At 45.8% G+C, this 69,921-nt stretch overlaps 3 protein-coding genes and 1 long non-coding RNA gene across 10 annotated transcripts in view; 2 read left to right on the top strand and 2 right to left on the bottom strand.

Moving 5' to 3' along the window:
• Positions 1-4,035, top strand: part of FLVCR1 (FLVCR heme transporter 1) — a 15,027-nt gene extending 10,992 nt beyond the window's left edge. Inside the window, exons 10-11 of one of the 2 annotated variants that reach the window (XR_008824966.1) lie at positions 1-2,906; positions 3,025-4,035. The exon at positions 1-2,906 is cut by the window's left edge and continues 120 nt beyond it. The gene's annotated coding sequence lies outside the window, so the exon portion shown is untranslated. The other variant, XM_056357549.1, reaches the window with a different exon arrangement.
• A 9,552-nt stretch (positions 4,036-13,587) lies between these two features.
• VASH2 (vasohibin 2) lies at positions 13,588-50,273 on the top strand. Its single transcript, XM_056356972.1, has 7 exons — positions 13,588-14,176; positions 19,279-19,367; positions 21,749-21,805; positions 30,620-30,694; positions 40,131-40,512; positions 42,357-42,472; positions 47,780-50,273. Exons 1-7 carry the CDS (start codon positions 13,880-13,882, stop codon positions 47,847-47,849), a joined length of 1,086 nt encoding a protein of 361 aa, XP_056212947.1. The 5' UTR covers positions 13,588-13,879; the 3' UTR covers positions 47,850-50,273.
• Positions 43,417-47,782, bottom strand: LOC130157430 (uncharacterized). Its single transcript, XR_008824873.1, has 2 exons — positions 45,719-47,782; positions 43,417-43,805 (listed from the first exon to the last, which is right to left on the bottom strand). It is a non-coding gene; the product is annotated as an uncharacterized LOC130157430 (long non-coding RNA).
• A 125-nt stretch (positions 50,274-50,398) lies between the features above and the next one.
• ANGEL2 (angel homolog 2) lies at positions 50,399-69,390 on the bottom strand. 6 transcript variants are annotated; one of them, XM_056356965.1, is made up of 9 exons: positions 69,245-69,390; positions 66,509-66,939; positions 64,116-64,369; positions 61,572-61,641; positions 59,438-59,859; positions 58,281-58,407; positions 57,575-57,635; positions 55,730-55,893; positions 50,399-52,187 (listed from the first exon to the last, which is right to left on the bottom strand). In XM_056356965.1, the coding sequence occupies exons 2-9, from the start codon at positions 66,930-66,932 to the stop codon at positions 52,033-52,035; spliced, it is 1,677 nt and encodes a 558-aa protein (XP_056212940.1). In that variant the 5' UTR covers positions 66,933-66,939; positions 69,245-69,390; the 3' UTR covers positions 50,399-52,032. The 6 variants fall into 6 exon arrangements, with proteins under 6 accessions (XP_056212940.1, XP_056212941.1, XP_056212942.1 ...); XM_056356966.1 differs by lacking the exon at positions 69,245-69,390 and adding an exon at positions 69,109-69,241; XM_056356967.1 differs by lacking the exon at positions 69,245-69,390 and adding an exon at positions 68,441-68,560.
• Positions 69,391-69,921: the final 531 nt, after the last annotated feature.

The raw sequence follows: 69,921 nt of genomic DNA, 5'->3' as shown, positions 1-69,921 counted from the left end.
ATTAGCGTAATCACTGGATTTGTGTGTATGAGTAGTAAAATGTGTTTGGTGATATTTGTGATAGTTGTGCAGTGGACACTGTGAAGATGCTCAGTTCCTTTTGTCCAAGATGCAAACAATTCACCTTTGTATGGAGTATTTATTTTACCAGTTTTTGAGTTTTGCAGTTTCATTAGTAAAGAACTGTGTGAATATTCTCCACGCTAGGGAGACGTGTACATTCAGGATGCGTACTTCAAAAAATCTGGAATCCTGAAGTACAGTTATCATGATCAGAAGTATCTAATCTTCTTTTCTTGTTCAGTCTTTGCTAGTGCATTTGAAAAGTCAGAGTAGGTAGCTGTACAGCTGGAGGATGTGCACAAGTTCCTTTTTTTTTTTTTATTTTTTTTTAAATGTATCTGTATTTTTAATATAAGCCATTGGTTCCTTCTGGGAAACTGCCTATAGCACAATACTGAAAACAAGAGATGACTGCAAATGTGTGTGGTTCATACTGGCATCTGAAATTTCTCTTGCCTTGAAACTTCTTGATAGATATCAGAGGGCAGATAAGAGAGAACACTGTCTTACAGATTCATTATAACATTTCTGGGGAGATTTAAAGACTTTTCCACTAGATAAACTGAAGAAAAAATTTTCTTATTAAATATAGTAAAAAGGAGAGGAAAGGCCTTTGATATCTCTCCTGTGAAGTATTTATAGGCAATGGAACACTACCGCACAGGTTGCCTCCACAGAATATTTTGAGTGCTTTCTCAGTTAAAGTGAGAGGAGTATGTGTTTACAAAGAGCTGGTGCCTTTACTTTGTAAAGATCCTTGCCTCATCTTGGGTTTAATCAGTGCTGCTGAAGAAATTCCATTTTGTGTGTTAAACCTCTGAATATTTGTTCTATCCTTTTTTGCATTTATTTGTCTGCTTTGTGAGTTGTATCATTTGTCCTGTGAAATTTTTGTGCTCATATAACTTAATGTCTTTTGCAGTTTGTTAAAAGCTGTAAGGATGACTGAAAGGAAAATAGTGACGTTTCACTTTGATGAAATATTTGCTGTTTATATTGTCCTTCTTAGCTACAAAAGGAGCAGACTTCATTAACACTCACTTGGTGTTACTACATTTATATGAATTTGGGATGTGGATTTCTCACTGCAGTGCTTCTGAAAATACTCTCCTTTACCCTGTGCTCTATCTACATCTACAGAACCGATGGCACTACAGTAATACTGAGGCCCTACTATTAATGAAAGTGTCAGACCTGAGTTAGTGGACTTTTTGCAAACATTTCAGTTTTTGCAGTCTTTAAGCTCAGCCTGCAGGTTCAGTACCATCAGTGATGCCGTCTCTTTGAGTTCCCACAGATGTAGTGCCATCCAGAAGGTGGAACCCTACTCGAAGTTTTCCATGGATTGTTACAGTTGGGCGTGGGGAACTTTTTAACTCCAAAATAATTTTCAATATGAAAAGTATCATTAAATAGTTTTCTTTCTCTTGTTTCACTGTAGATTTAGAGAATCCTTTTCTATGAAAAAGAACCTTGTAAAGTTAGCTTTCTAAACTTAGCCTCTAAACTTGATGATCTTGATTTAACATTTTGTATGATAAATGCATCAGACATGGGAAGGCTGAATGGCAATATGCCTGTCAGGATAAGCTAAGCATGCTTGGAACACTCACCTTTCCAAAAAGGATCTATGTCTCTTTGTCAGGTCCAGTGCTACAGAGAAAATGGGCAGATCTTGCTGCTCCTGGAGAGGCCAGGTCGGTGGGAAGAGTCCCCTGGTGAGGTAGCTGAATATAGGAAAAGTAACTCATACATATTCAAACAGCAGGCAAGAGTATAGGAGTGGAAGTAGAGATGCTTTCATTATGTCAGTTCTTTACATTTAATGACTTGCTTTGATATAAGCTGCCCCATGATGGGATGTATACGTTTTCAGCCTGAGTGAGCAAAGTGAAAGTTTGTGCCTTTTGGTATCTGTGGGTGGGTTTTCCCTTTGGAAAAATGGTAATAATGTGTGCCAAAATATATACGTTCTTCAGCAAGATACAGATTCAGTAAATATTTGTGTTCATGGCCAGTGGTTGCTTTAGACTTACACTGTTGCAATATCTTAACGAGATAATATTTTTGCAGTTTTGGAGAAGTGTTTTCAAATGTCCAGTAGAAGGTCTTTGGCAGTATTCAGAATGCTTTCCAAGACGTCCAGTACACACTATTCAAGGTCAAAGATTGAACTTTTTTCTTCTAATTCCTTTCTTCACTACTCGTTTCCAGTCTCTTTAGTTATGTTCAGCCAATTATTGAAAAAATACTCTAGCCCTTCTGGCTCCTTGTGTTTGTTATCTTCTGCCAAATTACTTGGCTACCCTCTGAAAAGGTCCAAACAAGATTTTGGCATGCTGCAAAACCTGCTGGGTCCCTTGAAAGAAAATATTCCGAATAATGAAGGCTTAATTGCATCCTGGATTTGATACTCCCCCTCTAAAAGGAGCTTGAAAGTTGGAAACCTGTGAGCTATTTCTAAGTATTTAAATAAAAGGCCGAGCAGCAAACTAAAGAGCAAATAAAGAACAAACCAGTATTTTATGCAATAATCTTACCTGTCTGTCAAGACACTGAGGTTCTAGCTCATGGCAGAAATAGATTTGGGGTAGTTGGGGCATTGATTTTTCTGCTTTTAATTTTTGTTTTTTAAACAAACAACATCCACCCAATCAAACGTCCATCTGGAATTGGAAATAGGGTTTCTGTCGTGTCAGCTCTACATCTCAACTATGAGAGGATGGAGTAGGAAAGTGAGAAGAGGCATCTCAAGTCCCATGCATCAGCTTTTGCTTTTCAATATGCTTTTCCTTGAAGAGCTTCAAGAGAACTGTAGAGGATGCAAGAGAACTCATGTCATGGTGAGCAAGGGGGCTGCCCCCAGGTTCCCAGGGGCCCACCAGCATGTGTAATTGCTAACTTACAGCTACAAGATTCAAAGATGAGCCTTTAAAATAACTCTTCATTTGTTTCTTCCAGACCATTTTAAACTTTTGCTAACTTCAGTGGGAGAGACCCAGAGAACATTGACCCATTTTCATTTAGGATTCCTAACATGGCCTTAAAATCCTCGTTTCTTTTGGCTGGGTGTGAAAATACCAGACCTGTCAGGCATAGTCTGGAACTGCTGCCATCAGGAGCTTTCTTCTTCAGCTTGGTAGATAAGTCCTTCAGAGCATTTATTTTGTAGATGAGTGCTTGTCTTTAATAACATCTCTTTCTATTGCTGAATGCCTATGTTTTACAAGGAAGAATGAGCAAGGGAAGGAGTGGAAAGAATACCTAGGATTCATTTCACGTTAATAGAGCTCTCCTAACTTCATCCTCTTGGACATCTTTTTTGTTCAAGACAGTCTGTTGTTTCAGAGACAATCACTGGAGTGTGTAATTAGAGATGCCAGCCCATGTTGCCTAATGAAAAAATGCTTTTTGAGAAATATTTGGACTATCTTGTGTGTCTACAACCAAGTGAAGTTGGGTTAAGCTGTAAGAATTTATTGCTTTTGTTTTCTATTTTGTGAACTCATGAGTTTTCCTGCGTGAATGGGAACTTGACCTTTTGGGTTGCTGTCTTTCAATACGTGTATGTATCACCTTAAGTGTTATAGGCTACTAATGATGCACAGATGGCAAGCTAAGTTATTGTATTGCAGGTGATTTCCCCCTCCACCATTCAGTCTGAAGTCTGTGAGGAGAGGGGATGTTAACGCATGAACTAGAATGAATTCAGCAAAAAATATTCCTAAGAAATGTATTTCCATGTCAAGACCCATGTTATTTACTGCTCATGTCTTGGTTCTTCTCATGAAGAGAGCAAATATTTTTTCTGTAATATTTTGGTTTTGTTAGTGTCCCATTCTTTTTTTCAAGAGACAATTAAAATTCCTTATGAATATTCTCGGATTGCAATATTGTATGTATGTGTATATGTGGGTGGCATTATTCCTTACCATTATGTGTTACTAATAAAGTGTATAACGTGTAACTTGATTGGAGATAAGATTACCATTTTTGACAGCTGCTGATACAACTGATGGTCTAAAAATGATTCATTTTTTTCCTTAGAAGCTGCCATTTAATGTAGGAAAAATCTATAAGTGAATGATACACTGTGTCATTAATAAACATGTATTCATGCTTATATGCAGAGTGCATGTACGCAGGGTATATAAATGTATTGTACACAGGAGTATTGGCTTACAGAGAAATTTTCTCAGGGCATCTAATTAAATTATTAGCATCATTAGTTGAGTTGCACTGCTCTAGCACAGTGATTTCTCCTCCTTTGCTTTGGAAAAGATCTTTGAGGAAAAGAAAGTGCTGTTAACTTCTAAAGCAGAGCAATCCAAAGGCAGCTCCTTAAGGGTAGTGCAAATATTATTTTAATGAAGCACCCAGCTGTGGATTATCTGGGGACAGAGGGTAGGATAACTTCTTAGAGAGGATGGAATGAGACATTACATTCAGTTATGGCCCAACTTTTATTTCTAAAACCAGAGTGGTCTTCAGTGGGAGCACAGAAGGACCCTTGTGAACACTGCAAGAGTTCGGTCACTCACCCTCAGGCGTTAAGCCCAGCACATCAGCTGGGAGCTGGGTAAGTTGGAGGAACCTGCTTCAAAGAAAGCAGAATCGCTGTAAGAAAATGCTCTGGGTTTTGGTGGTGTTTTTCAATCTCCCTTCTCCACAAAACTGGGATTATCTCTAAGGTATTTTTCTGTAAGAGATTCTTCACAGAAAGAGGTTGCAGGTGCTGCCGAGCACAGGACACGCAAGCCTTTTGTCATAAAACAACACTAACATCCAGTTCAACACTGGGTTGCACTTTCAGACGGGCTCTTTATTTTACAACCGGGACTACAGGGCGGTATTCCTCTTGCAGTATTTCTATGAAAGCTGCAGGTTATATCCCCGTTCACCTCTGTAATTTAAACATTCCCGCATCTAGGAAGGAACAATCACAGCAAATTACTATTGCCTTAAAGTTTGTGGGGCTTTGGTTGTTTGTTTGATTTTTTTTTTTTTTTTTTTTTTTTTTGGAAGCTGCTCAGGCTTTCTTGAAAGAAAACATTAGAAACCTCATCAGGTAAGTGGGAGATGTTACACCATCCTAACTATGATTAGTCAGATAATTGATTCTATAGTTGGGAGGAGGTCCTATGTATCCAAAGTTAATGGGTGTTACCGCTGCCAGAAAGTGATTCGGTTTGTGCATGGACAAATAGGCAGGTGCCTAACAGTTCAGCTGCTTCCTAGGCTGGGAAAGGTTTTTGGAAGCTTGTTGGATTTCCTTCTGGCTGTGCTTCACAATGAGCTAGCCTTATCTGACTGTGTTCTAAATCAATATTTACATCTTGAATTAAACAATATCTTTCAGAAGACAAAACAATAACATCCTGAACTTTGTAGAAAGGACTTCATCAGCTATGTTGCGGTAAAAACGAGGCTGAGTACTGGCAATGGTTAGGTGTAGTTACTGATTTGTAATTGGCTAATACCTCCTTAATATCAGTAGTGGTCAAAATTCAGCTTCCAGGGTGCTATTTTCCAGTGTTTTCTCAGTAAAGTGCTTCTGCTTGTAACAATGCTTAGGCCATTAAAAAAAATAAATAATATCTAAAGGGCATTGTCAGCATCATGGCCTTGTGTTACAAGTTCTAGAAACAGACACAAGACCCTGCAAAAGCTATAAACTGCATGCAGATGGAAGACTATCATGAAAACAATTATTTTTAAGAAATTGTGGTTAAAGAATGCTGCCTGTGAGCCCAGAAGTGCTGCTGTTGTGGCTGCAGGTCAGAGTTACCAGCTTTGGAGATGAGGCAGTGAATGTGCATCCCAGTGAGCTGATTCTGGGAAATGGGAAGGTATGATTAGAAGCCAGCTTTTTCCTTGCCTAGATGACTTTGGTGTATAATGTCTGTTTTATCACTGTAATAGCAATTTCTTACTGTTTCGTCTCTTTATATTTTACCTGTATTTGTCTGTGGATGTGGGATGAGACTTGGTCAGTTAAGTAAAATATTTGCATTATTGGACATAGCAGCTAGAAAGAAATGCTTTGCCTGAGTCTTCTTACTCAGAAGTAAGAAGTTCTTAACCTACTGAAGAGAATGGGATCTCTGGATGATAGTTTAGTTCTCTATCTAGGTGTTCCTTAATGGAGAAATTGCTGTTACCCTAGAAAAGTATTTCAAAAGTTTCTTTCTTCAACTGACTTGTAGGAGAAAAATTGAACTTTAGTTTGATGACCACACATCTGCTTGGCTTTCAAAAATTAGGTAGGGAACTACTAAACCCCAAGGTCTTGGTGAGCAGGCGTGACATAGGGACATCAGGGGCTAACGTTGGTTCTTATAGCACTGTGAAAATTGCTGGGAAAAATCCCAGGGAAGTATTCAAGGCTTCAGAAGTTTTCCTAGCCTGCACTAGGCTGAACCAGAAACTTGCCAATCTCTTTTTTCAGAACGGCACAGTGCTAAGCTTTCTCAGATGCTGATCACTAGTTTGGGTATGGTAGAAGAGGGACTGCAGATGAGTGCAACGTCAGTTATTCTCTAAGAAGTCAAATTGTCCAACCTGCTGCCAAGGGAAAAAGAAATGAAGCTAAGCTATAACTGCAGTTTCTAAGCCTTCGCATACTGTTTTTTCTGTTAATTCCTGGAAGGTAACTTGAATTCTTCAGAATCACTAATCAGCTAATTCTGAACAACCCTACAGGTGTTAGGCAAAACCTCCATCCTGTGCTGAGTGGAGAGGCATTGTCCCACTAGGGAGAGGATGACTCACCCTTGGATCATTGACTGGCTCCAGGGGACTTGCATTTGTGTTATTGTCTGCTCCCAGAGAACAACTTAAATTCATTTAGGGGCCTAATGCTAAAAGCCCGGAATTCACTTAGCAGCTAATACCTAGAAATGCCATGATTTGTCATCTTGTCAGTGCTCCACAGAAGCTTCAGGAGGGTAGAGGAGCCCTCACAAGCTTGACAAAGTTACCCAAACCAGGCTGATACCAGAATACCAGAGGCGATACGGAGGCCCATCAGCTTTTGGGGAGCAGAGCGCCCCGTGCTCGGTGTGATTTCCCTCCAGCCTACTCCATCTGCTCAGGCTTGAGCTGCAAGAATCAAAGGAGCGTTATGGAGCCTCCTTGAAATCTGCAGCTTGCATGGTCGTGCTTAGGATGTTCCTGGCTTTGATTTTAATGTTGGAAAATTCTCTGTAGGCTTCTTGAGTTTGCCAGTTACCTCTGAAAAAGAATAGCATTCATGTCATGGCAAATAATGAAGATGACTGAAAAAAATTGTTTTGCTCCAGATGACTATAATTCCTTTATGAGCTTTAAGTTTTTAAAATGACCATGGTATTTGAACTTTAGTGTCGCCTTCAGACACTTCTGCAGTGTTCTGACTACTGTTCAATCATTCTCAAGAGAGGGGGAATCTTAATCTGCAGGGCACTGCCTTCCAGGTGTGCTTGAAGTGGTGCTTCAGATCAAAACCTAATGAATTCATCAGTGTTCTGATGATATCTGGCAGTACCATCACATTGAGAACAGTATCACACATTTTTCTCTTTGCAGGTTTCACATGGCACCTAAAATCAAGGGTTTGTGGTTTCTGGGCTTGTGACACATTCTATTGTTAATAACTTTTTAGTCTGCTTTCAGGTACTGCCAGGAAAGACAATGCATTTGAGGAACTTTAGTACATAAGGACAACATTCGTTCAAAGTGTTTCCTAACGTAGAGGGCACAGGGTATCCCATAACAGAATTCTGTTGCTTTCTGAGCAGCACCAACAACTGTGCTTCTAATCTTCAGCAGGCAGAGGTTTTGCTGCAGTACTCTCCTCTCCGTGCAGGCAAGGATGACTCATGCTCACTTGGCAGCGGAGGTAAATCCTGGTGCCACCACTGGCAGCTCCCCTGTGACAAGGGCTGCAGGTGCTGGCGATTGCTGAAAAGAGATCTCGTTTCTAGTAGCAGATATTTTTTTTTTTAGCCACTGCCTTTCTTTACTCTCTGTGCTTTTGTTATGCAGTTCCCCTGAGAAAAAAGTGATTGCGCGGAGTAGTTTACCCCCTGACTACAGGTTAAAGAAGAAGTAACTAGTCCAGAAAAGATGGATTGCTGGGATTTATGGAAAGTTATGTTAATGTTTCCTTGTTTTTGTAAGCACAGTGCTGTGGAGACCAAATTGTGATATGCTGGCAGGTAAGACCCTCACAGCAGACTGTAGTGACGTAATTATTTTCCCAAGCTACAGCAATATTTGGGACTGAACCTTTGGAACAAGAAGGGAAGAGTAAGGCAGGCTAACAGGGATGCTGATGTTGTACCACTTGGAAACAACAGTATCATGTGTATCTGATGCTACCAGTTGTACATAGGAGTGAAGCAACTGTAAGAAGTTTGGAAGAGGAAAGGCTATTTATTTTGCTGTCAGCAAAGCTCAGGCCAAGTAGGACATGCTGACCTGCAGTGGGGGTGGAAAGACAAAGCTTGCAAACTAGTTTTAGGGGAGGCCTGATTTATAGGCTTTTCATGCCACTTTGATTATTTATTTTTTTTAAAATGCTGGAAATCTTGCTTGTTGGATTAGGCTATGAGTTGGAGCCCAGTTAAACAAACCCGTCTAAGATAAACACAGTAATGATTTGCTGCAGTAGGATTACTGCAGGAGGTCCTGGACTTGCTCAGGCAGAAATCAAAAGATATTGCTAGTGTTCTTCATTGCTAAACTCAAAGCAGCTGACGGCTGTTTTTCCTGCTAGACTATTGCAAAACAATTTGTGTGTTAAGAGTTTCCAGAAAGGGCTACTTTGGGGAAAGCTTCAAGGATGCACACCCTCAAGCATCCCTTTTTATAGCTTGCTGGGATTTTTTTTGTCTGCTTTACATATTTATTTTCCCAGTGATCACATTGATGAATACATAAAGTTGTTCTTTGTGGTTACGCAAATTGCTCCTGCAAACTTGCATCAACAGCCATGCCCATATTACCATGGTTACATCCTTATCACAATTTAACCTTGCATTTAATTGCTAAACAAATTCCATTCCAGTATGACTTCCAGTTTAGGAAAAAGCCCCAAACAAACAAGTTTTATTTTACTTTTCAAGGATCAGATGAGGTCACTATGGTCTTTTCAGGAAACCAGCTATGTTTGCATAGCAATAATGCAATTCACTTTCAGCAGGCAAACTTTTTCCACCTGTGTTTTCCTACTTCCCTTCTGCAAAAGCTGAAGCACCTTTGTAGAATTAACCATTTTGGACAGCTGCTGCTTTTCTGGCTGTACAGTGGTTCCTAAATTCAGAAAAGGCCATCACGATCGCTTGGTTTTAGTAGAACAGGCTGCCCAAGCTGGGAACACTTACAAGGTACCCAGGCTTCAGGCTTTTGCATGGACCACTGCCAGCTGGAGGTACTGGATATATTTCCTGCTCCACCAGCAACCAGCCTGCCTTTCATACGCTCAGTGCTGGTACAGGGACACCCTGACTGAGTGTGGAGTGCTTAGCATCCGCTTTTGCTGATCTGCATAAGAGCACATGTCTAGATCTGTTGTGTTGCCACTGGTTTACATCTGATGGAAGGAAAGGTGAAAAGATAAAACTGCCAAGCTTTTGCTCAGGTGGTGTAAGACCATTCCCTGGCTATTGCTTCCCAGCCCTCCTTGGATGTCAGCAGATTTGAGTGCCCCTTCTTGCAGAAAAGCAAACCTCAGCTGTTCTAGGGAGAATAGGACAATGTGAGCAGCATCTCCTGCCCCTGCTAGGTGGGCTGCTGGGCCAGCTCCCCACTGCCTGTCTGCAGAGGCACCAAAGCAAATGCAGCAAGAGCAGCTCTGAGGCACGGTGGTGGCACCAAGAAGGGCACTGGTGTGGGCTGGGACCAGGTGAATCACCATATGGCCTGGCCTAGAGGGGCTGGAGGGCCAGGCTGCAGCAATCTGCCAACTGGCTCATCTTTTACTGTAGCACTGCCGCCGGTCTTGCTCCACCTCTGGGTTTGGTGCGTCATTTGTGTGCCCTGGCAGCATAGAGTGGCATCCCTGTTCATGATGGGATGTATTTTAACACGGGGCTGCTGATAGCTGAGTTGGAGCAAGGCCTTACTAAGACCTTACAAAAGGCTGGAGCTGCGCTGTTAGAGAACCTGCAAAGGAGAAAACCACTGAATTTTGAAGCACTGAAGTGGGAGCATGGGCAGTGCCTGGGACCTCACAGGCACTCATCACACCAGTGGTCCATTCCCTAGCAAAGCCAGCAGGTCCTTCCCCAGGCTGGCAGCAGCTCCCTGCCCTGGGGCCAGGCTGGGGCTGCTGGCCAGGGAAGCCTTTTCCTGCTCGCTCCTGGCACCTGCACTGAGCCAGTAACGAGGGCCGCTTGGAAACAATGGGTAATAGAGGAAGTGATTTCCTAAATATGCCCAAATAAATACATAAATTGATGGCCTCTGTGTTTGTAAAATACCACAGGGCTGTGACGGTTTGCTCTGTGTCAGGGCTGAATTCGTTGTAGGAAGATGCTTTCTGGGGAAAAGGCTAGTGGGACTCTTTGAGGGGGCGTGGAGGTGACACTTTTGGAGAAGAAATCTTCTTAGAAAAACTGCTGATGCTGATATCGCCTTGCTACCATGGTACAATTAAGAGCTATTAATTTTCCCCCAGCTGGTTGTGTAATTGCGCTGCAGGGCCTTTTGAATGCTGCATTTAAATTAGTCTGCAATTTGAAATAATGAAGGTTAAAACCCTCTTACATTATTTTATGATCAAATTAGTTCCTTTGACCCAGAAGGCAGCTGTGGTAGCAACAAGCACTGCATTAGGAACAAGGCTGTAGGTTCGAGGTGTTACTCAGAGCTAGCTTTAGAAAGGTACCTCCATGAAAAGTGGCTCAATTTCAAAATCAAAAGGCTCTGGCAGTCTGGAGCAGTGGCTGGGCAGTAGCCTGGTTGTGAGAGGAAGGGCAGCACACGGAGCGGGGAACAAGGTGGGTTTGCTGAGGTATGGTATCAAAATTAGGTGAGTCCCACAAGGTGAAAGGCATTGGATGCTGGAGGGCATGCTGCATATCCCACCTTACTCTTACTCAACCCAAATGTCTCTTCATAGCCCAAACCCTCTCTGGTATTAGTTAAACCAAGACAACATTCTTCTATTTTTACTCTTACTTTATAGCTGAGAAGAGGGCAATTATGGCTTTCCCTTAGCTGTAGGGACTGGGGACTCTGCTTTTATCCACTTAGGCTGTTGTTCCAAAGTTGCTGCTAGCTTCAGGACCTCTGCTAATTTCTGCCCTGCCTCTCCAGCCCACAGCTGGCCTTGGACATACTGGCTGGCCTCTGGGAGTTCAACTTGCCCTGAGCATCAAGGAGGAGCTGGTAAGATATTTTTTCTTTCAGTTCTGATCAGAAGGGGTCTGGGTGCTGCAAAGGGCTGCTATGAACAAGGCTGTGATGTTCCAACTTTGCCGTGATCCTTATCTGTCTGGCCAGGGAGAGTCCCTCCCTCTGGCATGGAGCACACCCTGGCATGGTGGGTGCAGAAGGCTTTGAATTGCAAAGCATGTAGCATCACTCTGGTCTTCACCCTTTCGGGGTGGCTAGGAAGTGGGTGGGTGTAGGAAAGCATGATCTGAGGGTTTCTGGCTGCTCTGGGCGGTGGAGCAGCACTAAGAGAGGCTGAGGCAGCCTCGCCATAGTTACCTGTTCCACCAGCAAACAAGGCTCTGGGATAATAGGTGACTCCCAGCTTGTGTAACAGCATCCTTGATGATGACTTTCTGCTATGCAATCCCAGCACTCCAGGCTCTATCACACACAGCGTGCCCCTGGGCTGCTCACACATGGCTGCCACCACCTGCACAGTCCCATTAGTCCTAAGATCCAGGTCTGAAAGATTTTCAAGCTTTCCCCTGGCTCTGCTCCAGTGAACCTGCACACGTTCTCAGCCTCCCTTTCCTTGCACTGCCTTGCCTGAGCCTCCCTGTGCTCCTTGAGAGCCCTCTCCTCTGTGGCTGCAGCCTCTCAGGGTCTCTGTGCTTCATCAGCTCCCATCTGGAGCTTATCTCAGTGCTCCCACATGTTGCCAGTGTGCAGCCTCCTCTGTATTCCTGAAGGAGAGAGGGACTGTACTTCCCCTGGGATCCTGCTCCAAAACCCAGTGGGGGGCGTGGATCGCCTCTGCCCAGCATGGGAGCACATTTGCCCTCCAGTTGCAGTGTTTGCCTGATCATTAGGGAAATGCAGGACATAACGGAGAGGGTGAAGATTTCACAGCAGCTCTAAATCTGCTCTGACCTTTCCTCCTCTCCCCTACATTGCATTGCCATTTACACACTGAGCCTCTCCATTCAGCTTGGGGGGCTCCTTAGACCAAAATCTCTTGGGCTGAAAGCTGACACTGGGCGAGCTGTGTAAGCTGAAGCCCTTGGTTTGCTTTAGCTGATGGAGCAGCCTTTCTCCAGCCTCCCTTACGTTAAACCTCCTGATGAGATTCAGGTATACCATGTGGCCAGGTTGTGGCAGGGAGATTACTGGTAGGACTCACAGAGATGTCAACTCCGGCAGAGTGTGATTAGTGACTCAACATACACCCGTGGCTCCCGAGAGCCTTCAGAAAGCTGATCAGGGCACTGGATGGATATATTTATGGCAAGAGATGAAAGTCAGTACTTGCAGGTGCTGAGAAGATGCTCAAGTACATGTGCAGCCTGGCTGGGATCAGGAGGGATCTGAGTGAGTGCATGGGCAGGGGATGGCAACATTTTTCAGGCTATTACTTATTTCTGATGGGGATTCACCTCTGGCTCTAGGAGTTGTATTAGGCTGACACAGTTGTGCTTGATACAAAGAGCTAAAAACATCCCTCCGAGCATGCAAATAAGCATCTGGGAACTGAGCTGAGCGGTGAGGATAGCAGCAGCAGCCAGGGAGTCGTCTGCCCGGGAGGTGCTGCAAGGCCGCCCTGGGGGAGAGACAGTTCCCTGCTGTTCCCATGCACAGTTCATCACACCGGGCACCGGCAAGGCGGGGTCAGACGCTGTTTCGCTGGCGTTAGCAGGGCATGCAGAGCCCTGGCTGTTGGGGGGGGTTCCCCCGGGGCTGGGGCGCTTGTTTGCCCACCGGGCAGAAGAGCCCCGGGGAGCCTTTCTCAGCAGCCCGCGCCTTCAGGCTGGGGTCTCGCTGCCATCGCTGTTAGCACTCCACGGTTAACAAAGAATTTTCCAGCTCCGTTAGGAAGAACGGAAGAGACCAGCTCTCTTCGATGAAGAGTTTGATCTTCAGGCGCCCCTCAGGCAGCGGGGCCCGGGAGGTGAGGCACGGCACGGCACGGCACGGCACGCCGGCAGCCGTGCACGCCGGAGCGGCTGCGGGCGAAGGGGCTCAGTCTGAGCCGCCCGGTTCCGGTGATCTGGGCCGCCCGGCAGGGGGCGCCGCCCGGCAGCGGCTCCGCCAGTCACGGCTCGTCCCGCCCCTCGAGCTCCGCCCCTCTTTGTTGCGACCGCCAATAGGAGCGCGCCGAGGGCGGGCGGGCGGCCGGTAGCGTGGTAACGCGGCGGCATGGAGCGCGGCGCGGGGCGCGCCCCCAGCGCGGCTGAGGCCGGGCCGGGGCCAGCGAGCTACCGTGCCGCGGGGCGGGCGGGCGGCCGCCGCTAGCCAGGGGCCGTCCCCGCGCCCAGCTTCTGCCGCACGCACGTAACACACACACACACACATATATATATTAAATATATATAGGGGGCGCGGGCGGCGGCGAGGCCGCGGGGCGCCTCTCGACAGCGGTCCCCGCGGCGCGCCGGGGCTCGGGCATGGCCGCGGGGCCATGACGGGCGCGGCGGCGGGCGGCGGCGGCCGCGGGAGCACCCGCCGTGCGGCGGCCGGCAAGGAGGGGGGCCGTTCGCGGAGCGCCCAGCCGCGGGCGGCGGGCGGCGGCGGGAGCGGCGGCGGCTCGGAGGAGGAGGAGCAGCAGCGGGACGGCGGGTCGCTCTTCCTGGTGAACAAGAGCGGCTTCCCCATGGACGGGCAGACCTGGGAGCGGATGTGGGGGCACGTGGAGCGGGTGCACCCCGACGGCGGCGCCGTGGCGGCGGCCATCCGGAGCGCCGCCCGCCTGGCCCGGGTAAGGCGAAGCCCCCCCCCCCCCCCCCCCCTTAAAAAAAAAGAGGGGGTGCCGCAAAGCCCAGAGCCGGGCATCCCGCGGGCGCCGAGGGGACGGGAGAGGCGAGGGTTGGCCCCTGTCCACTGCGGGGGGCGCCGGGGCAGAGCTGGAGCGGCTGGCGGGGGCGGGGGTTGTGCTGCGGGACACTCGGCTGCTGGAGTTGGCGTCTTGGGAGACAAGCGGGAAGAAAATTATTTTTTCGCCTTGGGGAGGAAAAAGCTGAAAACAAGAATGAAAAGAAATCCTGAGGGACTGAGTGAAGTGCTTTGTGCGATTTGAAGCACATTTTGCTCAGCTGTCTGGAACACAGGCGTTTCCTTGCTCCTGAAATGTAGTAAGGGATTTAAAACTCAGACGTTCGATTTCCAGTATATGGAAAGACTCCAAATGCTTTTGTCTTGTACGTTCCTCAGTACAAGCTCCAAACGGCTCTGCCTGACCCAAGTCTTTTTCCTCTAGCCAGCAAATAAAATGTTGTCTGCTGATGTTCCAAGGCTTCTCACCACTGCGCTGCATTACTGGCCACAATGTCTTTAACACAGCTGGCTTTGGTGGACTTGGAGCTTGATTCACTCGTCCCATCAGGCAGCATTCATCTGAGCTGGCCGCTGAAGTCCATGTTGATTCATACCCCTGTGCATGCTGGGGTGAGATGGCTGGGCCGGTATTGTCATGGGCCAAGTTGTCAGTGATAAGTATGAAACAAGTTCTTTATGTAGGGTAGAAAGGGAAAATTCTGCGCGTGGAGAAGCTGGAAGTACCTTGAGTAGGGCCGTCTTGCGAAGGCGCTTGTCAAATTAGATGCAGGCTGAAAAGGCCTTTCATCTCTCTTCTGCAATGTTTCCTTCAGCATAAGTGCAAAAGGGGCAATCTCTTTCTCTCTGTTCCCCTGCTTCCCTCATGCTGGCACCAGCCTTTGTTTGGACGGGGAAGCAGATCCAGCTAAAGAATAATCTGGTTATGCTGGGTTTTTTTGTAGTTCCTTGGTGTGGTTCATCTCATACTTGCACAGGCACCTGAGGTAGAAATGAAGGGGCAGGGAGAGGGCAGAACTTCTCGTTTCAGCAGCATGACCGGCTTACACACTAGTCTAAATGGCCTGCAGATCTGTTTGGTGTTAAGAGACAGCAAAGCACACGCTGGACTTGATTTTCTTTCCTTACCTCCAAGCTCCAAAGCATGTAACTTTTACTGGTGATAACCGTACTGGCTGACAAAGTATTTGGTGAAAGACATGCTCCACATGCTGTCTGCTGCAGTGTCCCAGAGAGCATCGCCCATGGCTTCTTCCTCAGGCTGACTCAGTGTGGCATGTGCTGCAGCTGGGTAGGAGGAAAAATGTTTGAAATCTGCTCGGATAAATCATTTGATGTTAGTTACTAGTTGCTAATCCATGGAGGGCGCTGTAAAAGTTGCACTGTGTTTCTCCAGTGCTGTCCGGCAGCAAGCTCCCTGTCTCAGTGATTAACTTCTTCAAGGGCAGAAGGGCCTGGTGTCCCCTGTGACTAACTAGCTCTTGATGGCTAAGCCTGGGACCTCTGGGGTCAGAGGGTAGTTTTGAGCATCACCTAGTTCTCGTTAAGATCAGTACAGCTCAGGTGAGCAAATGAAGGTTAGGAGCAGGTTTGTTTGCTACAAGGTAGGTAGTAGGTTGCTAAAGTCGTGATGGTAATTTCTGGGTCAGAGTAGGAGTGTGAGGGGACAGTTGTTGCTTAAATGATGGTACAGCTCTTTTAATTGGTGGGTGCTGCTGGGTACATGGCACCGGGCGAAAGACTAGGTAGTGCTAATTGGGAGTGACAAGAGAAACTTATGCGTGTGAGAAAATGGTTTGTAATCTGCTTGCATTGGTAGGTGCTGGAGGCTGAGCGAGTAGTGTGTGCGACTGCTCCATTTTTGCATCTGATCTGTTCTTAATCCCTAGTGATGGGAGAGAGTTTTCATCCTCTCCCCAAGAAGCTCCACTTGATTGCTCTAATCATCTTGGTATTAGTCTCGGTGATCATGCACGCAGGGTGCTAAGTAGTTTCTTACTGTATATTGGCGAGGTTGTCTTTAAGTGGAACAAATACAAACTGCAGGGGTGCAGGGCTGCATCTCTCATAGGAGGAAGAATCCTCATAAAAAGCTGGTTTGTCTGCAAGAGGGGCAATTTTGGAACCCAAGGAGTCCCTTGATTGCACCCCCCACCTCTGACTTTTGGCTTGAGCTCTGGGAAAGGTGTGGGCTCCTTGTTTGGAAGGGCTGTGCAATGCTTTATGTGGCCTGTGTTCTTGGAAGTCTTAATGAATTAAACATCTCATCAGCATTTAGGGCTCTAGCCTGCCACCTTCATCCATGCTAGCTAACTGTACTTGCAAGGGTGAGCTAGCAGAAAGTGACTTTCTGATCATTGAATGAGACACAGTAGAACCAGGCAAGACAACTTTTAACGCAGGATGTCTGTGGTGATCTGAGACTACAGCATTTCTAGCCACAGGATAACAATTTCCAGATCTGCCACAAGGTCTTGCACTGGAGCAGCTCTGCTGTCTCTGGAGCTGCTACTGCTTGGAAGTACTGATACAGGGTCAAGGCCTTTCATCTGCCTGGCTTTCACTTGCTTTATAAATTCACAGTCTGTAGTGCTGTGTCTGCATTTCCTCTTGGCGGCTATGGCCGCCTGCTACAAACCCTCGGCAGCTCCTGGCTGCTGCGCTGGGATGTGCACTGGTGGCTGGAGGGCTGCAGCCTCAACCGTAGCAGCGTTGTGCATTCCTTTGCTGCTGGTATCGTGCAGCCCTGGCTTCTGCTCTGTGCTGGCTGGGCACCCAGGTCGGTGCTCCTGCAGCTAGGGCAGGAATTTAGAGGGGAAAAATGGGGTTTCTTTGGAGGGAGTGGGAGTAGTGGGTGGCTGTCCACCTCCTGGCCTGGCTGGCAGCACGATGCCGTGTACTGCTTGCCCAGCATGGCAGAGAGGACAGTGCTGCCATCCTGCGCGGGGGAGACTGGTGGCTGCTTCTCCCTCATGTCCCAAGGTCTGGAGGGGCTTGGGCATCCCAGCTCAGCAAGGCCTGCCTGGGTAGCTTTAACAGACAGGTGATGGGATACGTGTCAGCTGCTGGGAAAACCCTGGTTCTCTTTACCTGAGCGTGCCTGGTGGCTGTCGTGATCATCTGCCTCGGAGACAGGGGAGCACCTCGCATGGAGTTCCAAAAAACCTCACCCCCATGATGAGGGTGGCCACTGTGGGTTACAGCAAGGGCTGCGTCCCTCCGCACTGGTGCAGTCCCTATGGGATGCTGTGTGGCCCCACAGCTGGGCAAGTGCAGGGACCTCCATTTTATGGAGCGCTGAGAAAGGGCTGTGCTGTCCCCCAGCCGTTCTGCAGCGGGTGGGGCTCCTGGCACCTTGGCCTGTTGTGTAGTGCGTGCACCTAGAGTGTCTTTATCCTGGAAGAAAAGGAGTATTTATATCTGAGCAGAAGTGACTACCCCTGGAAGGATTTGCCAGGCCGGCCTTAATTCCCTCTTGCACCCACTTGCTGCTCCTGAAATGGGAGCCCCGTCTGGCATGCCGAGTCCAGGCCTGCCGCAGTGCTGGCGGGGACAGGCGGGCAATTTGTCCAGACCAAAGGGTATTGGGGGGCAGAAGGAACTCGTGAAACCAAAAAATTGCCTCTAATGAAGAGCTTAGGTGTGGAATCGATGATTAAGAAGTGCTAATGAGCCTTGCTGGTAACTCCCACTTGTGAGGAGAGAGCCTGTGTGGGCGCCCATGCGTGCCAGCGAGCCGGGGGCCGGCCCATCTGCCTGCTTGCCACTTCAAATGTGTTACATGTAGGAGTCTCTATTTGGGTTTTTCCCCCTTCTCTGAAGTATGTTTACTATTTGAGTGTAGTCAGTGTAGTAAATGCTGGGGTTTGGTCGTGTTGGGTTATCGGTGCTCCTGCCCTGAAAGCAAAACACCTATCCCTCCCTCACAGGGGAGGTGGGGGCCGGAGGGGAAGGTCTGTGTGGTGGAGATGGCCCCATACTGCCTGAGCTTGCTTTTCTTACCTGTAATCATAGACGTGAAGTGTATTTAGAGCAGTGATAGCGCATTTCATTGTCTTCAAACTATTGTAACTTCGATGTGGGCCCGCGGATGCTGCACGTTTTCCTTTGTGCCTTGTGCCACGACTGCTCAAGCTGCTGGTTCCTGGATTTGGGTCTGCATTAATATTTAAATCCACTGCATTTGTGAGAATTGAACTGACTTCTTTTTAGCCACACTGCCTGCTTTAGCATGTTGACCCCATATTTTACAGTCTTGCCCTAATTAAGGGGACCTGGGAGCAGGCCATGCCCCTTTCCTGCATGTTTACAGGAGCCACAAAGCTTTGGGGTTAAATATGGATTGAGGTCCCGGCTTCTAAAGTGCTTAGGCACAAGCAGATGTCTTACGGGATTTTGGAAAAATCCCATTACGTTGCCAGCCTATATCTTTAAGTGTCTTAATATCATTAAAGATCTGGGTCCCAGGTGGTCTTCTAGGTACCATGCGCTTCCTGCCCAGCAAGTGTGCCACTGACATGCGGCAGATGGGAAATTATGCAGCCTGGGATCCTTGTCTTTTTTTTCTTTTTCTATATATCTTTCTCTTATGACAGAGGAAACAAAAAATTAGACTTGAAATGGTTTCTCAGGGGAGGGAGGACAGCAGAGCCAGTGCTGGAATGGTACTCATCCAAACCGCTCTGTGCTAGAGGGGAAAAATGGGAAGCATTGGCCTACTGTGCTGGACTGCCTGCCCGCGCAGGGTGGTGTTTAAGGGATGGTGGTGGTCATGATGAGCAGCCCGCTGAGGCGGGGGCCTACCCTGTCCCCCTCCACATGGTCAGGGATGGGGCTGGCTCTGGTGTATGGGCAGCCCCTGTTGTCAGCGGGATGACTTTGCCTGATGCTTGAGTTCACGTGGGGTCTGAGCCATCTGTGCTGCCACGTTGCATTGCACTAAGCATGTGCCGCTGCCCAAGTAAATCACTTATCCGCTCTGCAGGGAGCAGTAACTGTCTAACCTCTTTATCTCTTTTGTGTGTCCAGCCCTCAGTGCCACCAGTGCCAAACTACAAGCTCTCCATGTCGATCCCAGAATGGCTCCAGGCAATACAGACCTACATGAAGATGCTGCAGTATCCTTCTCCAGCATGCAGTCTCCAGAGAGAAGGCTGGCTTATACCTGGCATGAATTAACAGGGACTTTACCAAGCACTAGTTGGTTGCAAGGGCTTGGGATCATTCAAGGGTGAAAAGGATATCTCTGAGGATTTGAGATGGCACCTGCAGTACTGAGCTAATCACAGAAATCCTCTGGGAATGTAATTAAATGATACTGAAGAATTTACCTGAAGTGACGTTGATGAGAATAAAATGCTTATTTTTCAGTTGGCTTATGAGGATATTATAATCAGATTGTGATGCCTGGAGAAATAATACAGCATTTTGTCATAAAGTGACTAAGGGAGAGCCAGCGTTGTGGCAAACCTTTTCTCTTTCTGCCCTGGCAGCCCCTGTGGGGGCTCCCTGAGGACTACCTTCATGCTCAGCTTGCAGGGAGGGCTTTGTCATTGGGGTGGGGAGCATGAGCAGCTGTCCTGGCCCCGAGGTGGGCAGACTTGCCGCGTGACACAGGAACTGACCAAAGAAATCCCTGCTTCCAGATGTCCCACTTGGGGGTTCATCAGAGATGTATACATCTGTCTACCCCCATGCCTGATACCTGTCTGTTTCCATAGCTGCCTGGCTGGGATGGGAGAGTTGCTGGCCCAGATGCTGCTCTTCTGTTTTCCTGTTTTCTAAACTCTTCCTTTTTGTGTGTGTACATGTGCGTGTGTGGGGAAGCAGCGAGGGTGAGGAATGTATGTAAAGTCCTGGTAAGAGTTAGGAAAGGATATGGGCGGCAGCTGGAAGAGCATCCAAAAATAGCAGGCATGGGTAGCCTGCTGGGGAGTAGTGGTTGGGATCAAGGCAGCAGCAGGGGTTGGAGCCACTGCAGCTGCCATGGGGAGAGGGAGGCTGGGGCTAGCCTGCTCTGCAGGGGAATGGTGCATTTCTCTTCTGCATGTCAGATGCTTGGGCAGGACAAGAGGCTTGCTGCTCAGTGGGGTTGTGCCAGAGAGGAGACCATGTCACACACAACTCCAAAAATTATTTATATACATATAGTCCCCACCCCCCCCACCCCCAGTGGTTTTGAAATCCTGCACTCTGCTATGTAGCAGGAGCAGGTCTTAGGTACGGGGTTTGGATCTATGCTCAGAAAAGCTTCAAAGTGGGGTGAGGAACAGGGTCTGGGCTTCCTTTGAGGGCTACAAGAGGCTCTGTGCTTTGTTCAGAGCACTCTGAAAGGGCCTCGTGAATGAGGTTTTGAAGGTGGGAGGGAAGCAAAGCCTCATTTCTGGAGAACTCTGAACTCTAATTGATGTCAGTTCAGAGCATCCTGGTGCAAGCTAGAGTCTTTATTTAGACCACGGTTACAAAGCCAGCAGCAGTGCTATTTATGCCTTGCAAGGTACCCTTTGCCTCCGTAGGGTCACCTATTTCTACCCTGGTATCACCACCACAATTTTACTGGCGTGAATATTCCCATGGTTGTGTTGGGAACTAGGTTGGGGAACAACTGGAAAAATAACCTAGCAAAAGTAAGTGGATGGTGTGATTTATTTTTTGTTATTGCTGCTGTTGGGGGTTTTGTTCGGTTGTTTCTTTGGCTTTTTTTTTTTTTTTTGTTGATTTGTTTTTACTGGACAGATAGGTTTACTAACCTGATTTACTGAATTACTGCTTGGACAGCTGTGCTAAAGGAGCAGGATGAGGCTGCTTGTGGTGGTGGTGGTACTACTGCATGGTAGCTTGCACTGCTGGGTGAGTGGTGCTGAGGTTTCTTTGATGGGTGATTCTGCTGGCATCCTTTTGTGATGAACTTTTCTCCTGTGCTCACAGTGTTAACTCATGTTCTTCAGTTGCACTTAGCTGGTTATTTTGATTTCATGTGCACTGTATTTTTTAGAGAATGGTTTATATTTACTAGGTGTAAATGGATGCACCTGCCATGCTTTTGGTTTACAGGTCATATATGAGCTACGTGGCTGACTTGAGTTAGAAACTTAAAAAGGAAATAAATTCTTTCAAACCATGAATGATGTTGATTGGTTTGAGAAGTCTCTAAAAGCTTTCTCTTGCCCAAATAGAAGCCTTTTTTTTTTTTTTTTTTCAAACTTTAACCTAATAGTGAGTGGGACCTAGAGGAAAGGAGTATTCATAACCCTCAAGTACCAAATTTAAGTGTCATTTTAGACAACACTTTTGCTTGACTCTGTATCTAGTGCCGGTTAATATGTCATAAAAAAGTGAAGTAATTGCTTTATTTCACATGCCAGGGTTTCACCTCTGTTGAGAGTCAATGGCTTTCTGCTTGTTTCAACAGGAAATCAGAACTGAAATCCACCTTTTGAGCGTTGTTATTTTATTGTTTAACTGTTCAAGCAACTTTCCTTTAACAGACAAAATTCAGATACAATCACACAGGAACACAGTTCTTCGAGATTAGAAAAACCAGACCTTTAAGTGGGTAAGTGTCTCTGGAAGTGGTCTAGTGCCCTTATCTCACATCATACCAGCTGATCACCTTGGGTGTTTGAGCACTGTAGCACCATGGCATGGGAGGGCTGCTTCCTCTATGCCATGGCTCCTCTGGCAGGGCCAAAACTGGGTATGTTGCTGCCTTTGCAAGGAGCATCCCAGCTTGCTGCCAGGTGACAAATGGACCCATTTAGAGCCAAGGAGTGGAAGGGCTGGTCTTGCTCAACAGCCACGTGGGAGCTGCATAGCTACAGGCCGAAACTAAATACACAGGACTGGGAAAACTCTCAGTTGTTGCTTGTTGGTGTTGAGTTGGGAGGGCTGGGCTGTTTTTATGGAAACTGTGTAAGTCCTGAGATTCTGCTTGTGCTGTAATGGCCTTTGCTGATGGTAGGAAGAGATCAGCCGTTCAAAACGCTGCATGAATTTTGACATCTTGGGCACAGTCCTTTCCCCTGGATGATCGCAATAGACTGTTTAAGTCCTGGCTGTGCTTCTCCTGTTGCTGCTCATCTTGCTGTTCCTTCCACATGATGGATTTACGTGCTGGTTGGTGATGCATTCTGCAAGTACAAAGATATACACAGGGAGCCTGGCAAGAGAGGGCTGGGATCCCTTGCATGTAAGAACTGCATCATACTTAGGGCAGTGCTTCAGTAGGACCCAGTAAGTCAGCAGGTTAGAGCGGGAAGTGGTGTGGAAGAAGTTACGCTTTTATTTTAGGGTGAAATTTAGGTAAGCGCAATATAATTACTCCTGTAGACTGGCCTGTCTCTAGCTCTCCCCAGCTGTCTGTCGTTAATCTAATGGTTTGTCACTGTAAATTCCAGTTTCCATCCCAGCTCTGCGCTTCAGGTTTTCGTCTTGCTGACGGCAATCTTTCACACTTCCTTTCTCTATGTAATATTCACTGCACTGGTGGAACTAGTTTAGAAAAAACTCTGCCTTGAGTGGTAGGTGGGTATACAGAAGCTTAAACTAATTTTCAGGCTAGTCACTTGTTTTTAAATTTGCCCCATTACTTTTTCCAAGGAAGTGGAGGATGAAAATGAATTGTGCTCAGCACTCACCACTTGAAAAGTCAGTGTCGTCCTGGGCTGGATGAAAGCCTGACTTACGAGGCCGGTACTCTTCCCTGGAAGGGAACCAATATAGAGCTCACAGATGGAGATGTACCTGTGGCTTTGGATTCTCTCCTTAGTGGTACCATTTTCACTATTTACTTGCTGTAGTGTTTGCTTGGGGACTTGTCTGACTTCTCTTCTTGTTCTGTCGCTGTTAGTACTTCTGGGAGTGACTTGGTATGTGGTGGCAGGACTTCTGCAGAATTTAGGAGAGTGCCCCTGGGAAGAATCCAACCCCTTGGGGCAGCTGCTGCCAGCTTGCCAGGCACAGTTGCCTGCACCTGGTGTATGCTGGACTTGCAGAGTGTTAAGTCTTAACGCCTGTGCTGCTTTGCTCCTTGACCTGATGGACAGGGGTGCTAGGAGTAGCGAAACTCTTAGGAGCACGCTTAGCTGCCCAGATCCTGTCATAGTGCAGTGGGGCTTGAGTGCTTGCCATGTCTTGGTTTCTTCAGCTTTGAGAAGAGGAATAATGCATTGATCGCTCTGTAATGTTGAGGTTTCCCTGAAGGCATTCCTTTCCTTCACGTGGGGTGTGTGTCTGTTTGTACCAGCTGAGGTTATCTACTTTTTTGCATTTGTCCTTGGTGATTTGTTCTCCTGCTGCCAGGCCAGTTTTCACCAGAACTGAAAAACTCCCCACACCTGCAAGTTTTGTTTTTTTCCTGGGAGGTGTGTTCCACTTTGCAAGAAAACTGCTTCCAGTGTGGTGACAACAGGTTTCTTGTGCTGAGGTAACAAATGCTGTGCTGAGCAAGTTTCTTGGTGTAAAAGGCCTCGCTTGCTGCAAGATGAAGTTTGTATTTGCAAGTTACTCAGCGAGATGCTGAGTGTCTCCAATTGCCACCATCTCTTGAAAGCTGGGGCTGTTCCCAGAGCTGTGACTTATTGATATTAAACATATTGCTTATTTCATAATATGAGGGCTCAAAGCTAATGCAAGTATTACAAGATCTTTGGCAGCCTCTCTTCAAGAGAGCAGTGGCTGGACACAAAGAAGCTGAGCACTAGATGGAAATTGAATATTCATAAATTCATGTGAAAGTGTCCTAAAGCAGCTGGGGCATATTAATGAGTTTTTCTATTATGGGGGAAGGACTAGATATTATAGAGATTTACTGTCAGCATCAGTGAGATGCATGAGAGAATAAAAATGCATGGCTGTGCTTAGGAAGAAGAGCATAAATTATCTATAGGGACTCATAACATTAAGGGACACAGGCTTGCTATAATTTAGTATTTACAATCTCTCTTAAGAAGTCGTCATTGGTAGCTATCAACTTGCTTCTAGACTGCCAGACACCCTGTGGATTTGTCTAGACTACAGATAACACTTTTGAAAATACTAGATTTCTGTTGGCATTGCTGTGTGAGTTGGGGTGGTAGAAATGTGATCCTGCAAACTGTGTGGTATTCCTGTTGCACTGGCAAACCATGTCTGAAAATGTGTTAGTGTCTAACCTTGCCTGAGTTTGTTGTATTTGTACAAAATCCAGATGTAGCTACATCCACCGTAGGAGTGCTTTGCTCATAGAGTGTACAGGCATCCTGACCCAGGATGGTGTCCTGCACACGGGCTTCGTGATGTACCCTTTTGTACTGGGTAGGTAAAGGGCACCCTGTGGAGTTCAGTTCTACTGATCCATGATAAGTGTGTATGTGTGCAATACAAGTGTTTTAGACACCAGTAAGGCTGGTTTTCCTTTTCCCATATGGGATTATATTACAGCTTTTGTTGGTACAACTGGTCTGATAAAAAATGGTACCTTTAACTGAAATAGCTGTTCTTTAAAACTGCCAACCTTAGATAACTTAAGAGCTTTAGAAAAAGAAGTATTTCTGGATATCTAGTAATACCTGTAACTGTGAATTCAGTGGCAACAAGATTTTTTTTTACTGGCTTTACAAGGAGCAGTAAACCCTCTGCAAGCTTCTGTTCTAGGATGCAGGCGTGAGCCGCAAGGGAGAACAAGTATTTTTGCCTTCCACAGAGTATCTGGGGGGGGTGTAGGTAGGTGTGGTATTGTGCTGTTTCCTCCAGTTCAGCGCCAGCTGATCAGCAGGACCTATGACTGAAGGAAAAACTGATGTTTTGGTAGGTTCTGGGGTCTTTGAGAAATTACAGCTCAGAAATGCTCTGTGAAGATGGCGAGACACTCAGTGACTGCAGTTATAATGGGTGATCAATTGCAATAAAAGAGTGTGATAGAAGCAGTCACATGGGAACGATGCAACCAAGTAACAGCAAAGGGGGGAATGGAAAATAATACTGTTTCAACACACCATGTTATTAAAGAACCCTGATGGGGCTGTAAAGAAAAATGGGCTCATACCATTTCCAGACAATAGGCTGCAGAAGGCATTTGAACATCTGCTTCTGTCTTGCACAAAGGGAGAATGTTACAGATATGGTGCTATGTTCAGCATGTGGTAGAAGTGTTTTTGCCATTGAAACAAACTGGTTTTGAGAAGATTCATGAGAGCAGTAGCTGCTCTGCTGTTTTACTCCTGTTGGTGCCTTTCACTTCCTTCTTGGCTTCATTGGGAAGCATAAAACTGCCAGGAGCTTTAGAAAAATGTGGGAGAGGGAGATTTAGTGGACCTCATGCAAATACAAGGGCCTAGGGAAGGAGAAGTAAGTTTGTGAAAAATGTGCTGGAGGATCTCACTAATACAAATTTCATTAAAGTCTGTAGGACTCTCTGTTGAAGGTAACGGGCAGCCTCTCCTCCTAAGCACAGTTATCTCTGAAGTGACTCCAGTGTGATGGGTGCCAGCTGGTGAGATCCAGTTTTGGACATGCTTTTTCTGACATATATATGAAATTGGGTGCCCTAGTGAAAAATCTGGGAGTGAAAGGAATTCATGGTTCCCATGAGATGTCTGCAGATGCTGCCATTTTAAACAGAAGACATCCTAAAGTGGCAAAACCAGCTCCTCCATGGGCCCTCTCTCACTGCAGAAAGCAAGGGAGACAATCCAGGTGGGCTCTTGAAAACACTGAAAGACATTTTAGTCGATTAACAAGGAAATACCACCATCTGCCAAGGACTAGATCTCGAGGGAGGAGCATGCAGTCTGTTCCTGTTGGCTACGTTTGTTAAAAGGCAGAATTGCTCACTGTGGTCTGGCATAGAGATCTGCCTGGCAGACTGTAGATAGTGGCGTAAATGCTGCAAAGAGGGAAGCTGCATGATGCTTTTTTTTGACTGTAGCAGTCTGCCTTGAGTAACTGGAAGAGATGGGCTGCCCCCATGCTCACTGGGGTCTGTGAAGAAGGTGGCTTTGAGCTAATTCCCAGCTATCTGTGGTATGAGATTGTAGAGTACTGCATTAGCCATATATGTGGAGTGGAGTCTTTTCAGATAACTGGAAAGATTTAAAGACAATCCCAGAAACAAACCCTGCTCAGGCAGGGAATTGAAACGCGTAATGCTGGTTTTAATTCTTTTCCGCCTTCCTTAAATCTTCAATCACAAGTTTAACTTTCTGGAAAGTGCAGACTTTCTGGTTGCGATTAACATCTGCGACTGTGGTAAGAATTTAGGAGTCTAAGAAAATAGGGGAAATACAAGTCAAAGAGTGCTTGTAATGAGTTATTTTCAAATGAGCTGGATGCTCCATTGTTTCTCCTAGATCACTTGGAGAAGCGACAAGCAGCTTCCAAACCATTAATACTGTTAGAAAGCGTGGGGAGGATGGCTGCTTTTGTTGGAAACTGGGAAAGGCAAAGATATGAACCTTAAAAAAAAAAAAAAAAAAAAGAGAGAGAGAGAAAAAATAAAATTAAGAACTTTGTGAGTTTATCTGCAGTTTCGGGGTAGGTGAAAGGCAGTGTGAATTTAGTTTGGCACAGTTTGTTTCTGCTAAGTTTGTTCAATGAGGGTGTAAGAGCTTTTGTCAATGAGGGAGAAGGTGTGGATGTGATAGCTCTCTGCTTTAGTATGGCTTTTGGCAGCCTCCAGATAAGGTGGGGGCCTTGAGTCTAAAACTAACACAAGGACCCAACCTTGTGAAAAGCAGCGCTTAAGCAAGTGGTGCTTAATAGCTTGCTCTTGTGCTCTTGCCTAGCAGAGTTTGTCAGGCCAGGGGTGCAATCTCTGTCCCAGGTCAGTGTTTTTTCCTTAATGGTATGGGTAAGACTAATTGTTTGCTAATACATGCACTTAGCAGTCCAGGCTGGACAAGTTGACAAGGCTTTGCAAGGTGGAATTGGGATTCAAAGTGATCTTGAAGAGAGCTGCTCTGGAACAAACAGGTAATTTAGTAAGGGCAGATGCAGAAGGAGGGTTTTGGGAAGAGCCAGCTGTGGGAATACACCGTGGAGAACCAAAGGCTAGTTTTGCAAAGAAGGGCTGAGCCTAAGAAAAAACAAACAAACAAAAAAAAAACCCCAAACCCAACCAAAACCAAACATACACCCCACCAAAAACTCCCCAATAAACAAACCAACCAACCTCCCTCAAAAAACAACTAAAGAACAATAAAAAAACCCCAACAACAAAAAAACCCCAATAAACTGAAGTGTGGGTCAACAGGGAAAAAGCCAACAGCACACTGGGTTGGTTGCAAAAAATATACTGAAAATTGGATTCAGAAGGAAATGTTCGTAATATGGTGTGGTGGGCTTAGCTGAAGGACTGAGAGATGTGAGTCAGTTGAAGATACTCCAAAAGGAAAGCAACAAATCTTACAGAAGGTCTAGAAAACATGACCTAAGGGGGAAGCTTTGAGGGGGAGGGGGGGGGGGGGGGAAGGGATTTTGAAGGGGGGGAATATCTGTCTGCCTTCTCATGTTTACAAAGAGGGTAGATTACAGCCTGTTGCATACATAAATGTCTGTTGCAAGAGGAGTGATAATAAATGCTCTCCATGCCCACTGTGGATAGCAGAAATAGCTTCTGATTTAAATTGCAAGAAGTGAAAGATTTAGTTTAAACATTAGGGGACCTTCTTAGATGCAAGGTTAAGTATAGGGTAGATTAACTGGTGGGTTCCCAAGCCTTTGAGAAACCAGTTAAAAGTAGGTTGGAAAATTATCTGTGAGGAGTGATTTAGATTTGGCTTATGCTGCCTTGGGCAGAGCGGTGGCTCGGGGATTCTCCAAAGGCTTTGCTTCCAATGCAAACACAAGGTTTAAGCCCATGCTTTGTCTCAAGCTGGTTAAAAGCAGAAGAAAAACTCTCAGTGGCTATTGAACTGGGTCATCTGTGTAAACCCAGTGGTCTGTGCTGTAAACACAGAGGAAAAAGCAAACTGCTTGCAGAGTCTTCCCCAGGAGTCTAGGGATGGATGTGTGCAAGGGCATGACCTGCTCGCTGGGTGCAGATGGATGCTCATTTGCTGATTATTGGTGATGCCTCCTGACCAATGCTCCCCTTGCACAGACCCTCATCACTGTCATGGTCCAGAGGCCATGGCTGTCTCTGAGCTGCAAGGTCCTGGGTGGGCTCTGAGCACCTGCTACAGCTCCTAGACCTGGGTGCCTTGAGCAGGAGGTGGGACAGGAGGGCTTCCCGGGGTCCCTTCAGAGCCCAGCGATGCCATATAAAGGGAAGGGAGGGCTGCCACTAGCCTCAGCAGGGACAGCTGTGCTACCTGTGCACTAGTGGGTCACACATTTTTAAGCAAGTGAAATGCCTTTCCCATTTGATTTAAATCTGTCTTAATAACCATATAGTGTGCTGGAGAGCTGTGTTTCAGAACCAGCGTGTATGTGGCTTGCAAACAGAGTGCATGTTAAATACAACTTAGTATTAAATAGAATGAGTGTTGCTGTGACAGATAAGTCGGTAGTAATATGAGTGCTCATTTAGGCCAATTACCCTCCTGGCCGTGGAGCCATTAATGCTATCTCCATGCTGACAACACCTTGAAATCATGACAGCAGTGAGCCTATAAAAGCAGATGTTAGGACAACTGATGCTGCATGGGGTGATGAAGCACTGAGTTTGCCTGCTGGCAGCAGGGTCAGCATAGGTGTAGACCTGAGCAGGAGATGCTGTCTCTGTCCCTCAGACCATGTTAACCAGGCATGTAACCATGGCTTCAAGCTAAATAGCTTTACAACTTGAGCTTTTTCCCACTTCTGCTGCACATTCATAATCAGCTGTGACTTTTAACTCCCCTGGAGTTAGAAGATAGGCAATTCAGTGGATCGTTTTGTTCATGGATACCTCCTATGCATTGTCCACGTGTAATACTTCCCTGGACGGAGACGGGGCTTTGCAGCAGCTACTGCTGTGACCAGCACTGAGGAGCTACTGTGGGGGATGAAGGGGCCCCATTGTGTGCCCTCACCCTCGCTCTGTGCTTCCAGCAGTGGGGTTTCTGTGGCTGATTGTGAGCATGTAGGAGGCTGGCTAACTCTAATTTGTCTTCTGTATTGCAGGCAGAGTGTAAAGGGCGGTTGTTTACAAATGAAAAGATAATTTCTAACTTGGATAAATGGGACATGGAACGGCTGTGACAGGCTGTAATAGCGGTGGAAGCTGTATCGCCTCAATCGAGGTTTAAAATGTATGAGGTGGGTGAATTAGAAAGTGGGAAAAAGAGACTCGAATGGTTTCAGATGGATATTTTCATAATCTTCTCTAACACAAATACTTTTATTGTTTAATGTTGTATATGCTTAGTGCAGGGATCTGTTTACAAAGCACTTCTCAGGTAAAAGATACGGATAGAGAAGACTTCAAAATAGATGTCATCCTTTGGTTTGGTTTTTAGCTTTTTTTGTGTGTGTATGTGTCATTGGGTATGACTCTTCTGGCCTTTTTTTGGTCTCCTTTCAGCATTTTTTGTTTCTTTTTAACTCTCCAGGATTTTAGGATCTGCTTGGGGAAGGGGATAGGGTACCTAGTTGGTTGATGGTGTGGCGTCAGTCTGGCATCACAGCTTTCTCAGCTGAGCTGAGATCAGGTTGCTTGTTTCTTATCATGGTGTTGTCCCTGTCGCATAACTCCACTCCAAAGACAGAGTCCAAATTGTAACTAAACTCTGTGAATTTGCAAGATCCTGGGCATGCATAGTTTCCTGTACTCCCACAGAAGAATCCTATGTTTTTTACCACTTCTCCAGTGTGCACGAGGTGGGGAGCAGCAGCAAGATGATAGCTCAGCTTGCAGTGGTGTAGAGTGCCTGTGTTAGTAGAGCTTTCTGCAGAACACGCCTTGGTAAGAAGGCATTACATTCTAGTCTGCACCTATAGCTATAGGCTCACAGAGGCATTTGTAACTTCCAGGGGGCCATCATGTAACCATCGTCTCTTCACTGTTTTTTTCCACAGGAGAGCCAGGTTCTCTTGAAAATAAGCTAAACTAGGTCCTGCTGTAGGAGCTTGCATGATTGCCAGCTTTTGTAGCTCAGCAGGGCTTTGTGTTACAGTCTGAAGTGATTCTCATGGAGTTGCTGCAAGGACTGCATTCCTCCAACCCATTTTCAGAGGCTGGAAGGCACTGGGATGCCGGACACCTTTTTGTGTGGTTTTGTTTTGCTTTTTCTTCCAGTCATCCTCCAGAAGTCAACAGGGCTCTGGCAAGTTGCTGAAGAGGACAATCAAGTTCACAAGTGCTTGCTGAGTTAAGAACCAGACACACCTGGCTCTCCGTGTGGGAGAGGGCTCTGATTCCTGTCAGCTGCTCCAACTGAAAGGACTGAAAACTTTTTTATTTCTGTCCTAGGTTAATGGAGACAGCAAAAGAAATGACCAGGGAGTCTTTACCTATCAAATGCCTTGAAGCAGTTATCCTGGGGATGTATCCTTTCACATGCCTGCGACTTTTTCCACTGCAGCGCCATTTACTATATTGCCCTTCCCAGATGGTGTCTGAGATGGTCACAGCCAAAGGTGAGTGCCAGCAGCTCGGGGAACTGCCATGGTAGTGATGAACAAGTTGCTGAATCGCCTAGGGCCTGTCAGCAGGAGTTTGAATGCTGGGTGCCCAGTTCACGGGTGTCATGCTCTGGTCGTGCTGACTTTGCCTCCTGCCCTGGTAATCTGTGTAATGTCAGGATCTGACCCAACGTGTCCAGATGAGTAGCTGTCTACACAGTCCTTGTTGTCTTCTTTAGTATTTCTCTGCCAGTTATTGTCAGAGCTTGGTAGCACCTGAGGAACACTGCTCTGTCCTGTGTTTGTCTAATGTTTACATGGCAAAGTCATCTTAGTCTTGGTCTCTCGGCCCACAGCTGTGCTTTGTGCAGGAATGTGTATCGCAGTTGAGCACTTAAGCTTTACCTTAACATAGTGCTTGCTTCTTATTCAGTCTTAGAAAAAACACAAGAATATATTCATTCAGAGACAGACTTGCTTCTTGACCTTCTTGTGCTGTCACTGGTAAATCAACCTGCATCACCCTAAAACACCAGAGGAGAGCAAGGCAGGGTTACAGGAATAATTGTATGCTGGGTACGTTTTACCACAACTGAAAAAAATTGATTTAAAACAAAACAAAAAGCCAACCCAAAATAAACCCCGAAGCAGACCAGCTTCTGGCATGTCTCTGTGGCGTTTTGCTTGCTGCTGCTGCCCCCTCTCGCGGGAGAGGAGCTGGCAGAGCTGGGCAGGTAGTGCCCAGGGTTGGCTCACGAGAAGGGGTGGTTGCTGTAGGGGTGAGGAGGGGACGTGGGCTGAGCAAACATGTGGTGTGTGAGGCTTGTTGCTGGATGCAGTCCGTGCTGAGCTCAGAGGTCTGCGGAGTGTGCGCCAGGTGCTGTTGGTGGCTGTGCTTGGCTCCCAGTGCACCAGGGATGGGCTTCAGGTCTCAGTGTGGATGGTGGCTCTGGCTGACAATGCTGGCAGGGTCTGCATGCAGCTAGAGGGATGGGGGTCATGGGGGCTTGGTGCTGGCAAAAGACTCAAACTGATGCCCTCCCGGAAACAGAAATTATGTCAGTGGATCTGTTGTGCTTGCCCTTGTGTCAGGGTTGTGTCGAAACTATTTGGGGACAAAAGGGATGGGGGAAATAATCCCCAGATGGAATTGCTGCTGCTTTGCAGAGTCAGTGTGGCTTCTAGTGCTGCATTTCTAGCACTGAACTGATTATTCCACATACCACACAAGCAGAGGGTGATTGGTGGCGTACAGATGACCAGGATAACCTGAAAGTATTCTTGCTGATCTGAAAGATTTGACTTTTATTTTCATTTGGAAAGAGGGTTTTTTCTGCCTGGCTCAAACCTGACTTTTGCTCATTTTTATTTTTTTTTTAATTTAAGAAGTGCGAGAATCAAAATATTTGAAAACTATGGTTTATACTTTCCCTGAGTTTTTTGCTTGTGGGCACACAGGGTGTAGCAGTGCGGGGTGGATAGGCTGTCTGAATAAGTGTGCTTTGAAAGTGGCTGGTACAAACCTTGTGCCTGTGCAGAACCTCTTGGTGCTGTGCTGCATGTGCACCATGTGAGTTTCAGGAGGCATCTTTGTAAACCACGTGGGGAAGTTTGCTGATTTTTCTCAGCTGTGACATTTTGGTCTTCAGCATTGCCCTCTGGATGCATACGTGGTGAAGCCAGCAGCTGTGACTTGCTTTCCAAGGTCAGGTGGTTACTAGATGAGAGATGCGGTTTACCCTCTCCCAAGTGTCAAACCAACCTCTTCCCATACACCTGAGCTAAGCATCCCTCTGCGTGTCTGTGTTAGCCTCTCGTTTCCATCTCTGTCTCCGGAAATAAGGTACTGCTTGTAATTTGTGTGCTGGCAGGCTTTGCCACGTTGCTTGGATACCGAGAAGAGCGCAGCCCCTACAGCAGCCCCTTGTCATGAGCCTTCATTCAAAGGCCGGCTTGCACAGAGCAGCTTAGCAAGGTATCATTTTAATTGTACTGCTTGCTGGCTGATGCAATTGCCTCTTGCTATGTGACTTATTATAAAACACTTCTGTAATCCTTCTTGGTGCAGAATTAAGTTCTACATAATTGCCTTCGCAGTAGATCTTGAAGCATTTTTATAGGGCAATGAGTTAAAATACTGAACAGCCCTGTCTGCATGCACCAAGGGAGCAGCTGCAGTGAGATGACTGAAAGCTCGTATAGATCTTCCAGTATTATTTTGCAGCATTCTGCATGGCTCTTCTTCTCTGTGTAGCTGTCTGTACTGGCTGCGCATCTCAAGTCAGAGCCTAACTGGAGACATTCCTCCTGCCATCTTCCCCAGGGTATTTCTCAGTTCTCTTGCAAATCAGCTGAGTAATGGTGCATTTAACCCATTCTTTCTGAGCAAGAATCCAAATGACTTGTGCTCAAGAAAGAATAGCAAACCAAAAAGTGCCAAGGGATTTTCATCCGTACTGTATTCACAATGGGAAGAGCAAAATATCAGACAGGAGAGAGGGGAGTGGCATGGTGCATCCATCCTCAGGGAGTCTCGCAGAGTGTGTCTGTTGGGTGAACATAACTCGCTCCTGTTGCCTTCAGTGTGCCTCTCCTGGCTCACGTGAGGTAACTGTCAGGCCCATGCAGTGTATTAGACCTTCCCCTGTCCAATATATTATTACATGAGGAAGAGGAGAGCAGAAGTGCCTCAGGAGGGAGAAATTATTGAATGGCTTCTGCACTATACCTTCTGCACATTTTAATCAGTGGATGTTTATCTCTGCTGGAGGCCTGGGCCCATTCTTCTCCTCCTGCCTAGCAGGTACATCCATGGGCTGGAAGTGAGTGTTTTCAGTAAGGGGAAGATTTTCTTGCAGTCGTTGCAGGCTATTGATGTCCCCACAGTGCCCCTTTTTGCCTCCTGCATGCTTGTCCAGAGCTCGACCCACTCACTAACTGAAATATGGCCAAGTAGGGTCCTGCTGAATACCTGCAGCCCCTCTATACCTGGGAAGAGCCAGGAGAGAGCTTTTAATTGCTTCCTCTGTCACAATCTGATCTTAAGCTAGTTGGCTTGGACTGCAGCTGGGCACTGGAGGACAGGCACCTCAAAATGAAGGATGCTGGCTGGGCAGTCCTGCTTTGAGAGGCAGAGCCGGCTGCTCGAGCTGTTCCTTTGTGGACACTGGAGCTGCCGGGGCGAACTGAGGCTCTCCTGGCAGAAGACAGCCTGATGTGAGCTTGGTAGCATTCTACCTCGCAGTTCCAAGCCTGGGATCTTGGCACTCCTGGAGCCTGTGGGAAATGCCATCTGACTCCAGGCTGTGGTTGGAAATTTCTCTGTGTGTTTGCTGCTGGTGGTTGGAGGCCCTCTGACATTATGAGCAGTTGCTTGGTTGCTCAGAAAAATAGCTCTTCTGTTTTTCCTGAAGCCTTATCTGACACTTTTGAAGTGTGAGGTTTATTTTCCTCCAGCTCCACCTCCTCACTCTGAGCTATTGTAAATAAAACTGCCTCCTTGCTCCTTGCAGACTGATCTTGTCCCCTCCAGCTTGCTTGTGCTATGTGGCACAGCCTGCTGTGATGGCTCGGGGTGCCTGCTCACACTCCCCTAGCCTTTGCAAGTGGCAAGAGAGGAGAGGATGAGACACCCTGTGATTTTGGTCAAGATGAGTACAGAGACTTCAGCAAAAAAACACCCTTGCTGGGCTCTAAGACATGAAGCACTGCAGTGTCATCTTGTCCGAGTTAAATAAGGGAGAATTTCAGGCTAATAAATAACAAATTGATTAGCACAAGCAGTGCAATGGGCATTCATTTGCCTAATAGCAGGTTCACCTGGCTTTCCCTCTTTTGTCTTTGGTTTGCAAGGCAGAGTGGGACTTGTAGCAGAGACACCAGAAGGTGTCAGGAGTGATGCTGGGTCTTCCTGCAGCCGGAGGAGAAGCACTTGCAAGTCTGGGCACTGGGACAGCTGGGTGCTTAGATCTGCTTGGGTGTCAGCATTGGCAGGCTGGTCTGGTCAAACAATTGGTGCTGGCACTTGCATCTGAAATGTGAGCATGTCTTGCTTTGTTTCAGGCTGCTGTGGGCTCTGCAGGGCCTTGGTGCACTGTCTTATATTGGGGCTTTTTTTACCTCCGGAGCTCTGAGGAGGAGGGTCTCACTGTGTCCCCTCCCCCTAGGGGGTCTCTGTGGGTCTGGGTTCATGTTGGTGCTGCAGAGAGGGGACACAGTGCTTGTCTCCTCGCCCGCGGCTCGTGCACCCCTTGCACAGTTGCTGTCTGTCAGCTTGGCAAATGCACCAGGGTTTGCCCCCCCTCCCACTAAAATCACGTTGAAGCTGGTTTAGATGCAGGTGGGCTGAGGTCCTCACAGCGTGTCCCCTCACCTCCTCAACAGTTGGCTACAGTTCCTAGCAGTGGTGGGAAAACTGCTGGTGGCAAGTAACCCAAGCTCACCTAGCCATGGGGAGCCAGCTGCCGTCTGGTGGGTGCTGTCAGCTGCTAAGACCCATTTCCAGAAATGTTCGAAGTCTGGAGCCACAGTGCTGGCACATGGAAAGATCCTGCTCTGATTATTTATCAAGAAGAGAGAAAAACAAAAAAGTAAGAGAGAATGCGAAATTTTTCTAAAAGTTGCTGCTGAAAGTAGACAAGGTGAAGGGCTTCAGGTCTCTGTCTTCTGGCTGGGAACTGCTCTGTGCTCTGCAGTGGGGGCACCTGTGCAGGGGAGGGTATGTACTAGGGGGGAGGGGAAGATGCCGGGACTTCTTTGTAGGATTTTTTTGATATTAGAATTCACCAGGAGGTGGAGGGAAAAAAAACACCAAAACAACCAGCAACCATCCTCAAGCCACAGAAGGGCACTGATTGAGTCATTGTGTGAGCGTGCAAACTTAACCCATGCAGATGCTTTCTGCTCCAGAGTTTTAAAACTAAGGGGCTGACTCAGCTGACATTTTAACTAATCTTCCTCTTTTCTTTTGAACTGACTAATGCTGCTACTAAGTTTTCCCGCTGCCCAGGAAGATGTGGTGGCCAGAGTGCAGGTTTTGTGTCCCAAGTCTTGCTTGTATTTGAGTCTGGGGTCTGAGTGTCTCCCAAGTACGCAAGCTAGGTTATGCCTGAGCCTGGGTGGTGAAGGCAGTGGGCCTAAGGAAGTAGAACAACCTGTGGCTTGGAGGATGGTGTGCTTGTGTTGACTTGCAGATTCATAGGAGCTGCATGCTGGCATGGGAAGTCTGGCCCTTTCTGCAGGCTGCTAGCAGTGTTGGTGTGCTCGAGGAAGCCTACTTGTTAGAATCATAGAATGGTTTGGGTTGGAAGGAACCTTAAAGACCATCTAGTTCCAACCCACGGGCAGGGACGCCTTCTACTAGACCAGGTTGCTCAAAGCCCCATCCAACCTGGGCCTGAACACCTCCAGGGATGGGGCATCCACAGCTGCTCTGGGCAGCTGTTCCAGTGCCTCACCACCCTCATAGTGAAGAATTTCTTCCTGATACCTAATCTAAACCTACCCTCTTTCAGTTTAAAGCCATTCCCCTTTGTCCTATCGCGACATGCCCTTGTAAAAAGTCCCTCTCCAGCTTTTCTGTAGGCCCTGTCTAGGTACTGGCAGGCTGCTGAAAGGTCTCCTGGGAGCCTTCTCTTCTCCAGGCTGAACAACCTCAATTGTCTCAGCCTGTCTTCACAGGAGAGGTGCTCCGGCCCTCTGAGCATCTTTGTGGCCTCCTCTGGACTCACTCCAACAGGTCCATGTCCTTCTTATGTTGGGGGCCCCAGACACAAGAGATATCTGTAGCAGAGCCATACTGGGTTACCCTAATGGCATGTCACCCCCAAAGCATGTTGTAAGCTTTGGGCCCAGTTCTTCTCACAGTCCTTTGACTCAGACTGGTCTCTTTGAAAAGCCTGCTGGGGTAAGAGAGCAGAATTCATCAGTTGCCTAACACACAGCCCTGGCTGGCAGGCACTAGTGTCTCTGGGGTGGAAGAAATTGAGGTTGAAGGACTAGTATGAGGCTGCAGAAGAGCTGAGAGTCAGGGTGGGCAGAGTCTGGGAATCTCTGAGGGCTGGGGACGTGTCGTACCAGCCCATTCCCGTGAGACCCTGGTGAAGCTCTGGGTATTGTCCTTGTGCATTTCCTGGGTGTGGGGGAAGAGGAGGGATACTGGAGCAAGAGGTGGCCAGTCAGAAGATTAGCATTGTCCCTCTTGTATGATATCCAAGATCAGCATCCCTCAGTGCAGTTTTTCTGCTCCTTTGATTTACACTAAGATCTGGGATCGGGAGGCCACCGAGCTTTTGTTACAGCTGCTTTTGCCCTCTCCTACTCTGCACTGCTTCTCTATTGTGGCGCATAATTTACTCCCCGACTCTCCATGCTGTAGTTACAGTCCCAGCTCAAAAGTGTGATTACAGCTGCGGCATTGCTGTGTCGTTGCCTTTTGTTTGCCACAATACAGCTCTCCTTGGGCAGAGCAGAAAGGAAAAGAAATAATAATGATGCATGGATGGAGGGGAAGATCTGACGTGCCTTTCCAGCGCATTTGCTGTGTATTTCATCTCGGGTGGAGACTTTCATTAACTAGTCGCTCAGTAGAAGCAACCTGTACCTAAAGGTTAATTTCCACAGCGGTTGTTGCTGGGTTATTTGATGGTGGGTAATTTCTGTCCTCAAAAGATTCTTTTACTCCTACCTAGTATTTAATGAGATTAAATTACAACTTCTCCAAGACCCTCATGGCAGAAGTGTATATGTGTGGCAGGTGGCCACCAAAGCTTTGTATGGACTTAATAGAAAGGCACTCGGGGAGCAGAGAGAAAACCCTTTCATAATAAGGGGGAAAAATAGTGGTGATGTTTGAAAGCTTCATAGGTGTTAATAAAAGATACTGCTTTTTCAGTTACACAGAATGATAAATACAATGGGCTTCTGCAAGAATCTGTCTGTAGGACACAAATTATTGTAACATGACTTTGATGTACGCAGGATGCTCCTTTTAAGGCCTGGAGCAAGGTGACCTTTTAAATGAGGTGACTGTGGGCTGAGTTTTCCAGTTGATATAATGGTGCTGGGCTCCATTCTGACCTTGCAGTGTATTTATACTCTTTTAATTCTACAGATGGTGTGGGGTTTCTCTTGGAGAAGCTAGTCCTAATGCAGCAGTGATCCAGCGAGACCACCGAAGGCAATAAAGCTATTTCTGGCCCTTGTTGGTGTAGTTGATATCAGGGTGAGCTTTGACAGTTGCTGCAGGGTGTTTGTGTTTGATGTAGGTGGGGCAGCAGGTGGGCAGAGGTGGGTGCATGTAGGCTTGGCTGGGCAGGGGGTTGTGTGCGTGGCAGGGAGGTCTGCGCTCTGTTCCGCACGCTCGTCCAGACTTACTGTCATACAGATACTGAAGTGCACCAGGAGCTGGGTCCATAGCGTTGTCTGTTCGTATACCCTCTAATACGTTTTCTCCAGACTGCTAAAGCGGATGACATCTAGCACTGAATACAGTTAAATATGTTTGACATTGAACCGAAAAGCTTCCCTGCGGCTGTTACGAAAGATTTTTGCCAACGTATTTTTCTTGCGTGTTTGGTTTTTTTTGTACAGAGGTTTAACTCATTGCTCTTGACCTCATATTCTGGGCAGTTCACGAATCTTTTACTAGTTGGTTTCTGCATTCGCCTGGAGGGCAAAAGTTTGAATACGTGAAATTCAACAAACATCAGGTGGGTGAAACATCCACTTGAGAAAATGCTTGCAAGACAGATGACAGTCATTGTATACTTTTTCTGCACCCCTGTAGAGAGAAGAGGTGAAATGCAGGGTGCAGGCAGGAGGTCAGCATCCTGGGGAGTTGCACTGGTGGTGAGGTGGGGTGTCAGGCTGGGCAGAACCAGAATCAAGCACAAATTGTGTTTTACACCGTTGGTACAAAGGCTTTTTGTGTTCTCTGTTTCCCAGCAGCTGTCGGGCAGCCGTGCTACGCAGACAAGGGAGGCAGACCAGCCGCAATAACATCCCAGGGCATCTCAGCTGTGCAGTGCCTCTTGTTTCACTGCTGTTAAAGACCCTTCTTGGGCACAGGGTAGGGGGAGGAGGGGATGCTGGAGATCCTCAGAGCAGGACCCTGGTCTGAGCCGGTTCCTGCAGCTCCAGCAGTAGCCAGTGCCACTCCTCCATTCTTCAGGCTGCCTTGATGCTGTCCTGGCAGTGCTGCTCCTTGGGCTGGTGTATTTTGTAGTGGCACAGCCCTGACCGACTGCCTTGACTGTGTCTGCCTCCAGGGATGGCTCTAGGATTACAGCAGGTGCCTCTGGCTGGAGTAACCGTGAGCTGGAGCGTCTTGCTGCAGCCTTTTCTGGTCTTCCCTTCTCCATTCCCCAGGCATGGGTGGGGGTCTCGGCTGCAGAAGCGAAGGGCACCTGCTGTCCCAGGGGCCAGCCGTCAGCATGTGGAGCCAGGTTGGGTTTCAGCTGTCCAGGGATTAGCAGCAGGGAGCCACATGCAACGTAGTCACTGACGCAAAACCACTTGTGTGAGGGAATCTCAGCCTCTCCTCCCCATGGCACAGACCAGCAGCCTCCCGAGGTGACCTGGGACACACACATAGTTCCCTTCTGAGATCAGCTCTCAGAATCATCTCAGTGATGCTGTTACGGAGCTAGGACCTAGCCTCTGCACGTGGTCTATTTGAAATGGCCAGCAGTGATTCAGGGGACGTGTTTTGCTTTTAAAAGCAAAAGCATTTGTTCTGACCGTGTCTCTGTGCTTGTCTAATTAATTATCCATCTGGGAGTTTTACTTTGTTCATCTCAGCAACGTGTTACAAGGGTAGCACACAAAAACTCCTCTTGTTTGAGGAGTGGGCATGCTGAGGACCAGTTTGCAGATGGAAAGACAGACTGTCATCCTGGAGAGGAATACATTCAGATTTTTTGTACTGGTTGAAGAAGTGGGAAAGTGAGGATCGATACCTGAGTCATACCAAGCTCCAGCATGAAATGGTGGGAACGCTGTTCCATTTTGGAAGCATGGGTGTTTGATGTTGGTATGAAATGGGGGAGTTCCCACAGATCTGGGGAGGGTGGTCTCTCCTCTGGCCCCAACACTGTTGTGTTGGGTTTTTTCCTTCCCCCCAAGTGTGGTTAAGAGTCAGGGCCTTTCCTGCCTGAACCATTGCATCTTATTCTCCAAGTGGTGAAATGGGTTTTGGCAGCATTGACTGTTTCTGGGGCACAGCGAGAATAAATTTGTGCTTGCAAAAAAGCACATGGCCTGGCAGTTAAAAAAACCCCAGTTGCTAATGATGTCTTACAGATGTGATTGTATGTGTTCCCTTCCCAGCACTGTTGTTGTCTTGACACGGTGCACACCAGATACTTAACGAACGGGCAACCCTCTGTGGAACGATTCCCCATCAGCTTTAAAACCCACTTCTCAGGGAATTATTTTCATCACGTGGTGCTCGGGATTTACTGCAACGGCCGGTATGGCTCATTGGGCATGAGCAGACGATCAGATCTGATGGACAAACCTCTAACTTACCGAACTCTGAGCGACCTCATCTTTGAATTTGAAGACTCCTATAAAAAGTACTTGCATTCAGTGAAAAAAGTAAAAATTGGATTATATGTCCCGCATGAGCCGCACAGCTTTCAGCCTATTGAGTGGAAACAGCTGGTCCTCAATATATCCAAAATGATGCGCACGGAAGTCAGGAAGGAGCTGGAGAAGTTTGCCAGGGATATGAGGATGAAGGTAGGTCTGCACATCTGGGTGGTGGACTCGGAGGTTGGGGGTGCCTTGTCCCATCCTGCAGAGATTGGTCTTGCTTCATGTCAGCAGGCTGACCCCAGCCTGAGATTAAGGTGGTATCAGATGGGCTGGGGGTGTGCTTACATCTGCCTCTATGGTTTTCCCACAGAGCCTGGGGTGTTTTCAAGCCCTTATAGCTATTTTTTAGTTCAAGGGTCTCCACTTCGGGCTGGAAAATGCTTGAACTCATACTTGTCCCCGGACACCAAGGAGCTATTGCCCGGTTTGTTTTTCAGAACTAGGATGGCTGGGGCTGAAGCTGGTGGGGTGGGCGAGCTGGTTGCAGGGAGGGATCTCTGCTCTTTGCACCTGAGCTGCAAGGGGTGCCGTGGGACACCCATGTCAGTGGCTGCTTCTCCTTGCAGGGCATGCCAGTGGGCTCGCCCTGCGCTGCCTGATGTCCACCACTCTCAGCTAAATCAAAGTAGATTACATGGGAAAGGTGAGGAAAGCAAGTCCCTGACAGGCTGCTCCTTCCCCTCGGGTTGGTTGGACTGAAGAGCCCAGAGGGAAACCATGGGGAGACAGGGCAGGCTGCCAGGGGGCTGGAGGGTTTGGCTGCCCTTGGGGACAAGGGGTGTCCCTGACCATGCCTCTGGGGCTGGCGTGGGTGGGGAGCTGGTTGCGGTCACGGTGGAAGGGGATTTGGTGCCTTTCCAGCCTGCCGCTGGCAATGGGAGCAGAGCAGGTGTGTTGCTAAGTATGGGGCTGGCTCTCGTGGAGAGGCATGCGGCATCGTGTCAAGTTATTCTGGGTTCCCATTCCCTGCCCTGCTGAGGAATGGCTTCTACGTAGCAGCCGCGTGCCTTTTTGGCAGAGGCACCTGTCCCCTTGCCCTGATCTGGGGGTGTCACCAGTGGCATTGTAGCCCTTATGTCCTGCTGCCACCCCTTCTGCCCAGCCAAGTTTTGTACCATACTGTCGCCTTAAGCACATGTGCTTGATTACAAATGTATGAAGTTGTTTTTTGGTGTTTGCCCCCCCCCCCCCCCCCCTTCTCTATTCACACACTTTTAAAACCATCTAGAAAGGAAACAGGTTGAAGCTGGCTCTAGTCGAAGTCTGTGTGGACAGATGACTCACTGAACATAGTTCTGATAGACAGACCAGCTCTGTGTGTGCTGAGCTGTGACACTGGGTCCCATCCTTGTAAGGGCCTCAAGGCCAGGACCACAGCCCTGAACCCTTGAAGGCTGAAGGCCCTGCATCTGACCCTTCCCTTGAGTTAATGCAGAGTTTGGGCCACTTGATTCAGGGGGCTCCCATTGTGAGGGAGCTGACTTTGGAGGATCAGGTCTTAAGAACAGACTGGAGTGTGGGCATTGTGCCCGATGAGGTTTGGAGGGCCTGGGGGATGAAGGCAGGCTGGAGACTTACTGAAAAGTCCCGCTGTCAGAGATTTTTACTGTTAGCCTGGGAGAAGATCGCATCTGTTTGTGGAGAGGAAAACTGGAGAGGGCCTTTTGGCTGCGTGAGGTTCCTTCAGCTGAGGCTCAGAGCTGGTTTTCTTATCCCTTGCTGTTGCCAGCTCTGAAGAAGGCCTGTTTTTCAGTATTTAGCTGGGAACTGAATTGGTGACACCAACTAATTTTTGCAGGAGGCCCCTGAACAGCTATCACATGATTACAGCTTTGGGTTCCTCTTAACCTGGGCAGGGTTTGAATAAGCCCCAAGAGACTGAAGGCTCTTTGTGTGCTGTCTCCGTTACAGTATGAGGCCCTTTTATTTTTTCATTGAACCATTGCCTTTATTGACCGCCCTTTCCTTCCCTCCCCCATCTCTCGCAGATTCTGAAACCCTCAAGTGCCCATTCTCCGATGAAAGAGAGATCACGGGGTAAGTCGTTGTCCCCTCGCCGAAGACAAGCCAGCCCTCAGAGACGGGCGTGCAGAAGAGACAAATCGTGAGTATTGCTGCTGCCCTTGCTGACGGGTCAGAGATGGAGGGTGATGACATATTATTTTATGCTGTACAAAAGTTTTATATGTGCTCACTGGCACGTATAGGAAAACTGCACCAGGTATCTCAGTTACCGGAGAGGCTCCAGAAGCTGCCAGTACTGCTGATGTCCTGGCATTGCTGTGCTTGCTGCTGCCCGATGGCCCCTCTGTGCAGTGTCCTTGGATGACCCGACGCCTTTGCTTGGTTCAGTTCTACCAGGTGTTGGGTGACTGTGAAAGTGAAAGTGTTGGGTTTTGCCTTTTCTTTTTTTCCAGTCTTCATACAGTCTGCTTTTTCGAGAAACGAACCTAGCCTGGCGTGCAGGGAACCTGTTCAAGAGGGAAAGTAGTTTGATCGCATTTGAAGGTGTTCAGACATAGGTATTAAAACCAGGAGGATGTATCTGCTGTGGGTGGTGGGGTGCCCTGCTGTCACGGCCACTGGGGTGGACATTGGATTCTCTGTGATGAGCCTTCGTATGGAGCTGTTCTGATGGAGTGGTTTTGGCTATGGACTGTCTGACTTACAGTGATGGTGAAAAAGTAAATCTTTTCTCTTCTTGCCAAAGCGGAAACATCACTTGCACTGTGATGTCAACTTTAATCAACTTAAAAAAAACTCAGACCACTTTCCTTGTGCATCGTAGCCAATAGTTTTTCTTTAACTGTGCAGGGGAGGATGGACTAACTGCATGCAGTATCTCTACATGGATAAAACTGAGCTTCCAGATCACAGGCCTTTTACAGCCACTGGCAATTCAGGCTCCCATAACCTTAGATGTGGAAGAGTTGAGTTTTAGCTATACTGCTTCATGCCAGGAAACTGACAACTGTGAAAGTCTATACGTAACCCAGATTAGTCACATATTTATGATCATTGCTTTTTAAATAGGCTCCCAGACTACTGTCTCAGCACTTATTTATTTATTTTAAAGCAGCTAACAAAGACATTAGGCAAACCTTCTAAAGATAACTTCAAGATACTTTAGCGGCAGATGATTTCACAGCAGGCTTTTATTTTTACATGTGAATTCACATTCAGTGCACGGTGGTGTACTTTGGGCTTCATCACAGAAAGCTCCTTTTTTACTGCATGGGTAATGATGGTTGTAATGGGCTCGGCTGCTCCAGGCTTCTTTATCTCCTATATTCACTTTAAGGAATGGTTTAATCTTTGGCTTTCTGGTAGTGCTTCTGCAGTTGCTGGAGTGGATCATGTATATCTGGAGAGAAGAGCTCGTTTCCTGAGAGCATTGCTGGGCATGTGGCTGATTCCTCCTTGGCAGCTTTGCTTTTCTAGGACAGAAAGACAAGTGAAGTCCTGGTGGCCTCACAGTGGCTTCAGCACTTTCTACCTACTCAGTGGTTCTGCTGTGCTGCTCTATATCTAGAGCAAATTATGTTATTCTAAAATAAACCCAGGGTCACCATGATACAAGATCCAGGACCTAGCTATAGCATGATACAGGCTGCACGCACGAGACCTTCCTCTCTGCTTTGGCAGAAGGCTGTTGAAGCATCTCGGAGTGGGTGGGTGCTCTTGCAGCACGTGCTGTGTGGCTGTGTGGCAGCCCTGCAGGTTCTGCACAGCCCCTCACAAGCCTGGCCAGTATGCTTGGAAGCAGAAGTGGGGTGGAGGAGCTTTCTGCAGGTCCAGAGCCCTTGAGCAGACCCCAGGAGACTGCTGTTAGCAAAGTGGTGCCAGGGAGAACTGGGTTCCTGATGATAAAATGCTGATGTGCAGTGGTGCTGGTGGCTCGAAGCCTGACTGTGCCTTTTGCCCCAGCGGGAGCGATGCTGCAGAGTGTGCTGCTGTAGGGTGTTACCTTCTAGCGACAAAACCCTTTTATTTCCAGGATGGAGATCTGCTGGTTTCTGAAATGAGGGGTCTCTGAGATCTGAAGAGGGAAGGGAATGGCATCCCCTCATCAGGGATAAGCTGAACGACACATACCAGCATGTTGATGCGGGGCGCAAAATACACAAAGGGAAACAGAGTATTTTATTCTGCATATTGATGGATCTCTGAGAACCTACCTAGCTGCAGCGAGAGGCCTTTGTGTTCCGCCAGAACTTTCAGCCCAGGCTTTAGGCTGAAATCCTAGCTAAAGAATGGCCGTGCTTATCAACACTGTGTTTTGTTTCTTTGTGGCTCTCTCCCATGCAGTAATTACAGCTTTTTAGAGCTTGCAGGGGAGGGGGAGAGGAAGAGAAGTGTTTTGCTCTAGCATGAGCTGGCAGGGGCTGAATAACACAGTCATTTGAGAGGCTTCACCTGCTGATGACAAGCTGTTATTACAGCCTGGTTTTTGTCAACAATAAAATTATACGGGCCTGTTGGGAGGAATCTCCCAGTGAAAAATATGTGAACTGGAATATCTTTGGATTGTTTCTGAAGGACAAAGGCTGAAGCTGGGCCAAAGGACAGAAGTGGATATTACAGCCTCAACCCTTTAACTTCTCATCCTGGTTCCTTACTAGTTTGTTAGGTAAATGCCAGTGGTAGCTGCTAGCAAGCCCCCGGTAGCGTTTTAGCTTGGAAATACAGCTACAGGGCAGATAAGGTACGTTGCAGGACTTGGGTGGCAACGCAGTAAGCAGCACGCGTGTGTGTGGGAGCGGTGTGTAGTCAAATTGCAGCTCATTAACTGAACTGTGTGACAGTCCGTGTACTCTTAGCACGCAGCTGGTGCGGTCCTGCTAAGGGTGGCCAGCAGGCAAGGATGAACAAAGAGGATACAGGGTGGTAAGTGTCTGAAGTTTTACTGTGTCCACTTGTCCATCCTCTGAAGTCCCAAACCAGGAGGGTGCAGTAAGTAGCAAGCCACTGTGCTGAACAGGCAACACAGTGTTTCATCCTCAATGGAAGTGCTTGGAGCTGGAGGGCTCTGGGAGAGTTGATACCAGTTTGGAAGGGAGCATCATGCGGCAGCCTGAAGCAATCTCTGCTCCTAAGTGTCAGCTCACCAGATGTATTTCCTTTTAATTTTATGGTGAGGCTTAATACATGCATGCTCTGTGAGTGTCATAGCAACACTGGCCTTGTATGCTTCTGGCCTAATTTAGCTGTTGCAAGGAAAATTCTATTAGTCTGTTATATGAGGATGTGCAAGGGGACAGGATTATATTAGGATGTGCAAAATCAGGTGGGTCGAGTGCAGACAACTCGTGAATACTGTGTACCTAGCAGCTGTGCACGGCTAGCTTACCTGCTCATCATCACAGCACTCTGGGCAGGAGGCGTGATCTGATGATCCAGTACAGCAGACGTTCTCCCACTTCCGAGGGGATGTTTGATGTCAGGTCATCTGCCAGCCAAGGAGAATAGGGGCTGAGGTGCCTCTGCTCCAACAAATTCTTGCCTTTTCCTAAAACCTTATGGAGGACAGTTTGTAGCTACAAGCTAGGGAATTGTCACGGAGCGGAAATGGGCATGTTGCCATGGGTGCACAGCAATTCCACATCTCTTGGATAATCAGAGAAGGTAGAACAATCCAGGCATGCTTTAATTAAAACCATATTCTGGCTTTAATTAAAGGGAGGGAGGGAGAAAAGTGTGGGAAGGGAAGAGGATCCCTGAATTTGAGGGAAGGAGGGAGGGAGGATGGGCACTGGAAATTTCATACAGTGTACCTCTTGCTGGTTTCTGACTCCTGCGCAAGCTCTAAGGGATGCAGCCTGTAGTTTGTTTTCTGGCAAGCCAAAGCCCATCTGCTCTGAAGGAATACAGTGGAAAAATCCGAACTACCTTACAATGATTTCTTCAGGTGTGATCTGTTCCTGCAAGTGACACAGACCAGTGAAGAGTCCTTCATTTCTGTGAAGCACTTACAAACTGAGACAAACAGAAGGCAGGGCTGTAGGGCAGTACTGCAAAGAGGATGATGGGGTTATTAGGAGAGGTGCTTGGATAAGTGGCAAAAAACCCAGGTTGCGTTCAGTGTGTGATTAGAAGAGCGTTAGTTGTCCACAGCAGTGTCCCCAGCTCTCAAATGCTGTGCAAATTCTTAGCAGAGATCTGGTGTTAGCAGCTCTGCTCTTCTAAAGAAAAAAGAAAATTTAAGAACTATTGAATCAAAGAATTATAAAATATTTCAGAGGCTCTGCCACACATCTGTATATGTGTAAGCTACACATTCCCACCTCTTAGGGCTGCAGTGGTATGGCTTTTAGGTTGGTGCATATGCCCCACAGGCAGGGCAGGGCTTTCCCTGCTGCAGGCTGCCTCTCCTGCAGCTTTGGCAGAAACAGGCAGGCAGCGTGCAGCGAGGGGGTAAGTGTGACCCACGAGTTTGCGCAGGCAAGGCTGACGTCTGCTGTGTAAAAAGCGAGGAGTAAAGTGCAAGAGCTGAAAACCAGGTCTGAGGAGCTGTAGGAAAGCGCTGGAGCCATTACCAGCTTCATTCATACTGTCCTGCTCAGGCTTTAGCTGTGCCTTTGCAGTGAAGCAAATGTGCTGTAGAGTCTACTAGGAGAAACACGTATTTTAAACAATGTCTTTCTTTAGAAAAGCAAACATACAGCTTAGCGTGAAAATATCCAGGAGCCTGGAATAAGCTTTCAGATTAGTGATTCTATAGACTATAAATCAGCAGAATTGTTTTGGTTTGACAACTTTATTGCAGAAGCTTTTCCACTGCTTGCTAAATAGAGAAGAGATTGTTCAGTCTCAAGGTTTCATTTAGTTCAGGTTGTTGATACGCTTAAGTGACCCAACAGCCTGTGTGTGTGTGATGACTCAAGCGAGTGGCTGGACTGTATCAACCATAAGATGGCTGGAGACTGGTGGGACTTCACCTTGTGTTTTGTTTGGTGGGCGCCAGCCAGAAGGAAAGGGCAGGTTCAGAGAGACCACGCGCTGTGCCCATGGGAGAGGCCTTGCCTGTTTGCTCTCACCGTTTCCGCTTTATTCTGAAAGCCGGAGCTCTGCTCAGGGGTAGGATGTGGGTTGGATGTTTCTAGTCTTAGCTACTCATTTAAGCCCCCCCTCTAGTCAGAAGGAGAGGGGTGCTCCCTGGCTCCCATCACGGACCCTGGGATGGGACAACAGTTTTTTGCTGGTGCTTGGCTTCAGAGGCAACCCGTGAGTAGCTTGGCCATCCTAATTCATGTGACAACTCCAGCAGGATCGTGCTTGTGATGAGTAAACTAGATCTAGTCAGTCCTACTTTGAAGTAAACCGTTCCTGATGTGACAGCTGCTCTCTGCAGTCCTGCCCGGCAGTGTGGGATGGCCGGTGAGCTGTGCCCTCTTCCCTCCTTTGCTCTCAGGCCTGCGGTGGTGGACAAGAAAGGAGACCTGGCTGCGCTCAACGAGGTAGGCTACCAGCTCCGCATCTAACAAAGCCATACGCCGGACAGAGGGCTTCCTGGTGCTTCCCGCTGCACTTTACCTGCACTCCATTGGAAGGAAAAAGGAATGGGACTATTTATTGACTCGTGGACTCTATTGACAATAAAAGTTTTACCTAGAAAGTAGAAGGGGGGAAAATTATTTTGGGTGGCAGTATTTATTTCATTTCAATTTATAGAAAAGACATTAGCGAAGAGAACCTAAAACTAGGTTTGCCAGGATATGAGATATTTTATTCCCCTCCATCATGTAGCAGGTGACTCCAGTAGCGTGAGAGCTTCTTCAGATATAATTTCCATGTACAAGTATTAATTAAATTTGGACTTTGTGTTGGGTAGTAGCATTGGTATAACTAAGAAATCATATTCTTAGTGTTAAGATGTGCTGGGGTGCAGTGCAGTTAAAAAAAAATCATATTCAGTATTAATATTTAATTCAGCAATAAAAACAAGCAGTGCAGAAGTGGTGTGATTTTTTTAAAGTATCAGCATTACCTCACTAAACTTAAATAGATATGCAAAACTGTCAGTATTACTCTTTTGTAACTAATTTGTACTGTTTCCCAGCATTTCTGGTAGTATTAAAACAGCACTGGATGTTTTACTGCCACCTGTATTATTGTTTTGTGCATGTTGCTGAAAGATGTTAAGTAATAGTAATATGCAAGTGTATTCTTAAACACTGACATCTTATTAGGCAAGGTATGAGGCTTTGTTTTTGTAAATGATGATAACCGATGAATAATGAATTTTTAAACTTTCATAATTTTTTTATACTTTGTCACAAGCTTTTAGTCTTTCCGGACTACACTGCTGAAGCACAAAATGTAGAGATTGCTGTTTTGTAGAGGCAAGTGTTCACCTATTAGTCAGTTTGTTTCTCGTATGTTCCTGGAATAATGGAAAAAAAAAATGTCAGAGTTGCTAACCTGAGTCTCTATGCTTTTCTTTCAACGTTTGTGTGTAACTTTGAACCTTGTCTTTGAAAGGCTAAGCAGTCTCAGATCATGATGCCTTGACATCTTATATTAAGATCGGACATTGCAGGCTCAAATTCACCTTCCGCCATGCTGTTGTAGGGCGTTTTTCCTGTACATGTTGTAGTAACAACTGCTTAGTCAGACCTGAATAAGGAGGCTTGTATGTCTGAAACTGCTGAAAATCAAGCTTATCTGCTTCCTCCCTACTCAGACCTTTTGTCCTAAGACTTAGCTAAGGACCTGTGATGGACGGCAGCATTCTTAAAGAACGTGGTAAGACTTTCATGAGGGTCCATCGTTTGTATTAATGAAGTTCTCTGAAAGCATCAGAGTGCTGCATTCCTGAAAATACTTCATTAGGTGCCTAAATAGAAACTGGATTATTGTACAACTCCGGCCTCTACCCTTTGTGCTGTGCTTATAGATGATACTGCCATGGGCTTTGTGTACCTCCTCTCCTGGGCACGCACTTTTTTGGGATCTCAGTGAAGACAGGATGTTGTAACACAGTGACAATAACGCTTACTCAAATGGAATGATTTAAGCTCCTAGAACACTTTTATCAGCCAGCAACTGAATCAATACAGGAGAAGATTGCTTGCACACAGACCTCATTGCTCAAGAAAGTCAATGAATCTCACCGACCTAGGACAGGAAGACAACACTGAGACCCAGCAACCTTCCACAAACAGTGAAAGGCTTCCTACTAATTAGACTTCAGAAGGTCTAGAAAGAAGACTTTTCAAATGTGTTACACTTCTCTATACAAGATTATCATATCACTTACAGGGAGGCCTTTTCCATCCCTCTTTCTGTAAACTTTTCCACTCCTGTGTTCACAATAGGATTTTTTTGTTTTGTTTTTGGTTCAGGAGTGAAGTTGATGAGAGGGAAATACTCTTGGTAGAAATTCTTGTGTAACATGACATCAGCTGCAGAGTTTGTTTTAAACTTTGTGCTGCTCAGTGTCTTGTGACCTAAACAGGTTTTTTTAATGTATCCCTTAAATGTCTCATGGGTAAAGTCTGAACAACTTATTTTGATCAGCTGTATCCTATAGCACAAGGTTATCTGGTATGTTACAAGTTTTTTTATGAAACCATGGTTTACTTCAGCTCAAGTAGTGGCGGTTGTATATAGTTTTTACCATTGTCCAGCACAATTTGAGTTATTTACTCTTAACCTCTAACTTACACGGAAACTTTAATGCTGTAGAGAGGTGTGTGACAAATTGCTTTTGGTCCTTGTTTTGAAGTTCAGCTGAAATACTCTCTTGAAACTTGCTTATGATGGCATTTGTCTTGTGTGGTTCTAGTAACTGCAGAGTGGTCAGATAGAGTAGAAAACATGCATGACTTATTTTTTTTTCCTCCTGTTACTTGTATGTTTATGCACAGCATGAAACTGTAATAAAAGCATCATGGTAGTCTTTTTTTAAGGACTTTGGGTTGTTTTTTGGTCCTGTCCAGGTTTCTATTCCATAAAATATTTGTCAGTCACTTCTAGACTCAAGATGTGACAAATAGGAACAAACTAAAGCAGATGTTTTTAAAGAATGTTAAATATCTGCCTCATTTATTATTCTACAAAGAAGTTGCTGAACATACAGCTCTATAGCTAACCAGTAATGGGTTGTACAAAGACTGAAACAGGCTTTAGATGAATACATACTCTGAACAAGTGATGTTCAAGATAATAGAAAAGTTCTGCTATTTAGAATAAGCCTTATCTGCCTTCCCCTGTTTCAGCTGCCTGTGTGCCAGTGAGGGCACAGACAGCTAGGATCTCACATGCTAGGGAGACATACGTACCCAGAAATTTGTTGCATTTAGTTAATTAAGTTTCCATCTATCCACTCCAGCTTTGAAAGCAGATACTCAGATACAACATCAGGATCAAACAACATCCACTACCAAATAGGTAGTCATCTTTCAGCATAAATTGACTGTTAGCAAGTAAAGATACTTAGTCACAGCTACTTACGAGAAAAATAGCCCTCCCTCCAGATCTGAGCAATTTAAGCTGAATGTTTTGGTAATTAAACATGTTTTGTAATGTAACACTGAAGTATTTTTCAGCTGCTTCTGCAGTTAGGAAAAGGAAACCCAGATGAAAATTCCAGAAGTTAGGCTGGAGAAGAAAATACATCTGAATGTGACTTAAGGAACATGGGTGCAGGTTTTCCAGCACTACACTGAAATTCAGTGTTCCTTCTAAGGCAGTTCTACATACATACCCATAATGTAGTTTGACCAAGTTACAAGACTTGTTGCCAGCCCCCCTGGCTTCCTTCTCCAGACAGTGGTTTTTATTTATTTTGTAAATCTTATTTTGCACAGAATGTTTCAGTGTGTTATGACAGTAAATATAAAACCTTGATAATTGAATATTTCAGGATCTGTCATTTCAATATACAACCTGATATTTTTAATAACTGAATGGAAAAAACCCCAGCCTTTCGCCAGTTGTTCAATATGTACAAAGCTTCAAGATGTCAAGGACTGATTTTTTTTTTTGTTCCTATAGTAGATAACTTGTTTCCTGTAAAGTTGCATGCTCATTAAACTTGATTTTAGATATTTTTAAAGCTACCCATATTTAAGCTTTTGGAAGTTTAAGTAGTAAATTTTTAAAATATTTTACCTTACTGCAAAGCTATCTTCTTTCAGAAGTTCAATCTTGCAGCCTCTGCACCAGCTACGCTCTTTAAGTAAATTTCTTTGCAGAAGTATTTAGGTAGAAGTGCCTGAAGAGCACCTCTGTAGGTAGTAAAACATTTTCAGCTCATTATAAAATGTGGTATGCACACATGCGCGCTCCCCTTTTCTTGAAGAAGCACACAGTTCTCAGAATAATCATTTTTACTATGATTTACAATAAAAACCATTTACATTACAATAAAAACCTCCATGAAAAATAATGCCATTTTGAGCCTGGCACAGATGTTTTCCATTATCAAAGAGGAAGCTCATGTAAAGTCTTTCTTTTTGTCTTAAACACTTCATAAAGTAACTTCAACATTAAAAAAAAAAGTCTCTTGAAAAAGTCTACACAACACTAACAAATCAGCATGCAGGCAAACTTATTTAAACCGAACCAGCAGTGCTTGAATTAACCTTTAAAAAAATATGAATAATCACATGAACAGAGAGAGTGAAGGTAACTTTACCTACACAAAAAGTCCTTTGGATATTACCGTTCGATAAGCCTGAACTCTGCTAGCAATGGCAGGTGGTCAGAAGAGTTATTTTCATTGGGAAGACCATTAACAGTCCAAAGATCTTTCTCTGTTAGAAGTGCCAGCCTGCCAAGAAGTTTCAGACCTCCATGAAAAGAATCCTCTGCTCCTGGTTTAAAAAAATTCCAAAACATGACATATATCAGTGCAGACTAAAACCCACACGTTTATACATACGCAGAAAGAGGAACACAGTATGGCAGAAAATCTTAAGTCATTATTGTTCCATGCAACATCACCAATAAGGTAGTTCAGAAATTATTCTTGTTTACTATTACTCTTGCAATACAGCTTAGAATCAGTTGAACTCCAAGTACTCAGAAGGACACTACCCCCAGTTTGTAGAGGGGTAAGTTGAGGTAGAAAAGGAAAGGGATTTACTCGTTCATTGTAACTCCCCTCACACAATTCAGTCCTATACTTTAGCACAACAGCATTATTAAACAGAGCTGACACCTGCAAAATTAAGCATCTTTTGAGAGTTACTGGTTCACATAACATTTGATTTCTGTATCCTCAAGCACAGAATTCTCCAGCAGGCAGGCCACACAGGTACTCTTGCTCATAAAGCGGAAAGCCTTCCGGCATTTCCCTTCCTAACTGTTCAGCATATGGAAGGGATCTTTCCCCATTATTTCCTGCTACCTGCTCCTATAATTGCCTAAAGAAAAACAGACACACACAAAATCCTCCACGAAACACGCAGAAGAAACACCACATTGCTCATGGAAGAGGGGAAGATGACTCAGCCTTGCAATCATACAGAATGGTTTGGGTTGGAAGGAACCTTAAAGACCACCTAGTTCCACCCCCCACCACAGGCAGGGGCACCTTCCACTAGACCAGGCTGCTCAAAGCCCCATCCAGCCTGGCCCTGAACACTTCCAGGGATGGGGCATCCACAGCTTCTCGGGGCAACTCATTCCAGTGCCTCACCAGCCTCATAGTGAAGAACTTCCTATATCTAATCTCAATCCACCCTCTTACAGTATCTCCTGAGCTTGGAGAAAGTGATCCTGGAATATTAACACAGCTTTCTTGGGTATCTCTTCCCTCCACGGCTTTATCCCATGGTACTCTACCCAGCAGGTCCCTGAAGAGGCCAGTCAGCTCTCCTGAAGCCCAGAGCAGTGAGCTTGCTGTGCACCCTCCTTGCCGTCCTGAAGATCTTGAACTCCACCATCTCATGGTCACTGCAGCCAAGGCTGCCCCTGAGCTCCACGTGTCCCTCCTGCCCCTTCTTGTTGGTGAGAACAAGGTCCATCATGGCATCTCTCCTCAACGGCTCCTCCGTCACTTGGAGAAGGAAGTTACCATCAATGCATTCCAGGAAGCTCCTGGATTTCATATGCCGTGTTGTCCCTCCAACAGGTATCGGGGGGGTTGAAATCCCCCATGAGGGCCAGGGCTTGTGAGCATGAGGCTGCTCCTATCTGTCTACAGAGGGCCTCATACACCTGGCCTGCCTGGTCAGGTGGCCTGTAGCAGACCCCCACTGTAACATCACCTGTACCTGCCCTCCCTTTATTATTATTACACTATACTTAAAATATTTGTGTCCTAAAAAAAACCCACCCCAACAAACAGGGACACCCTCCCCCTAAAAAACTCGGAAGAGCATCGTCAGCAAACAGTAACATGCTTCTTCCAACTCAAGTGAAAAAATTCCATTGAGAATGAGAACCTTGCACGATGTGTCAAGTTTGTTAGACTTGAGCTATCTACCCAAGCGAGAGCACAGTGATACCGAGCAGGCCGAGTGCTTTCAGGACCAGCACAAACAGCAGCTGTAACTTTGACAAAGTATTTTCTTTGTGAAAGTGATCAGCAATTTCAGAACTCCCCAGCTGAACCTGGTACTGGCTTACCAGTAGGCATATTTTAAAGGATTATCTGGCAACTGTTTAACTCCACAAATAGTTCAAGAGCTTCACCTCTTTGCCATCTGCCAGTTTACCAGCCCTCTACCAACCCGGCAGCTGTTTACTGCTGCTCTGAAGAAAAGCTTTTTTACTGCAGAGATGTCTCTGTAGCTCTAAAGCACGTGTCCGCCGGGTCTGGAGCCAAATTTATCGTTTGGCACAGCACCTGCATGTCTACAAAGGAGCAGTTCCTTGCTAAAGGGAGCTCGGTCTGTATCAGGTGATTAACGTCAGCTTAGAGCACTGGAACTAGCAAAAGTCCTGCAGGACTCTGGTAAGATACTGAACCCTGCTTTCACAGCACATCCTGAATACCAAACCAAATACTTGGCTAAGCATGGCAGACCAAAGCACAAAATCTTTCCAAAAAACCCCCCTTTAAATGGAAAAAACTGATGAATCAGCCTAGACCACATTTAATACTCACTTTTTCAGACTTTGACAACTTTTAACACAGAGGTCCAGCTCATCAGAAAACTGAAAATCCAAACTACTAAAGTTTCTAAGAATTAATGAACAAAAACTACACCAATTTAAACTACTTGGAGAATTCAAGTTTGGTCCCATTCTGTACTCTGATATAGGGTGAAGAATCTATTTGAAAAACAATGCAGAAAGAAAACATGCTATTGCTCTGCTGGGGCAATGATGGTGTAGCAAAATATATAAGCAGGTGAATTAGGATTAAATTTTGCCCAAGGATGCACTCTGAAATCACACAGCATTCAGAAGTCATTTAAATACTTACTTCTCGTATCCTAGTTATTCAGTCAAAGCTTTTATTTCTGTATTGTGAAGCTCTTGTATTTGATATGTTAAATTAAGAGCATTTACTGTACATGTTATGACAAATGAGACTCCTGCGCATTGACTCAATTTTAATAATCTAGTCTCAAGGTACGAAAGACGAAGGTGGTATTTTCGTTTCACATACTGAGAACAATGCTAATTTATAAAAAACTAGTTGCAATTTACAGCAGAAGCAGGAGCGGAATGCAGGTTGGTTTGTTCCGAGTTCTGCAGAGCCTTTATCCGATAGCACCACGCTGTGCAATGACCTTTGACGATGGCATAAACCACAGAACTAAAGACGACACGGCAGGCGCACTGCTCGGAGTGCCCAGGGTAAGAGCGCCAGCGCAGGAGGAACGCACCCGCAGAGGTACCGTGTCTTTCTTGCACCATCTGGTGCGTTCCAGCTGCAACTGCATTCACGAGAGACAACCGGGCCCACGCAAGCGACTGCTCTCTGAGCAAAAGCCACAGAGGTCGTTCACTTGACAGGCGCTGGACCATCTGAAAAGTGACCTTCTAAGAAACCGTTCGTTTATCAGTTTTAAAGCACATCGTAAATTACCGCTCACCAGTTTGTTGGTTAGATTATTGGAAATACTGCTTGGTTGTAGGTCTGGCCACTAAGGTCCTGCATGAGTTACTGACAGCAGTATTCCTCAGGTGCCACTTTCATTCCTGCTTTTCTGTAGCCTCAGCTCTTGTCTCCACGCTGAGATGGCAACTACAGGAATGTTCAGTTAGGTGAAAAAGTTTACCCTGTGTGGCACCACAAGGCCAGCCACATTCCTCAGGTAAGAGCTGACATTCAGTGCACTACCATGAACTCCTGAGGTACTTCATATGGATTAAATTATCACTAAATTTCCCTAAGAACAGCATTTGAATGTTCCCGTTTATCATTTGTGAAAAAATAATTAAATATTTGTTTCTTTACCTGACTGGGCAGCAGTGTCATCATTCGCTGCAGAATAGAAAATATAATCCACAGTGACAGCACTTCGGGAGTGACAAGTCGTTACTTCTGGTATCCCAGTTTCAGGAAAGTAATGAGAATAGACTGAAGACAACTTAAAATGGTGCTGCAATTTTGAAGACAACCTAAACAGGAATCAAAGAAAATAATTTTCTTGTCTCTCCTAGACAGAACAAGCAATGAAGAAATACCAAATAGTGCCAGGTTACAAACAAAATGAATGATCTGGATATGCAAACTAGCATTTCTCTCATGCAATCAATCCCACAGCCTGTTGTGTTAGTAGCCTAAACCTCTGGCGGCAAAAAGCAGGCAGCTTTTTCAAGTAAAAGTATTGAAACTGGCTTCACTGACACTTCAAATATATGTGTTTTCACCTATGTCTACACTTTCTAAGATTTCATGTGTCCTTATTCAGCAATCTCTCCCTGATACACGGGCAGAAATGTCCATGAAAGCAGCTTATATGAAAGCAACAGACTATGAATTCATCTAACTAGGCCTTTCCGCATATAGAGAAGAATTTCCCCGCCCCCCTTCTCCTCTAAAACAACACTATCCAGTGCTTTCAAGCTAGGCTGCACTTAATCTTTTCTCCTCCACTCAGGCTCCCATCGTGTCCCTCTCCATCATCAGTCAGTCTGTTCCTCTTCAGTTCAGCCCATCTTGCCTGACCTGTTTTTTCAATCTTGAAAACAAACTGCAAACTGCACCTTTCAGTAAAAGAATGTCTCTCTGTCTCTCTCCCTCCCAGCCCTTTGCTCTGCAAACTGTCCATCCCTCAGCTGTAGCTGCCTTACCTTGTACGGCCAAGTTTTAAACCTGAACTGTAATGTGTTTTGGTTAAAAACCAAGCAAAAAAAAAAATCATCAGGGTTTTTAATGCAACTATTTGCAGCGATACCAAGATCTCATTTCTGATAAGAAATGGCTGGCCTGGAGCCTGACATCACACATACACAGTTAGGGCAATTTCCTTCTTCTGTGCCTTATTTATATGCCTTTACCAGTTTGGTAAATGCAAAAATAGTCTTCCTTTCAAAAAGCAGTTATGTTTTCCTTCTCAGCAGTCTAGTGGTGGCTTTCTCCTCCAGTTTAACAAAATGTTTTGATCCAAGCGAGAGTTGTACTACTAAATCCATAATATTCCAAATTTCTGGGACTCAAAGAATTTGAATTCTCCCACAGAACTCCTGACAAGACTGATTTTGTGATTTTTTCCAGTTTCTTCCCCTCCTTCATCCCAATTTCATATTGTATTAGAGGATTTTATTAGCATCCATAAACCACCATCTCAAAAAGAGTAAAAATGAGAGAAGTGCCAACACTGAAGCAGCTGGACAACACTAGGGTTTTTTCCAATTATTATTTCTCCTCCTCTCTTAAAAACACAATTTCTGCAACTGGACTGATGTTCACAGCTTTCCTACAGTGTCACTACAGAGCAAGATGTCCTGTTCATGTCAAGCAGTGACTAAAAAAAAGTCAAAAACATTCTTTTAATAAGCAAACAGAAAGCATCTTCTAAACAGCACTGACACCTTGCCTCTGCATCCTGATATAATATCTGCAAGTTCCTACAAGAACACACACTCCATTTTTTCCAGTTCTAGGCTTCTGCTGTCTGATCAGTCAGCCTTTTCGTGTTTAGATGGACAATGACTTTTTTGCCCAATGGGCAGACTGCATTGGGTGAGCATCTTGTATCCACATCTGGAATCAGATACAAGTTTGGTCTAAAAACAAAACAATCCCCCCAAAACAGGAAACCATCAAGGGCTTCCATTTTTTCCCCCCAACACATACTTTTCAGATGCCATTACAATCTCCTGAGCGTTGTCCAGTTTTGCTGCTTTCAATTTTTCTCCTGCAAAATAAAAATACATTCAATTTACATTTAAAAAACAGGATGTAAGCAAGACCAATATTGAAGAGCTACAGAAAAAACTATCTTTTTAAGTACACATTTTTTGCAGCAGGCACGGTACAATTCACAAAGCTGGATTAAATTCTATTCCATTAGTAAGATCCCCTCCACAGACTCTTTCACATTATGTCCCATTCATTTGAAATGGTTTTTGCTGTCAAAGGAAAAATGGATGGAAGATGCAGTAATACTTAGCAAGGAATCACTTCCTTTTCCCACTTGTTCCATAAAGTGCCTGCACTATAATACATGAACACTGGAGCAGAACGCAGGTTCATGCTACATGCTTGTGCGCGTACATACATCTCTCTTCCCAGTCACAGCACAACTGGCTTTCATTATGCAAACACAGAGTTCAAATATTACGCACCAAAACTTGAATGGCAATTTCTAACCGTTATGTTCTGAAGATTCATATTTTCAAATGCTTATGTGAACAAATAACTTTACACTCAACTGAGCCCAACAAAGAAGTTTTGCAAGCTCAAGATGCACTGTTTTTCCCCCACTAGAACAATCTGTTTTTCAGTGCTACCTGAATGATATTTTCAAAGGTCCACAAAATTCATCCACCCAGCAACTGACCTGCATTTTCTTCTTTTTGTTGCTGTTTTATTTCATATACACAGTTTTGTGAAATACCTAATTTTTTTGGCCAGATTGGGATAGGTAAGATTCTTTGGCCCCTTGGAAACTGTTCTTGTCCAGAAACCTATGACAGACAACAGGAGCTTTTTTCAGATATAAATCAGATTTAAAAAAAAAAAAAAAACCCCAAACCAAAAAAACCCAACAAAAAAAAATTGAAATTAATGGACATATTTTGTTAAGTTTAACATTTTAAGTAAAGAAAAGCCCCCACCCCTTCAAATAAATCTTTTATAACAGCTTGTCAAATCTCTGTAAAAATAGTAACACCCTTTATGTACACACCCTTTGTTTATGCTCTGCCAAGTTTTTTGCAACTACCCAACTTTTCAAGATAATTCTTGTGACACAAAGCTGGGAGACTACCGATACTATCAAGAACAATTTTAGCAACACAACAGGACTGAGTACATATGGCTCCCTAGCAGACACTTTATCTTCATGATGCTTATTCTTCTGGGAGCAAATCAAGTCAAAGTGGGGCTTGAAACAACTACCCACTAGCAACAAACACCAGCGGGGCTATTTTTTCATGTGTTCTCATTGTATGTACTCCAATTACTTTCCATTAAATAGCATTTGACACATCCAACAGCTACACACAAGAGCTTACAACAAAAACCATCTAAACTGAAACAGTTTAGGTTCAGCATCTAATTGCATTTTCACTTTTACAATTATTCTAGCCACTGTAATTCGAAGTTTATCTAAAGTAAGAGTCAACTTTCCATGGAGTACACAGTAGGTATTTGATTAAATAATTACTTTACTCTACTTAAAGACTGGGACACTTGCACACAGTGATACAGACATCCTATGGATAACCGTATTTCAAGAACAATTCATTTGTTTGCAGGTTTTTAATTTCAGAATGCTAGAAGCAGACACAGTATTCTGTAAGGCACAGTTAATAAACCCCAAGCTTATTTTAGCATCTCCACAGTAACTTTTGCTTTGCAGACTGTGTAAAGGGCACTAAGATTGGTACTGCAATGGAAATAATCACAGCTATGGCATGCTAGCACCACTGAATCAAGTATTTCCCTTTAATCAGCATTAACCTTTTTTTGTAAAAAGTGAAAAGCATAGCCTACCTTCCCTATAGCAAGTCCTTCATAATTTAACTTTCCTTCCTTTATAAATCTGTACAATGGAGAACCAGGAACAGAATTGAAGTCACCACAGATGATAATTGGACAGAAGGTACCATCCTTCTGAGGGGCAACACTAGCAATCTCTGCCAGGAGCATTGCAAGCTGGGTCAGTTTGATGTCCCCTCGCCTTGGGTTATACAGTAGATGTGTATTGGCTATACAGATTGCAGCATTAGTTTTACAGTGAAATCTAGGCTGCAAAAGCAACACCAGTCCAACGTTGTCCCTGTCCAAGAGTGGAATATCGTGGCGAAAAAATTCCACGGGGTTTGATGAAATCAGGCTAAATTTGGAAGTTTTGAAACAAATAGCACAGCCATCAGGTTTTCTCCCTGTCCTCATTTTATACTCACAGTGATACCCTGCAAGAAAGGCAATTAAAAACATAAAATATCATTGTATAAATAGAGATTATTAAAAAAATAAAAGATTAGAAAAACGTTCATGCTACTTTTCTCACATGGCTATCAACACCCAGTTTGAAGTACCAAAGATTACGTGAAGTTCACATAGAAAAAGCGAACACGAGTCTTTCTGTCCTGTCTAGCTTCAGTTTAGATACTACAGGAAACCTGCTCTCATACTTTTTGTAACATGTAAGTATCTACATACTTTAAAGATACCGAGCATGTTCTCCTCTACTCACATGGAAAAAAACCAAACCAAACCAACCAAAAAACCCCACAAATCACATGAAGCTGGACTTGTGTATTGAATTTTTTTCTGGAAGTTACCATGATGGTTTAGGAGTAATACCAGTAAAGCATTCCATTTGAAAGCAATAATCACTAAGTCATAAATGATTGTCTGAAGTGATTCATATAACAAAGGTATCAAACATATCTACATAATTATGTAATTATCCAGTTAGCAGCAAGTGGTGAGCTTTCAACAGGGAAAACTGAGACATTTATCAAACTACAGTATCAGAGTTCAAACAAGTGCACCTGAAAATAGCAGTTTGCCAAGTTCTTCACTTTATGTAGAGGTGAAACACAGATTTTAATGAGACCCTACCTATGTAAGAAAAAACTAATGATCTTGAAACAGCATCTAGTTTTTGCCATTAAAGAAAATGCTTCTCTGCCCAATCCACACCATATGAATTTAGGCAGTACCGTCCCATGAAGTGGAGCGAGTCTACCTCCGAGCTCACACCAGCACCGGAACAAGGGATTTCCATTCCTCTCTCCCAGCTCCAGGCCATGTGCTCCTGCCACTTGTGGTGGCGCTTACTGTTTACCCATAAGCCAACAAAACTAATTCAGAAAAGTAAAATTACTCCTGCTGGACCTCACCAGGGCAAAGGTCTGGTGAGTGCCCATAAACAGCGCAGGAGAAGGGGCAGGACATGTTGGGAGCTAGGAGGGGAAGAAGAAGAGCTACAGCATGCTCCAGATACCGATGTATAGCAGCAGGAAGCTCCGATGCCCACATGAGCCTGGCCTTACAGTGCTGCTTCACATTCCAAGTGGATTTAAATCAGCACTGCCATTACTGTATCTCCTTTACAAGCACTCAAGTCTGGGAGCTAGCCTACTTCTCCAATTGACAAAGAAAGTATCAGTTCAGTGCTGCTCCTTGAACTGGCTCCTGCTGGTATCAGACAAGTACCAGTGCCAGGAAGAAAGCAGGGCCCCGAGACTGAAAGGAAGTGTGTAGGGCATAAAAGATTTAGATCAGTTTAAACCACCATGGAATCACACCCCTAGCAACATGTCCCTTCCATAAATTCACATGTGAGAGTAGTAAGACAGTGCTATTTAGGTTAACTGACAGCGGTAGTATAAAAACTAATGAATATAAACCGATCATGGGTAAAATCTAGTGCTGATATTTGGAAGGTTTCAAGCCAGAAAAAACATACCGAAAAAAGCTATCCAACAGGAATACTGGTAGAAAACACTAAGGTAGCTTCAAGAGAACACTTGATGAATTTATGAAAGGGGCTACACAACATTGTTGCATGTGATGGCAGTAGACTTGATTCTACAATCTAAGAAAGTTTTTTTGAGGAAAATAATACTGGGGCAGGGGAGAAGACAATGTATTAGTCGCAAGAGTTTCATCATACCCAGGGATTCCAAACTTGACTTGATCTCTGCTCTGTAGTGGTCTTCTTGGACTTCTTGTAAACAGAGTACCTAAAGCAAAGGTTTACAATTAAAAGATAAGTATGTAAAAATATAACTGCATCGTATCTCTGTTGGCCAGTCTGTATAGGTATAAAACCAAACAAAAAATCAGAGGCTTTTTGCCTCCATAACCTCACAAAAGGATTCACTCTCCCATAGAAAATGCTCCTTAAAATTGTGAAGAGGGCCCAAATTCCTCCCACCCTTTCTCAGACAGACATATATTTTCAGATATGAAATCAGATTTAATCAAAATAGTGATCTGCTAATATATTCTCAGCAGTGTAGGGGAGGGCTAAATGTCAGAGCAGTGGGATGAAGAGGCCAAGGGCACACTTTTCATTAACCGCAGAGTGAACAAGCTTCCGTATTGTAACAACCTGAGCCAAAGATCATCCTCAAAATACTCTGTTAAGAGAGTTCTGAGCACCTTGGAGCCTTCTCCCTGCACACTGCAGTGATGCACGGATTTACAGCCACCTTGGGACCCTGACGTAGGACTGAGCTCCTGAAGGGCAGGTAACGAGTTAGCACTGGCTGCTGAACTGCAGCAACTAGATTCCACTTACCCACTGACACTAGCTGATTCAAGGTCTCAAAGCAGAACCAGATCTCCAGCAATATTCTGAAGTCTTTGCTTCACTTTAAGGTTACAGTTCAAAACAATGAATCTGTTAAAAGCCTATGTCCTTCAGCGAGAAATTCGTCTGCACAAAGGGCACCTGCACCTGCCAGGGTCTGTGAGCAGCTGCTTGTTGTAACTCCATGCATGCAATACAAGGCATCACCTCTTCACCCCAGTGCTGCGTTGTGTGGCTCTACAGACTTTATCAAGTACCCTGACTGAACTGCTCTTTGCTAGAGGGGCTGGCTTCAGCTCCAACCCTTTATTCCTGGAGAACAATGTTACCACCAACAGCACCAGGCTCACCAGAGTCCCTCTGCCTGATGCTTCTCCCAAAAAGGCCAGCAATGTACCTCACTGTAAAGATACGTACATATAGTATGTATAAATGTATTATGAGGAAAGGAAGAGCTTGAAGGGGACTTTAATCTCCAGCTTCTTGGCTATGTACTAACATAACTGCATTTTTCAAATAGTTCAAGGCAGTTTTTCTGTCGCTTCCTTAATACAACTACTTTAATTCTTTTCAGTACTGTTTTCAGACACAAAACAGACTGGATTCCATCACCAAACACTGGCCCGAACAATGACTGAAGCAAAAAGTTTACTGACTTGACTTTCCGATTAAAATTAACAAATATAAAGGTCCTTAAAAAAAAGAACAAAACCACCCACAACCAAGAACACAGTAAGGTATTTTTTCAGACCCCAATATAAACAGAAGTTCAGAGTTATGTCTCAATAGAGAACAGCAAGATTATTCACAGGACAAATGGTGCACAGTACCAGATGAAGAGAGAAATGAACACCTGAGAGGAGTAATTTTGGATCATTCTCACATGAACACTACTAACACCTGCATCTTTCTCTCTAATCTCTAATTGAACACTAATCTCGAGAAGACAAAGATTCGCGTAGTCTTGTCACTCCAGTCCTCATAACAATCAAAAAAGTCTGCCTGCCAAATAAAGGATTCAGACATGATTCAAAATTTTCCATTACCTGGTCTAACAAATGGCTCTGAAGGATTAGAAGCCAAATTTTAGAAAGGTACTTCTCAATTTACTGAACATACAGAGACTTGATGTAACTACTACACTTAAACAAATACGAAATCAAAGTTGCACATCTGGAAGTCAGAAATGCCAGTCCTGGAGGTTGCCTTAACTTGACCCTCCTGTGTGCATGCATACTATTGTTCCTCCACAGCAGCCTGGCATGCAAGATTAAGTGTTTGCAAATAATGACCAACGATTCAATCTTGCATATCCTTTGCACTAAACAATTTACAGCACAATTAAAAGAGACACCTTCCAGAGCTTCCTAAACTGTACAGTCCCAGAAACAGACTAACCTGGAGAAAGGTGCCCTGTTCTCCTACTCTTAAGTATCTATCCTTAGCTACCCGTTACAAACATGACACTAAACTAGGTGCACCTTTGGCCTGTGCAAGTATTGCTGTTCTTACGTTCAATGCCTTGTTTACAGCACTGAAGTGCTCTAGGCACAGACTGAGAAAGATTTATGTGAAGAAAGAAGGTTTTAGAATTATAAAAGAACTGCAGTGTATCAGCAGAGCATCAAAGCCATGTCAAAAAGACCATTCCAGGAAGTTAACGGACAAAAAAAGGCAACTATGAATGATATGTAGTGCAGAGTTTGCCTTTGCTTCAAGTTCAGATCACACAGAATACACTAACTGCACAAGCATAAATCAAAACTGCTGTTAAGCGTGACTTAACTAAAAGCTCACTTGGATTCACTAGACAGCCCACCTATTGAAATAAAGAACAGCAAGAATTTGCTCCTCCAGTTTATCAGTTCTTAAGAAATATCCACATGCTCATTTCCTACTCACATCTGCATCCAGCTGCTTGATTTCCTGTAGAATGTTGGGAAATCTGTATGTCCAGATTAACAGTCGTTGCCTGCAGTGTTTATATAGGTGGGAGTTATCTTCCAACAAATTTTGTGAGAGAATATTGTAGGACATGACTGTAAAATCAAATTTTGCCTCACTTTCTGTATTGCTTTGGTCAGTTTCTTTATTTTCAAAGATTTTCATTGTTCTACTGTGCTGACAGAAATATTCCCAGTGTCTTCTGACGGTTCCTGTTAAAAACACATGAAGCAGAAAAAGTTATGTAATAGGCCAAATGCCTTCTTACTACTCTTAGGAATCATTCTACTGACAACTACTTGTCTTTCAAATTGCTTAAGCAATTCTAAAAGCTTACTTGATTAGCAGTGATTTAAACCCTCTGTTTAAGATTAACTTTATACAAGCATCAGTAAAACAACACAAACGAAAACCCCCAATCGCAAAACCATTATGTGCCCTGGATTTCAAACTGCTTTGAAATCAGAAAACTGGCGTGTTCTAAGAAGATGGTTGTAGCCAGACTATACCACGTTGCTCCCTGTTGAACAGCTGTCAAAGTGGTAAGCCAAACTGAGTCTGCTGACATAGTCTTACGCTGCCTTCTGCCACTACCTCCTCAGTGGAGATGGGGTATGTGACAGCCTGGGATACACCCTTTAAAGCAGCGTATGGGCATCTTGTTGATCTCCCTATCCATGGATTAACAAAGGGTTAGGAATCAACGGGTTCACCTCTAGCCTGTGTACAGTCTGAAAAATTCAGCCACAAGCTGCAACAGGATCCATTAGAGGTGTCCCCAAACAGATAAAGAACCCGATTTCCCTCAGTGAGGTTGAGAAATTAAAAATATTAATGGGCTTCAGAATTACCAAGAACTTCTGAAAAGGCTTACTTTACCATTCTGCCTTTCCTAGTTCCATACTTATTAGTAGTATCATTATATGAAAGTTTATAAGAATATACCTGCCCATCATTGAGCATCCCATTATTTTTCAGATATATATTTCTTCACTTAAAAAACTCCTGAACAAATACGCCTTTCAGCATTTATATCTGAACTGAACTGGACCTCAACATGCTCTCAGGTATCTGTGCTATCAACAAGTGGCAGGCTACAGCTATAGCCGTACCTGTCCTATTTGGGTAGCAGACTTCATCAGTGTGCTTACATTACTCAGAACTTTATCTAGTATTTACAATGAATACAGCAAGGCTTTAAGTACCGCTTCTACAGTGGGAGAGAGGCTGCGTTCCTCCTCAGCAGGTATTCTTCAATTACCATCATCTTACAATATGCAAACTAAAGATAACTAGGAAGGACCACACTGCTAACCACACTCTCACCATAACTTTATTTAAGTTATGTCAAGAGGTGTTAAGAGAAGACTCAGTAATAAATGGACAAAGCAAACTCCCTTCCTTCAGCTCCTGAACATGGATGAGATGTTTCTAAGCCTTATGGATAATTGTGTCCAAAATCCCTTTGGGATGCTGATGGCATCTGTCACCCTTTTCAGTCATAATACGACTTCCAGTTTATTTTGTTAAGGAAGTGATTTATGCAAGAGGGCCTTAATTTTGGCCGTGTCCCTCTATTTGTTTCACAGTAGAAAAAATGGTTAATATCCACGATATTCAGTAAAACATTTGGATGCTATATATTGTACCTGTAATGTAAGCTAAGGCTGTCTGTTGCTGAGTTTGATACACAACTTTGCACTTCTTACTGTATTTACCTGGATAAGCACATTTGCTGTTTGCTCTGCCAGTCATGACCTGACACAAAACCTGCCAACATGCCTGTGGCAGAATACAGCTGTAAACACACAATCACACTGGAAGCAAACACCATTAAGTCTCAGTCCATTAATCCTCAGTTATCTAGATCACAGGTAAAAACTGGCTTGGAAAGAAGCCAACGTAGGTCCAGCACAGCTTACTAGCTCAGCTACAGTAAAGGAGTGAAGCTATACAACTGCCAGCCCAGCTCAGCCCTACAGCAAGTTAGCTAAATCTTTTTGCTTTGAAAGAGTTCCCAAGTTAACAGACATGCTCTGATGAGAGATACCTGAGAGAAAGCTGTCTGAACCAAGCTCAGGACTCCCCAGCTGGGCAATCCCTCACAAAACTGACTGTATTCTACCACCATGCACAGTGAACCTAGTTCTGGCAGACTGTCAGACAGCACAAAATAGAAGTCTACAGACTAAACAGCATTACAAAACTGTAACATTTTTAAGACAGATGCTTCTTGAGAGAGGTGCCAAGAAAAACAGTAACTCACAAGGTGCAGGCAATACCGCTTGTAACTTGTTAGATGTGTTCAGTATTAAAAATTAACAAGGAAAATTAGCAAAGATTTTTTTTACCTTTCCTGTTGTTATGTTCTTCATTCTGTGCTACAGAAAAACACAATGCTTCCTTCTGATGAGAGAAGTTTGTTTCTTCGCCAGGAGCTGAAGTATCGTGCTGGCCACTGAGTCTTCTCTTCTTTGTCAATGGTTCTTCTCCCTCAGATTTCATACTGGGGTTAGGCAGATGAAAGCAAGAGCTTTGCGTGAAGTTATCAAGCTGCCAATTAGAGTTCTGAAATTGTCTCCAAGGTCCAAAAACCAGAGGGAGTCTCCAGTTTGCAGAGAAATCAGCTGGAACAGGAAGTGGGAATGAGGCCCAGGGATAGTGTCCGGCCCATCTCATACAGCTGGGAACTGGGCTGTTCAAGGTGAGTATCTGAGAACCGTTCCAGTGGGCGATCCAGTCTCTGCCCAGCCTCTGTACATGACGGGGCAGCATGGAGTGCCTACCAAAGAAAGCACAGGTTTCATTACCTACACACAACTACATCTGTCTGTGGAAGGCTGTAGATACAAGTCATTCTGGTCGTGATTTATATATGATATTCTTTCCCTACAAGTTAACAGGTACAAGATATTAAAACCTTTTTAGATATTGTGGCAGCGTGCTGTCCCCCGCCACCCTTCAATCCTGACCTTTATTTCCATAATACTCAAGTGTTAACCACCAGTGGCAGCAGAAACAGTGTGTCTGGTCCTGATGGCTGTATGTGACTCAAAGTGAATTCAGGGGAGACAGCAACATGACAGCCAAGTGCTAATTTGAACAATGCGCCCACCTAAGAGGGGTGGTCAGGGTCCAACTCAAACCAAGTTTGAAAAAAACTAACTTCTGTAGTCAGTATGCAAATATAAGTCAATTATCTTACTCCATAGTGGACAGCCCAGAACCCATTGAGCTCTCCTGCACGACAGGATCTTCCCTTGTGCAGGGACGCCTCTCAAGGTTCTCCTAGAGGCTGAGAAACTCCTTGCTGCCACAGATTCTTAGTAAGTGCTTAAGAGCATGCTAAACTTTGAAATCTTAGCTAAGCGGTATAAAGGATTGATTACACATATAATCCTTTAGGTATAAACTGTTGACCAAATCTGAGACTAAGTCTGGATCTAGTGGCACCTAAACTTCCCTCTGAGAAGGAGTGTAGGAGGCAAGGGGATCCCTTCTGAACCTCACAAGTCAATGCATCTCCCTGACAGCTCTGTCTGACCCTGTCCTCTGTGCAGCAAGCAATCAAATGTACCTTGCCATCAAATCCTGTTAAACCGCTGTTGCATTTACTATCAAACTTCGTTAAACCTCATTTTATACCAATAAATATATCACTGCTGCTCTTTTATGAGTGAAGTGCATCTCTTCATCTACAACAGATACATATAAGATATTTAAACCTTTATCTGAATGACATGCAAAGCAGGACTTTATAAAGCCATCTTGTATCTTTTTTCCCTTCAGACTTACAAATTCCATTTAATTTCCAAACTCTACCTGTCTGAATAACTATTTACAATTTCTTTCCTGCCTTGTTGAATTCAACTATCAGATCTTTCAAGTGGTCAGTGGAATGACAAAAGGCCATTTCTGCATGCCACATAAACTTTATGAGAAGGCTATTTGAAAGAAATCAGAAAAGCACTTTCCTCCAAGCAGCCAGAAATTTGTTTAAAGAGCCACTGACCTGGCTTGAACCAAAATGCCAACAAGACAGGGAAACAGAAGTACAAAACTCTCATGGAGTCTCTCGCACCAGCTTATAGACTAAATCTGTATTATTTTTTTTTTCCACGCAGGAAAAGCGCAGGTTAGTGGTTAATGCCATGAAAATAAGGTGGGTTTTTTTCTCCTCTTTTTTTTCCGGAAAAAAAGAGTTAAAATTTGCGTCTCAACAAGAGAGGCTGACCGGCATCCATCTGCCTCAGCTTCCTGGTTGTTTAACCAAGAGCGCGTACCTGGAGTTTCCAAGCAGACACCACGGGCCGTGCCGAGCTGAACTGCAGTGGGAGCCTCCCACTGCCCCTCGGCTTCGCCAGCCAGCCTGAGCACAACTCCCAGCAAAACCAGCTCGTCCTGGAGCAGCGCTTCCCACCGCAGCGCTCCAGAAGCGGCCGGGCAGCCGGATAAGCAAAGCGCAGCCCTGGGCACCACGACGGAGCCGAGGAAGCGCCGCCGCTCCTTCGCAAAACCCCCTCGAAACTCCAGTTTTGCGGAAAAGCGCTGGGGAGGCCTCCCTGCCCGAAAGCCCAGCCCCAGCCCGGTACTTCCCCACCACCACCTACCGCCGGCAAAGGCGAACCCCTAACCCGCGCCCTGTTGTTTACCGCGGCCCTGCGCCGGCTAATGGCGGGTATTTCGGACAAGCGGCTGCCATCACTCCCGAGTTCCCCGCCCGCCCGGCCGCTCCCGGGCCCCCACACCCTGACGGGCCGCGGAGCTGCCCCCCGCCGCGGGGAGCCCCCGCACAGGCCGCCTCGGCCTGCAGTGGCGCCGGGCCGCGGGGGCAGGAGGGCAGGCCGCCGCCGCACCGGCCCCGCGGCTCCGCGCACAACAGTGCCGGGGCGGCTGCCGGGCCCGCTGCCGGGCCCGGGCGCGGCCTAGCGCTCCCCCGACCCCCGCTTACCTCCCGGCGGGCCCGGGAGTGGGCCCGGCCCAGGGGGGCCCCGCTATCGGCTCCGCGCAGCCCCTGCCCCCCCAGGGGGGGTCACGCCAGGGCAGCGCCAGCTCCGCCCGCCGCCGCGCTGCGGCCCCCCGCTTACCCCACACGGGCGGCGGCCGCACCCGCCCGCTCGCTTGCTCCTGGGACTTGTAGTCCAAGGGCCGGTGCCGCGTCCCGGAGCCATATTTGATCAGGGAGGCCAGGGCCGAAGCCGGGCCGCCATCTTGGGCCAGGGCGGGGCCAGGGACAGCCCCTTCCCTCGGCGGGAGGCGGCCTGCTGTACGCCTCAGCCCCTGGCAGCGCCCGCTGGGCGGTGCGGCGAGGGCGGGTGGTGGGCTGCCTGACTTCAGGCTTTTGATTCTTTTGAATGGACGTAACGCTGTGCCAATGCCGTAGTTTCCATATGTAGCATTCTGCCCAGGGTTACCGTGTGTCCCCGTAGGGCCAAAGGGTCTCAAGGAGGAGCCGTCGTGTGTTTCAAAGTGCTATTTCAGGCTAGCAGCACCATGTTCACTGCTTGTAGAACAACAAAACCCCCACACCTGAGGTGGTATTTTAACATTCTCGGGTTAAAATGCACCTGACAATGCTCTGCTGAGGAGACCTGGCCTGAGGGATGGGTGGGAGACCTGCCTGCCCTGCAGGCCCCGCAGATGGACCCCACTGCTTACCAGCTGCATAAACAACCCTCTCCATCTCTGTCAATGTTGCTTGAATAAGCAGTTAAAACGCTTTCTTGAGGTCTTCTGCGGACAGAGTAAATGCTGGCTCTGTTTA

The sequence above is a fragment of the Falco biarmicus genome, chromosome 12 (genome assembly GCF_023638135.1).
Source record: "Falco biarmicus isolate bFalBia1 chromosome 12, bFalBia1.pri, whole genome shotgun sequence".
Classification (NCBI taxonomy): Eukaryota; Metazoa; Chordata; class Aves; order Falconiformes; family Falconidae; genus Falco; species Falco biarmicus.
Note: the sequence above shows the minus strand (reverse complement) of the source record. Positions and strands in the feature narration are given on the sequence as shown.

Bases quoted from the DNA above. Each gene is read 5' to 3' on its own strand.
- VASH2 (XM_056356972.1), top strand. From the start codon at position 13,880: ATGACGGGCGCGGCGGCGGGCGGCGGCGGCCGCGGGAGCACCCGCCGT. The intron at 19,368-21,748 runs GTATCCTTCTCC...GACAAAATTCAG, and splicing joins ACCTACATGAAGATGCTGCA to ATACAATCACACAGGAACAC. The intron at 21,806-30,619 runs GTAAGTGTCTCT...TTTCTGTCCTAG, and splicing joins AAAACCAGACCTTTAAGTGG to GTTAATGGAGACAGCAAAAG.
- ANGEL2 (XM_056356965.1), bottom strand. From the start codon at position 66,932: ATGCTGCCCCGTCATGTACAGAGGCTGGGCAGAGACTGGATCGCCCAC. The intron at 61,642-64,115 runs GTGAGTAGGAAA...CCTTTGCTTTAG, and splicing joins TCAAGCAGCTGGATGCAGAT to GTACTCTGTTTACAAGAAGT. The intron at 52,188-55,729 runs GTAAAGAAACAA...TTTTTAAACCAG, and splicing joins TGACACTGCTGCCCAGTCAG to GAGCAGAGGATTCTTTTCAT.